The sequence below is a fragment of the Trichosurus vulpecula genome, chromosome 1 (genome assembly GCF_011100635.1).
Source record: "Trichosurus vulpecula isolate mTriVul1 chromosome 1, mTriVul1.pri, whole genome shotgun sequence".
NCBI classification, from domain to species: domain Eukaryota; kingdom Metazoa; phylum Chordata; class Mammalia; order Diprotodontia; family Phalangeridae; genus Trichosurus; species Trichosurus vulpecula.
The window spans coordinates 526,264,957-526,325,904 of NC_050573.1; the positions used below are offsets into that span (position 1 = coordinate 526,264,957).

Consider the following 60,948-nt stretch of genomic DNA (forward strand, 5'->3'; position numbering starts at 1 on the left):
TCTTCTAGAAATTGTATTTGAATTTGGTCTGAAGTTGTATTTTTCTTTGAGACTTTACTTGTAGATTTTTGGGAATTATTCTCTTTTGGGTTTGCGCTTTCGATGTCTGTGTCACCGTAACAGATTTTTTATGGGGTTGTTTTTGTTTGTTCATTTTTTTCAACTTCGTGACTTTAGATTTTAAGTTAGGTCCATGTTCTACACACTTCTGGAGGGAATGTCATGGCTTTGTTCCAAATTTCTTGTGTTTTGGTTGTTTCATTATTTCAGTCTGCAAAGGCCATCTCATGCTGGGAACTTAGGAACTTACGATACTCTAAGTGGTCTTATCCAAGCAAAGTCTGATCAGTTCCTTCCTCCTCTCCTGCCCCAGTGAAGTCTGATCTCTGCAGGTTCTCAACCCATCTTTAAGCAACAATAGGCTGCTGATGAATTGACGCATTTCAGATTGGTGTAAAAGCTAGAGGTGAGAACAAACTTTTTCCTGGGGTCTGAGGCAAATTGTTGCTGTTTGCTTCTGGATTTCCCCTTTGTTTGATAGGTCCTGTGACTGATCCTCACATCTGGCTACTGGTCCCTTTCACAGTCTGCCCTGGATCTGTGACTCAGAAAGGTGTAGGAAGCATGAGTCTGCCAGTTGGCACCTGCTCTCATACCCTGCATGAGATCATGTTGTCACAGTGTGGGTTTATGACCTTTTATTCCCCTTGGGCAAAGTCTCTACTTGTTGGAATGTTCCATAGGGCTAATTTCTGGTCCATATCTAAAAACCTTTATCTCTCTTTCTGTGACAATCTAGGCTGAAAAATTACTCATATGGACATCTGACATTTTACCCTCCTCCTTCTTGGAGCCAGTCTGGTGCATTTTCTATACTTGCTTGGGTGAAAGGAGCTCTTTATACTTTTTGCTTTTCTGCTATCTTAACTTCATCTCTATTACTGCTCTCTTAATTGTGAAACCTAATGACTTTTTTTTGATTTTAATCCTTCCTGACTCCATGGCAGCATTTGACACAGTTAGCCTCTTTTTCTTTTTATGTGTTCTCTCCTCTCGATGTTTTGTTATTCTGCTCTGTCTTGGTCCTCTCCCTATTTCTCTGACCATTCTTTCTAAAACTCCTTTGTTGGATATTCATCCATGCAACACTCAGTAACTGTCGCTCAGTCAGTGAAAAATAATTTGTTATGTGATAATAAAATTTACAAATAGAACATAGGTAATATTAATTCAATATATGGCCCACAGGTATCCTTTTGCATAGTTCAGTGATCCCAGTTTCTAGTAATTTTGACATCAGTCTTTTAGAGCCTCAGTTTATATATTTGCTTGGAGATGAAAGAAGAGATGCCTTTTTGCTTTCTCTCTCCAGCATCTTTTGGGCCTATAACATCAATGTGATCACTACCACTTTTTTGAGTCAATATCAATTCCTTGAATAAGCAGAATGATGCCTTTGTCCACGAAATAAAAAGTTAATTAAATTCCATTTTGTGGAACCACACATACTTTACAATAAGTAAGTCTCTTCCATTACTTCTTTACAGAAATTTAGAATTAAAAATTCAGTGGTCCTGACATTCCTGAAGACAGCTCAATAAATTGGATCATAGATTTAGAGATTGAAGGAAATTTAGAACTCATCAGTCCTATCCCCTTTATTTAACAGAAGAGGAAACTGATGCATAGAGAGATTACAACACAGTCCTTGGAATTCTTGAGATTCAATTCTTTAATCATTATACGTGAAAAAGGGAGGGCTTTCAGAAAAGAACTGACCTAAATATTTAGGGAAATTACTTGCTGATTGGATTAGTCAAAGATAGCTTATCAGTTAAACTAGAAGACCAAGAATGGCAACAGGACACCTGATTTTGGAGAGATTCCCTTCCAGTGTTGGATTTTTAATTGACCCCTAGCAATTCACAAACAATCACTAATATCAAAAAGGAAATGATTAAGCCATATTACAATCTTTACCTCTGGAACCATCTCCCCATCTACATGCTGAATAAAGGTGATAGCATCTCTCATAAAATTTTACACCTCCATAAGGACGCTTTTCTTCAGCACTCTTTCCATTCTTTGTTTCTTATTTAAAAAACTGACTGAAATATATTTCCAAAAGATGCATCTGACATTTTACAGAATAAATTACAAAAATAAAAGAATAATGAAACAAAAATTCATGGATGGTAGGTAGTTCTTTGTTTGGAATAAGAATATGTGTACACTATAATTAATTGCATTTTTTATCTCCAAGTAGAGCAAACAAAACTTATGTTTCATTTCACTTGGTGTTCACCCTAGCTCACTTCAATTTTTATTCAATTGTCAAATATTTTTGAGGAACTTTAGCTCACTTCCACACTTAGCTCTGTGTTCCATTGTTCTTATTATTTAATATTTGCCGACCTTAGAATCAGTGATTCTGGGAGTACAAAGAAAGGAAAGACACTGTGCAAGCTCTCAACTAATTTACAACCTCATAGATTGGACAAAAATTCATTCCCAATTATATGCTACTAATTAATATCTGGCATGTGGAAGGAACTCAAGGAGTGAGAGGGTTATTTCCCCTTTTCATCTTATTCTTATTCACCCACTTGCCTCATCTCCTAGTAGAAGTTTTGTCAAAATCACCTGCACTGACTACGATTTGCCCATTAGTAAGCTTGGTCTTGGTTTGAAAAGACAAAGGTATGTTAAAACACTACAGGTTTACATTCCTTTTTATTATCCCTTGCTTGTCTTCCCCTTCCCTACTCTCCTCTCATCTCCTTTTCTCAGATTCTTATTCAATCTCTCATGTGACTAATAACAGGGGTTATAAAATGTTCTTGGTGCCAGAAGACAAACTGTTTTATGAATGGACAATGGAGTTTTTCCATACCCAGGAGCCTCTTTTTGATGCATCAGGATCACCTGTCTCTATACTGTTGGAGCAAAATGAATAACCACCACTGAGGCAATACGTAAACAGTTATTTACCTATGGTGGTAGGGTTTAGCCTTGAGAACATATTGAAATAGTCCATTTAAGCAGTGATGAGTGACCAAGCTACAGTGCTGGCAGTAGGAATGTAAACTAGAAACATTTATAAAAGTTCCTCTATAGATCTCATTGACCATCTTGTGAAGACAAATCTATAATAGCTATAATGGTGCTCAGAACAACCAAGGGTCCATAAGTGAATGGGGACGGCTTCAGTCTCATCATGGCTTGGGGCCAGATATTTTTTGTATGTTCCCCATTTTCTCTATTATTTTTCAGGTTGCCAGTATATTTTTTTTTTCTTGGAGATAGGTGTTGACTGCTAAATAGGGACTTCCCCATACTATTCTCTAAGTTCTATAATATTCTCTAAACTATACAGAAGTGTCAAAACAAGATGATATGATCAGAGGTCTAGAATATCTAGGGTATTAATGAAAAGAAATGCTAGAGAAGGAGGCCTAGCCATACCACATATTAAACTGTACTACAGAGCAGCAGTCATCAAAACTGCCTGGTACTGGTTAAGAAACAGGGGTGTGGATCAGTGGAATAGGATAGGTACACAAGAAGGAGAAATCAACAAGTTAAGCAATCTACTCTTTGATAAACCAAAGGCCAGCTTCTGGGCTAATAATTCACTATTTCACAAAAACTGTTGGGAAAATTGGAAAATGGTAGGGCAGAAACTGGTCATAGACCAATATCTTACACCATATACCAAAATAAAGTCAAAATTGGTTCACGATTTAGGAGTAAAAGCTGATACTATAAGTAATTTGGGAAAGCAAGGAATAGTTTACTTATCAGATTTATGGAAAAGTAAAGAATTCATAACCCAACAAGAGATAGAGAGCAGTACAAAATGCAAAATGGATTATTTTGATTATGTCAAAATGAAATGTTTTTGTACAAAAAAAGCCAATGCAACAAAAATTAGGAGGGAAGCAGAAAATTGGGAGAAAATCTTTGCAACTAGTATCTCTGATAAAGGCCTCATTTCTAAAATATACAGGGAATTGAGCCAAATATATAGGAATACAAGCCATTCCCCAATTCAGAAATGGTCAAAGGATATGAACAGGCAGTTTTCAGAGGAAGAAATTAAAGCTATCTATAGGCATATGAAAAAATGCTCCCGATCACTACTGATTAGAGAAATGCAAATCAAAACAACTCTCAGATACCACATCTCTCCTGTAAGATTGGCTAAAATAATAAAGCAGGAGGATTATAAATGCTGGAGAGGATGTGGGGAAATTGGAACATTGTTACATTGCTGGTGGAGTTGTGAGATGATCCAGCCATTTCTGAGAGTAATTTGGAACTACGCCCAAAGAGCCACAGTAATGTTCATACCCTTTGACCCAGCAATACCTCTTCTAGGGTTGTATCCCAAAGAAATCACACAAGAGGGGAAGGGACCCATATGTACAAAGATATTTATAGTGGCTCTTTTTGTGGTAGCCAAGAATTGGAAATCAAAGGGATGCCCATCAATTGGGGAATGGCTGAACAAGCTGTGGTATATGAAGGCAATGGAATACTATTGTGCCATAAGAAATGGGGATGATATGGACTTCGTAACAATCTGGAAAAACCTACATGACATAATGCTGAGTGAGCGGAGCAGAGCCAGGAGAACATTGTACACAACCACAGATATATGGATTCCATGAGGACCAACCCTGACATACTTCACTCTTCTCAGCAAGTAAGGTGCAAGGACAACTCCAGGGCACTCATGAGGGAGAATGCTATCTTCATCCAGAGAAAGAACTGTGAAGTTTGAATGCAGATTGAGGCACACTACATGCTTGCCTTTTTTCTTCTCTTTTGTTTTTGTTTTTGCTTTTCTTTTTGTTGTTGTTGTTGTTTTTTGGTTCAGTCTCTTCTCTCTCATGATTCATTCCATTGATCATAATCCTTCTCCACAACTTGACTAGTGTATAAATTAATTCAATGCAAAGTTATACATGGTAGTTATATGAGATTCCATGCCATCTTTGGGAGGGAGGGGGGACTGAGGGGAGAAAATCTGGAACTCAAAATTATGTAGAACCATGTGTGGTAAACTAAAAATAAAAATAAAAATTAAAAAAAAGAAATAGACTAACCCAAATGGCAAAAGAGGTCCAAAAAGCCAATGAGGAGAATAATGATTTAAAAAGCAGAGTTGATCAAATCGAAAAAGAGTTCCAAGAACTCACTGAAGAATATAATTCCTTAAAAATTAGAATGGAGCAAATGGAAGCTGATGACTTTATGAAAAAATCAAGAAATTATAAAAGAAAACCAAAAGAATGAAAAGATAGAAGGCAATGTGAAATATCTCACTGGAAAATCCATTGACCTTGAAAATAGATCTGAGAGAGATAATGTGGAAATTATTGGACTAACTGAAAGCCATGATTAAGAAAAGAGCCAAGACATGATCTTTTAAGAAATTATCAAGGAAAACTGACCTGATATTCTAGAATCAGAGGGAAAAGTAGAAATTGTGGGGGTCCACAGATGACCTCCTGTAAGAGATCCCAAAAGGAAAACTCCTAGGAATATTGTAGCCAAATTCCAGAGTTCCCAGGCCAAGGAGAAAATATTGCAAGGAGTCAGAAAGAAACCATTCAAGTCTTGCGGAATCAGGTTAACACAAGATTTAGGAGCTTCTACATTAAAGGGCTAGAGGGCTTGGGATGTGACATTCCAGAGATCAAAGGAGTTAGGATGAAAACCAAGAATCACCTACCGCACAAAACTGAGCATAATATTTCAGGGAAAAAATAGAATTTCAATGAAATAGAAGACTTTCAAACATTCTGTTTTTAGGGTATCTTTTTTATTTTACTGAGCTCTGATAAGCAAGTAACCCAACTCTGGGCCTTCATGATACCAGTTAGTCATGTAATAAATGCTATGTTCTCAGAAGGAAATTATCTGATTATTTCACCATTTCAATTCTAAAGGTTTATCCTCAGATCTAGACATTGCATGTTCCTTGATAACATCTCATATTCATTCTTATCTCTCTCAACCTTTCATCTTACTATCAGATAATAATGTACCATGTATGTGAGACTGTGATATGGCACCAGTACTCTTTGCAATGTTTTCTTTTCTTTTTCAAAATTCATTTATTTTTATTTAGTTTACAATGCTCAGTTCCACAAGTTTTTGAGTTCCAAATTTTCTCTCCCTCCCTCTATTCCCCCTTCACCCCGAAGACAGCATGTAATCTGATATAGGTTCTACATATGCCTTAGCATCGCACTTATTTACAGAATAGTCCAGTTGTAAAGAAGAATTATAATGAATGGAATGAATCATGAGAAAAAAACAAACAAAACCACAAAAGAAGGAGTAAAAATAAAGAGAGAGCAAATAGTTTGCCTCAATCTCCATTCAGACTCCTTAATTCTTTCTCAGGATATACATAGCTTTTTTCCATCATGAGTTTTTTGAAGCTGTCTTTGAACCTTGCATTGATGAGAAGAACTCATTTAAAAATACTCTATATACAAATTTTAAAAAATCATCTAAATAATTGGAAAAAAGTGAATTATTCATAGGTAGGCCAAACCAATTTAATAAATGTGTCAAGAATTAAGTTAAATGCTATACATACAGATAAAAGAGTATCTTCCCTCAAAGAGTTTACAATCTGATTAGGGAAGACAATACCACACAAAAAAGGTAGAAACCAGGTTGGTTGGAAGTGGGAATGAAGGTACCAGAAGAGAAGCCTGAGAATGGTGGAGTCAAATAGAGGAAGTGTAATTGGTGGGATAAGAAACAAGAGGTCAAGAACATCCAGGGAATAAATGAAAATAAAAATTAAAAGGAAAGGACCTCAGCAGGGATGATTTCAAACTACACTAGTACAAAGCTATATTTGTAAAAACAAACAATAGTCTTGAGTAACAAATGGAGAGGGTAATTAGTAGAACAAATTAGGGACACAATATACAGAAACAAATGAGCATAATAAACAGTTTTTGATAAAAATGAAGATCCCAGATTTTGGGGCAAGAAGTCAATATTAAACAAAAACTATTGGAAAAACATTCTAGGAGAAACCAGGCACATACCAATATTCCACAAAATATACCAGGTTAAATGCAAAATGAAAACATGATTAAGACACAAAGGGTGACATCATAAGTAAATTAGAGGAGCATAGAGAAATTACTTGTCAGTTCTATGGATAGGGGAAGAGTTCATGACCAAATGAGAGATAGAGAGGTTCACAAAAGGTAAAATAAACTTACATAAACAAAAAAAAGATTTTGCATAAATTAAACTAATGTAGCTTAAATTTGAAGAAAGAAACTGGGAAAACGTATTTGCAACAAATTTCTCTGATAAAGGTCTCATTTCTAACACTTGTAGGAAAATTGGCTAAATTTGTAAGAACAGAGCCATTTGTAAATTGACAAATGGTCATAGGATGTGAATAAGCAGTTTTCAGAGAAATAAATCCATGCTATAACTAGTCATATGAAAAATTCTCTAAGTCACTGATATTTAAGGAAATGCAAATTAAAACAACTTTGAGGTACCATCTTGCACCCATCAGATAGGGGTATGACCAGGGGGAATGACAAATACTGGAGTGGGTCTGTAAAAACATGTATTTTAACACATTTTTGGCGAAACTGTGATCTGGTCTAAACATTCTCTTAAGCAGTTTGGAAGTGTGAACCAACAGCTGTTTCAGTGAGTCGGGCAGACTGAAATAAGTCAATAACTAACAAGAAAAAGGTTGGATGATACTGATTTGTGCTTAAAACTTCATAAAACTTTAATTCCACTGTGATTTTTTTGAATACTATTTCTCATAAGGATTAAAGATGTTTGTATTATTTTTGTTGTTGTTTGTCCTTCATTCTTGAAGAGGACTATGGCATCAGGAAGTGATGCTATGACTTGAAAGTGCATTGGATTTAAGTGAGGGAGGGCTGTGCAAAGTCACCAGCCTAACTTTTTTTCTGTGGAGCCATCTGGGTTGAGTGGCCACATGTGCATCAGGATGACAGGAGATGGCCCTCAAAGATGTTTTTATCAGTATTTATTGAAAATGGTTAATTATTACATTCTAAATTTAACTGACCATCCCAGAATACCAAGATTTTTTTTTTCCTACAATAGGACAATCAAGATGAACTCTGGGACTTTAGCAATAAAGTCCTGTAATAGGAACCATAAAACTTCCCAGCTGGATCATAATTTCATTCATTGACCCTTTAACTCTAGCCTCGTTTTACAGTCTATATATTCTCAGAGTTTGTCAGGAATTATAACAGCACACGAGCTGAGGTATTAAGGACTAAGGCACAAAGAAAGTGGAGGAGAAGAGACAGAAAGAATAAGCCGGCTAGAGAGCATGACAATGAACATCATCCCAAGCTTAAGTGCTGGAACTTGGGCACTGCTTGTTCTCTTCCTGACTCTCCTTTATCTGTAAGTGACCTTTTTTCCCTCCTACAATTTGGATTAGACCAAGCTCCTCTGTGATTTTCACAGGACATTTCACAATGACTGGTTTCAAGGTTCTCCTACTCTTTGTATAATGTACATAAGGATATATATGTTATTTATGATTTCTGTAATGGAAACTTCTGACCTTTCTTTGTTTATATAAATTAATTGAGATAGTTTGCTAGAAAAAGTATCAAGGGAATGCTATAAACTCTTTGATCAAAGGCCTTATTGTTTTTTTCCCCAAAAGAATAGACTTTGAGCCTATTCCTTTTGCATTGGACAAATAGTTTAAAAGCAGAGAAAACTCCTTAAAGAAACCTGAGTTCAGGTCAATTGCCTGTTTTTCTTATTTCCTTTCCAATTTTGTTCTCTATTTTATTTTTCAAAGTTTAAAAGGTATTTCCTGATGTCCAGAGAATTACAGCTTATTTGCTAGCACTCATCGCGATGAAAATGCTATAGTCTTTTCTATCAGCTGGTTTAGAGGAATTCTGTATGACTTATTTCTGCATTCTCTTTTTCAAAGGCTCTGGGGTGGGAGTGTCCCCAAAAGTTGAGCATTCCTGTTCGGCTCTATCCATCATGTTTAACTAATCACTGTCGTGGAAAGGCAGGGAACTAGAAAACTGGTAAATGTCATGGACACATGTCAGTGATGGAAGTTTCTCTGTACAAAAAAATACCAGTTGATCATTTATGTCTAGTGTTACAATACCCCAAGCTGATGAGACTTAAAGTTTGTGCTAGTAGTAGAACAGGTAGAGACTCAACTGCAGATATTGTAGCCCCCTAAAAGCCAGCATCTGCTGTTCTTATATTTTAAGGCTTCTGATGGGTGCAAGGTTGATCATTTAATTATGCTCTATTGGAGATTAACATTTTGTGCTTAGGTCTTTGTTTATTTCCTGGTATTTTGGTTATTTACCAGAAAATGAGGCAGTTGTCACTGCTAAATGTTAGAGGAAAATTAGTTGAAATTCATAAATTTTTCTTTCATTTTTTTCTGTAGACTCTGAATAATTTTAATTTATTCAGTCAGTAGAAGTTGATATTCACATGTTCCTTGTGTACTATGAGTTTCAGAATTCCCTGTAAGTAAATAAAGAGTACTTCTTAGTAATTCTTCACATGGACGTAAGAATGATCAGTTCAGAATGAAAGAAGTTGTTATTGAATAGGGAGATATTTTAATATCATAATCCTAATATCCAGGTTTCTTTCTTAGAGCTATCAGGAAATCCCAGAAGGTCATAAGGGAAATAGGAATATTAGATGCCATGGGAAGCTTCTGTATTCTTGCCAAAATTACGGTAACACTTATGGCTTAAGAGGCACCCAGCAAACTAGAAAGGTAATGCACTCTGGATTGAAAGGACCTAAATTCAGATTCCTTTCTTGATGCTCACTTACCTATGTGATCTTGGTCAAGGACCTTAAATTGCTGAGCCTCAGTTCCTTCATTTATGTAACAAGAGGACTTTGAAGATAGACTGGGAAGCCTCCTAATACTCTAGATTTATGATTCTATCATTTTAAGTCCCATATTAGAAATCAGAACTGCCCATGTGTGCTGCTTTAAGCCATTGCTGGCTGAGGGTAATAAAGTAATACAGTATTTATAGCAGCATACAATATGAGATCTAGGATGGACCTTTGGAATTATCTTCTACAACACCCTCACTTCCTCCCTCATTTGGAAGATGAGGAACTTGAGGTTAAGAGAAGAGAATTAGCCTGCCTAAGGATACAACACAAAAGGACACAAATATAATATAAAGTACCTTAATATGATATTGTATATCTATGGAACCTATTACTTTGAGGTTACAATCAGCAAACAGATGCTGAGCAAGAAAAGAAGGGAAACCATAGGCTCGATAAGGAAATAATAAAATGTTAAATACACAGAAGATGAATGGTATAGCAAATAAGTTCTTTTAAAAAGGTATTAGAAACTTTATTGTGAAATCTAAACTTAATGAGTTGAGCCTTTCAAACAATTGTCAAACTTGCCACCCACTCCAACCTATATTGAAGTAGAATCAGCTGAAGTAACCTATAAATAACAAGGAAAGAAAATAATATAGTTTTCATTCAGACTTTTGAGAAATTTTTGCTATATTTGAACCCACATTTTTTCCTTTGTTTCCTTCTTTTCTCTCTTGGGTAGGTGAAGTTTCGATGTAAGAATGTAACCATTCTGGTTTTGTTGATTCTGCTATACTTCATTTCATAAAATTCATTCCTTATTTTCTTTTGCATATGAACTATAATGATTGTGGGAGATTCTATTATACTTGATTATGATAATGTGCCATAATTAGTTTAGCCAGTTTTGAATATGTCCCCTATTTGTGCTTTTCAAAATAAAGAACCAATGAATATATTTTTATGTGTATAAGTAATTTGAACATTTTATGTTTATTTCTGTGATACTGTCCTGAGTAATTAAAAGGTATATTCAGTTTTGTGACTCTTATAATGTGTTGGAACATTGCTTTCCAAAATATTTTCTTGATTCTGAAGTCCTATAAACAATGTGTTAGAGTACCTGATTCTTTATAACCCCACCAAAATTGAATAGAACCATTGTGGAGCTAATTACAAGGTTTTGCAATGTATTCTTGTTTAGGACAATGAATTTAAAGGCATTAGCAGATGGAAACATATGGGGCACTCACCATCTACCCTCCTGATTTGGACTCTGTTGCTGAACATCCTCCTTATCAATATCAAACACCTTCAGCAAGCCCGTCTTCTTATTCAGTAAAAAAGTCCCTGAGAACTTAAACTTGTGGGCCTCCCAAAGAATATTGGATAGGTACATGATGAGTTTGAGTGGGTTGCAGCATATAATGAAGTAAGGAAGAAAAGAAGTTAGGAAGGAAATATTGAAGAAGGAAGAAAAGTAGGAAGGAAGCATGGAAGTAAGAAAGACTTCTTCAAGAATGTACTATAGTCCAGGTACTGTGGCACTCAGTTTAACAATATTCTCATTTGATCCTTGCAACAATTCTGAAACGTAGTTATTATTATTATCTTCATTTTGCTACTGAGAAAACTGAGGCAAACAGAGGTTAAGTAACTTGGCCATCATCACACATCTATTTAGTGTTGAAAGATGTATTTGAACTAAAGGTTTCCTCTTTCTAGGTCTAGTGTTCCATCCACAAGGCTGCCTAGCTCTAAAGTAGTGGTATAAGGATATTTTGAAAGAGGTGTCTCACATCTTCCCCCACCCTACCACAATTACTGATTTTTTATGTCTGGCTTCATTAATCTGGTTTGTAATTAGCTGTGAACATGTTGGAGATATTAAAGAGATAGCATCCAAGATGAAGGGCTGAGAAAAATCACTGAATTTGATTTCACAATTAAGAGATTGTTGCTACCATTGGAGGAAACAATTTCAGGTGAATAATGAGATTGTAAGCCAAAATGCAAGTCAAGTAAGTCTAGCATAGAAAGGATCACAGATTCGGCCCCCAGCCCAGGGTAGAGCTTGGAGAATGAGCCTGAAGTAATCATCCAATCTGAAGCAGACAAAGGGTATCCAAGCACTAAACCAAAAAGAGAAGAGGAGTACACATACATATATATGTATGCACACAAATACACACTTATCTATATGTGTGTATATATGCATGTATGTATATGTATGTATTATCTATCTAAATATCTATCTCTATATCTGTCTATCTGTCCATCTATCTTTGTAGAAAACCAAAAATAAAATTAAAATGATATTACAAATTAATTAAGCCTGGCAGAAAAAAGAGCTAGAAAAGAAATGAGAGACGTGGAGGACACACTTGGAAAGAGAACTAACTGTATGTCATGAAATGTACAAAAATCTTACCCAAGTAACTACTTCTTTGAAAATTAAGATGGACCAACAGAAGATAATGATTCTATGAGAAAAGAAGAAATATTAAAAGAAAGCCAAAAGATTGAAAAAAATGATATAAAGTCTCACATATAAAGAAATGACCCAGGTAATAGATTAAGGAAAGATCATTTAAGAATCAACCAACTATCTGAAAGCCATGAACAGAAAAAAAAGCACAGGAATCATATTTTGGGAAATAGGAAAGAAAAATTCTCAGATTTCATTCAACTCAAAGGCAAAGTAAAAACTGAAATAATTTGCCAGATAAGTCTGGAAAGAGATATCTAAATGAATTCACTAGATAGCTTTGGAAAGAGATGTCTAAATGAAAAACCCTAGGAATGTCAGAACCCATATCCAAAGGTTCCAAATTAAAGCAAACTGTTGCAAATGCTAAGAAAGAATTTAAGTAATGAGGAGCTACAGACAGGACCTTATAAGGTTTAGCAGCTTACAATAAAGAGGAATAGAGAGTGTAGTATATGGTGTTCTCCAAAGTAAATGACATACACTTAGAACCAATAGTAATGAACATAGCAAAACTGAGTTTAATTATACTGGAGGAAAAAGGACTGATGAGGAGATAGAGAACTTCCAAGCATTCTGGAAGAGAAGACCAGATCAAAGTAGAAACTTTAAACTATAAACTTGTGAGTAAAGAGATATATAAAAAGGTGAGGAATTGGAAAAGACTAAAGTTTTTTAGGGATGAAATGTTTGCATTCCAATTGGGTGAGAGATAGAATGCGATATCTCATAAGAAGTATAGTTCCAGATGAGGTCATAGAAGGGGCAAATAAGACTGACACCTTGGAAGCAATTTTTTTGTAAAGTTCTGATGAGCTTAAAGGAGGAAGGAAAGGGAGGAGGGAAAGAATATACTGGGGAAGAAAAGAAGGGGAATGGGGGGGACATATCTCATAATTGGAGGTGAAGACAGAAACCCATATAAATGAGGAATGATGGGGGAAGGGTATGACGTAAACCTCACTTTGAACTGAATGCAAAGCAAAGTGAACAGAAAAAGAAGAATAATTAATATTGTAATGTTTGTTAAATTATCAATTTTGAAAATCCTTGGAATTTCAATATCATAATGATTACCTATGATTAATGAGTCCAAAAGATTGATAATTTAGAATGTTGTCCGTCTTCTGACAGAGATGAAGGAATAGCCATGTGGAGGGAGACACAGATTTATGGATATGGACAATGTGTGGATGTGTTTTTCATGACTGCTTATTTGTTATAGAGGTTTTGTTTTTCTTTTCTTTTCTCAGTGTATATTTGTGTATTTGTGTGTATGTGTGTGTGTGCACGTGTGTGTGTGTGTGTGTGTGTGTGTGTGTGTGAGAGAGAGAGAGAGAGAGAGAGAGAGAGAAGAGAGAGAGAGAAGAAGCAGAGGAAGAAGCAGAAGAAGAAGCAGAAGAAGCAGAAGAAGAAGCAGAAGAAGCAGAAGAAGAAGAAGAAGAAGAAGAAGAAGAAGAAGAAGAAGAAGAAGAAGAAGAAGAAGAAGAAGAAGAAGAAGAAGCAGAAGCAGAAGCAGCAGAAGAAGGGAGAATGGGACAATGCTTGTTAATAAAAAATTATTTTTTAACAAAAAAAGCAAAGCCACAGCTTAGGAGGATCCTGAACAGTGATGGTTCAGGGATTAGAGTTCAAGGTAAAGATGAAAAATAAGATTATGAAAAATGAGATGTGGAGAGAAAAGAAATTATAAGATGTGGTCAGATAAAGCAACTTTAAAACATTGACCATAGAAGTGGAATATTTGGGGCGATAATGAGATCAAGGTTCTTATTATTGCTGTATGTGACTGATGGGAAATGAGTGAATAGGAATTGGAAATTGTGATTAAGAATAGGGAGGCCAAGGTGTTTTGAGGACTAACTGAATTTTTATGTCATCTGGCATAAGAGCAGGGTTAGATTGTAGAGGAAGAGTGAGCCAGTGTCTGAAGTGCTTGAGAAAAGAAAACAGCTGTAATCCAGTGTGTAACTACTTCCAGAACTAGATTGGGTAAGATATATCTGGAAAGAATGAAACTCAAAGTATGACAGGTTGCTAAGAATGCCAGAGGAGGGGTAATAAGGGGCAAGGGAGGAGTGTACTGAATTGTCCACCAGGATTTTATACCTGAGGTCATGAGAACCCAGGAGATGAAAGGAAATGTGTTGATAACAGAATGCAGGTGCAGAGGACAAAATGGAAGTGGTGGGCACAGCTGGATCGCTACCTGAGAGGAGTAGGACTATGACATGTAGAGAAAAGAGAATGGGAAATGGAGGCAAGGAAAATGGGTGATTTTTGCTTAGTCATGTGGGAGCTCTCTAATCAAATGGAAGAGTAAATAGTAGGAGTACACTAGTCTTAGCAAACAGTTATACCTCTTTCTAGTATCAAAGAAGGAGTCATATTAAGAATGGTGTAAAGCGCTCTTCCTGTACATAAGGTCCTAACAGTAAGAGGTGTGGCATCTAAATCTTTGGTGTTGGGGTGGGTCATTGATTTGAGTGAAAGATATTGGAAACTGTGAATGTGGTATGTAAGATAACACTAGCACACGGGATGGCTGCTAGTACAGTTTCACTCTTGATCTGTTCAGACAGGAAAGACAGCTTCAAAGGGGTTAATAATTTTACTTTATTCTAGTCTAGTCTTCTCACAAGGGTTGCTTATAATGAGCACAACCTTCTACATCATTCCCTACTCACCTTTATTGCAGGTGTCACGGGGAAGTGGGGGGGCAACTACTCCTACATCTCAATGGGGTCAATTGAGAGAGGCACAAATTGTGCATGCCCCTCAATCCCCTCAAACCTCAATGTGGGCCAGTTGAGGCAAACAGATTCCCCCAAGCCTTGATGGGGCCAGTAATGGCACACACAGCATTCTAGCTTGTGCGTCCAACCCCAAGCTTTCCCCAACTCAGTGACCAGTACCCACCTGCTTTATAGGGCATCAGACAAAGAAGGCACATTGCCAGCAATAGCCTCAAAAGTTTATATCACCTCATCCATGTATCTCACTGCACAGTTACAGTGAATGTTTACAATTTAAGCACAGACGTTTATATTAATTATCATTGCATAATGCTGCACAAGCATTGTGGAGATGTTTTGAACCATGTGACTGGGAAATAGAGATTGTTATAGCCATGGATCTTGGGAAACTGATGTATGAGAAAGAATGACAAAAATCCACTTTACACACACTAAAATCCAACTTATTTACACTAAAATCTACCTTGCTTACATGGTGTCTGGTGTTCTGGTTCTAAAGATGAGTGGTCTGGTGTTTGAGGCACCAGAGCTGAATTGGTTCCTGGAGAGGAGAGCTTCATATATGAGGCTCATGTCCTCATCTGTCTTGGTCATATGTAAGTTGTATTGACCATGGACTGAGTCCAGTCGAGCAATGGAGATTTGGTCCTAGTCACAGCACAAAAGAGTTCAGTTGTAGTAATGATGGAATGAGTTCAGGCAGAGGGGGAGTATATTCTAGAAGCAATAGTGATGATGGTATGCTCAAGGCTTTCCAAACTTGAGTATACCTAATGTGTTTTCTCAGGCTTTACTGAATCTCAGCTTAGCCTTTTATTGTCTCAGGATGTTTGTGGGAGCCATGAAGTATCTCTGGAAGTGAACCCTTGGCATCTGTATCTGAGTGAACCAAGCTTTGCTTTAGAGTTACCTTTATAGCTCCTCCGCTTCTGATCACTGACAAGTGGGCTGCATCATTTATGGCTTTGGTCTTGGCCTTGGCTCTAATGTCTTTGTATTTTTCCTTTGCTTTACAGATATGGGACCTGGACACACAAGCTCTTTAAGGACCTGGGAATTCCAGGACCATCACCTCTTCCTTTCTTTGGCAGTTTTCTTTCTTATGGCAAAGTGAGTTTCTTCTAGTTCTCCTTTGTTCTCTTTGTACAGTGGAAAGAGCATTTGCTCTTGGCTCAGGAGACTTGGGTACAAATGCCATCTCTGATGCTTATTACCTATGTAATGTTGGGGAAATCAATCATTCTCTGTCAGCCTCAGTTTCCTCATCTGTAAAGTGAGAGGCTTGGATGTTCAGCTTCAGCTCTAGGATCTTTAATTCCTTGTAATATGTTAGATTTTCTGAAGATAAGTTATAGAGCACTTGTCCTTCAGTGTCATAGGATAGAGTGTGTAGTAGTATTCAGGCCCTCTTTTCCTTGTACAAAGACTTCATTAACAAGGCTTAGGCACTGAATGGTTTACAATAAATTCTCCCTGAGTTGTCGTTGTTATGAACACTCTCTGGCAGATTTAGCTATTGATTCAAAATGTATTTCCTTTTGAGCCCTTTGGCCTCAGTGCTCTAGGGGATGACAATTAGACCCGTGATTTAACTGACACAAGAATTCCCAGGTGAGGTAACTGGGTATTATCACCTGACTTTTGCCACAACTTTTAGCCTTAGAGAGCTATGTCCATCATCCATTAATTACCTTGCCTACAGTTACCCAACCAGCATATGTGAGAGGCAGAACTTGAATTTTTGGTTTTGAGTCCAGTTTAGAAAGTTGTCTATGCATTTCTACTGACTATGCAGGAGCATTTTTCTCCAGATATTGATGCATAGATAGGAGAGACTGCATGTGAAGATTTAGATTAGAAGATATATCATGTAATGGAAAGAATTAGAGTCCAAAGACCTGATTATTGGGTCAGTGGCTGAGATAAGGCAACCATTCACCTTTTCTATCCTTTAGTTTACTCATTACCTCATCAGTTGCTTTGAGAATCAAATGAGACACATTGCCTCATGAAATTCATGTGAAACAACTTTAGAAAGTGCAAGATACTGTTAAGTGTAACAGGGATCTGTTAAAGGATTTTGTCATCATAATTATGTTAACAACAATTTTTTTTCCTTTTTATTTAATATATTTAGTTTTCAGCATTGATTTTCACAAGAGTTTGAAATGCAAATTTTCTCTTCATTTCTACCCTCTCCCCCATTCCAAGATGGCATACATTCTGGTTGCCCTGTTCCCCAGTCAGCCCTCCTTTCTGTCACCCCACTCCCCTCCCATCCCCTTTTCCCTTCCTTTCTTGTAGGGCAAGATAAATTTCTATGCCCCATTGCCTGTGTATCTTATTTTCTAGTTACATGAAAAGACTTTTTTTTTTCTGTTTTTGGACCTCTGTTTTCAAAATTTTGAGTTCCAAATTCTCTCCCCTCTTCCCTTCCCACCCACCCTCCCTAAGAAGTCAAGCAATTCAACATAGGCCACATGCGTATCATTATGTATAACCCTTCCACAATACTCATGTTGTGAAAGACTAACTATATTTTGCTCCTTCCTAACCTATCCCCCTTTATTGAATTTTCGCCCTTGACCCTGTCCCCTGTTGAAAGTGTTTGTTTTTGATTACCTCCACCCCCATCTGCCCTCCCTTCTATCATCCCCCCCTTTTTTATCTTCTTCCTCTTTTTTCCTGTGGGAATATGTATGGTATTCCCTCCTCAGGTCAAATCTGATGAGAGCAAGGTTCACTCATTCCCCCCTCACCTGCCTTCTCTTCTCTTCCTACAGAACTGCTTTTTCTGGCCACTTTTATGGGAGATAATTTACCCTATTCTATCTCTCCCAATCTCCCTCTCTCAATATATTCCTCTCTCATCCCTTAATTTGATTTTATTTCTTTTAGATATCTTCCCTTCATCTTCAACTCACCCTGTGCCCGCTCTCTCTCTCTCTCTCTCTCTCTGCATATCTATATATCTATATATATATTATATATATATAATATATATAAAATATATATACACATACATATATGCATGCATACACATTCACTTATACATATATATATATACATAAACATATATATATATATATATGCATATTCCCTTCAGCTACCCTAATACTGAGGTCTCATGAATCATACATGTCATCTTTCCATGTAGGAATGTAAACAAAACAGTTCAACTTTAGTAAGTCCCTTGCAATTTCTGTTTCTTGATTACCTTTTCATGCTTCTCTTGATTCTTGTGTTTGAAAGTCAAATTTTCTATTCAGTTCTGGCCTTTTCACTGAGAAAGCTTGAAAGTCCTCTATTTTATTGAAAATCCATATTTTGCCTTGGAGCATGATACTCAGTTTTGCTGGGTAGGTGATTCTAGGTTTTAATCCTAGCTCCATTGACCTCCGGAATATCGCATTCCAAGCACTTTGATCTCTTAATGTAGAAGCTGCCAGATCTTTGGTAATTCTGATTGTGTTTCCACAATACGCAAATTGTTTCTTTCTGGCTGCTTGCAGTATTTTCTCCTTGATCTGGGAGCTCTGGAATTTGGCAACAATATTCCTAGGAGATTTCTTTTTGGGATCTATTTGAGGAGGCGATCGATGGATTCTTTCAATTTCTATTTTGCCCTGTGGCTCTAGAATATCAGGGTAGTTCTCCTTGATAATTTCTTGAAAGATGATATCTAGTCTCTTTTTTTGGTCATGGCTTTCAGGTAGTCCAATAATTTTTAAATTATCTCTCCTGGATCTATTTTCCAGGTCAGTGGTTTTCCCAAGGAGATATTTCACATTGTCTTCCATTTTTTCATTCCTTTGGTTCTGTTTTATAATATCTTGATTTCTCATAAAGTCACTAGCTTCCATTTGCTCCAATCCAATTTTTAAGGTAGTGTTTTCTTCAGTGGTCTTTTGGACCTCCTTTTCCATTTGGCTAATTCTGCCTTTCAAGGCATTCTTCTCCTCATTGGCTTTTTGGAGCTCTTTTGCCATTTGAGTTAGTCTGTTTTTGAAGGCGTTGTTTTCTTCAATGTATTTTTCTGTATTTTTTGGGTCTCCTTTAGCAAGTCATTGACTTGTTTTTCATGGTTTTCTCACATCCTTCTCATTTCTCTTCCCAATTTTTCCTCTACTTCTCTAACTTGCTTTTCCAAATCCTTTTTGAGCTCTTCCATGGCCTGAGACCAGTTCATGTTTTTCTTGGAGGCTTTTGTTGTAAGCTCTTTGACTTTGTTGACTTCTTCTGGCTCTATGTTTTGGTCTTCTTTGTCACCAAAGAAAGAATGCAAAGTCTGAGACTGAATCTGGGTGCGTTTTCGCTGCTAGGCCATGTTCCCAACCAACTAACTAGACCCTTGAGTTTTCCAGTGGGGTGCGACTGCTTGTAGACTAAAGAGTTCTATGTTCCAAGCCTGGAGGGATGTGCCAGCTCTGCCACACCAGCACTCCTCCTTCCCCAAGAACCCCCAATCCGGACTGGACTTAGATTTTCAGCAGACTCTTCACTCCTGCTCTGATCCGCCACTTAACTCCTCCCACCAGGTGGGCCTGGGGCTGGAAGCAACAGAAGCTGTAGTTCTGTAGCTGCCCCACCTCCACCGCCGCCGGGGCAGTAGCCGAACCGTGAACTCCTTCCATTCCTGCAGCTTTTCCTACTAACCTTCTCTGTTGTCTTTGGTGTTTGTGGGTTGAGAAGTCTGGTAACTCCTGCAGCTCACTGATTCAGGGTGCTAGGGCACTATCCGCCTGGCTCCTGGTGTGGTTGTTCTGCACTGCCCACGCTGGGCTCCGCTCTGCTCATAGCTCCATGTGGGATAGACCTCACCCAGACACCATCCAGGCTGTCCTGGGCTGGAGCCCTGCTTCCCTCTGCTGTTTTGTGGGTTCTGCCATTCTAGAATTGGTTCAGAGCCATTTTTTATAGGTTTTTGGAGGGACTCGGTGGGGAGCTCATGCTAGTTCCTGCTTTCCAGCCTCCATCTTGGCTCTGCCCCCTCTAACAACAATCTTTTAATGGACATCTATTAATCATTTACTTTGAATGATACTCTGTGAAAGACATTAAATCAAGGATACTTAACATGGGAAATGAGCATTTTTTTGATAATTAGTTTTAGAAAAACTGGTTTCTTTTGTAATGCTATGTGTTTTATGCATTTTAAAATATTGTTTTGAGAAGGGGTTGATACACCACCAAAAAGGTTTATGACACTTTAATTACAAAGAACCCCTGCACTAGTGGAAATACAAAAATAAAAAAGTCAATGGTAGGTGACCCTATGAAGGCTATTATTCAGTACAGAGAATAACTTATATTAAGTTAATTGTAACTTAAAGAAGAATATTGTAAGGGTATAAGCATATAGAGTATATCAATCCCTTTTATGAAGTGCCTACAATATTCTGGAGGCACTGGTTTACAAATACAGTGAGTAGAGCAATCCCTACTTAAATAATCTTTCACATCAGAGGAAAAAGGTATTAGAGTTAAAATCAAGAGAGAACGGATCCTGGAGATAACTCTTTTTGCTGGGGAGATCAGCAAACATTTTGTGGAAGTGACCACATTTGAACTGGGTCAGATGTCAATGAGTAAAAATGGGGATGGGCAACAACCTCCAGGCAAAGTGAGTAGCACAGCAACAATAGCAAAAAATACACTCATTTTATATTTAACTTCCTAACACAATGCATATTTAGCATTTTTCTTTTTTAAGAATTCATGCCAGGGGCGGAGCCAAGATGGCGGCTGGTAAGCAAGGAATAGTGTGAGCTCTGTACCGAGACCCTCCAAAAATTTATAAAAAATGGCTCTGAACCAATTCTAGAACGGCAGAACCCACAAAACAGCAGAGGGAAGCAGGGCTCCAGCCCAGGACAGCCTGGATGATCTCTGGGTGAGGTCTATCCCATACGGAGCTCGGAGCTGGGAGCTGGGAGCTGGGAACGGAGTGGAGCAGAGCCCAGCCTGAGCGGCGTGGACCATCCAGACCCAGAAGTCGGGCGGAGGGGGCCCTAGCGCCCTGATTCAGTGAGCTGCGGCAGTTACCAGAACCCTCGACCCACAAACACCAAAGACTGCGGAGAAGGTTAGTGGGAAAAGCTGCGGGAGTGGAAGGAGTTCGCGGTTCGGCTTCCAGCCCCGGGGGCAGCAGAGGTGGGGCAGCTACAGCTGTTGTTACTTCCGGCTCCAGGCCCACCTGGTGGGAGGAATTAAGTGGCGGATCAGAGCAGGAGTGCAACAGCCTGCTGAAGATCTAAGCCCAGTCTGGACTGGGGGTCCTTGGGGAAGGAGGAGTGCGGCTCTGACAGAGCTGGCACCTCCCCCCCAAACGTAGAACATAGAACTCTGTAATCTACAAGCAGTCATACCCCACTGAAAAACTCAAGGGTCAAGTTAGTTGGTTGGGAATATGGCCAGGCAGTGAAAACGCACCGCGATTCAGTCTCAGACTCTGCATTCTTTCTTTGGTGACAAAGAAGACCAAAACATACAGACAGAAGAAATTAATAAAGTCAAAGAGCCTACAACAGAAACCTCCAAGGAAAACATGAACTGGTCCCAGGCCATGGAAGAGCTCAAAAAAGATTTGGAAAAGCAAGTTAGAGAAGTAGAGGAAAAATTGGAAAGAGAAATGAGAAGGATGCGAGAAAACCATGAAAATCAAGTCAATGACTTGCTAAAGGAGACCCAAAAAAATGCTGAAAAATACACTGAAGAAAACAACCCCTTAAAAAACAGACTAACTCAAATGGCAAAAGAGCTCCAAAAAGCCAATGAGGAGAAGAATGCCTTGAAAGGCAAAATTAGCCAAATGGAAAAGGAGGTCCAAAAGACCACTGAAGAAAATAATACTTTAAAAATTAGATTGGAGCAAGTGGAAGCTAGTGACTTTATGAGAAATAAGGATATTCTAAAACAGAACCAAAGGAATGCAAAAATGGAAGACAATGTGAAATATCTCCTTGGAAAAACCACTGACCTGGAAAATAGATCCAGAAGAGATAATTTAAAAATTATTGGAATACCTGAAAGCCATGACCAAAAAAAGAGACTAGATATCATCTTTCAAGAAATTATCAAGGAGAACTACCCTGATATTCTAGAGCCACAGGGCAAAATAGAAATTGAAAGAATCCATCGATCGCCTCCTCAAATAGATCCCAAAAAGAAATCTCCTAGGAATATTGTTGCCAAATTCCAGAGCTCCCAGATCAAGGAGAAAATACTGCAAGCAGCCAGAAAGAAACAATTTGCGTATTGTGGAAACACAATCAGAATAACCAAAGATCTGGCAGCTTCTACATTAAGAGATCAAAGTGCTTGGAATGCGATATTCCGGAGGTCAATGGAGCTAGGATTAAAACCTAGAATCACCTACCCAGCAAAACTGAGTATCATGCTCCAAGGCAAAATATGGATTTTCAATAAAATAGAGGACTTTCAAGCTTTCTCAGTGAAAAGGCCAGAACTGAATAGAAAATTTGACTTTCAAACACAAGAATCAAGAGAAGCATGAAAAGGTAATCAAGAAACAGAAATTGCAAGGGACTTACTAAAGTTGAACTGTTTTGTTTACATTCCTACATGGAAAGATGACATGTATGATTCATGAGACCTCAGTATTAGGGTAGCTGAAGGGAATATGCATATATATATATATATATGTTTATGTATATATATATATATGTATAAGTGAATGTGTATGCATGCATATATGTATGTGTATATATATTTTATATATATTATATATATATATAATATATATAGATATATAGATATGCAGAGAGAGAGAGAGAGAGAGCGGGCACAGGGTGAGTTGAAGATGAAGGGAAGATATCTAAAAGAAATAAAATCAAATTAAGGGATGAGAGAGTATCATGTTCCAAGGCAAAATATGGAGTTTCAATAAAATAGAGGACTTTCAAGCTTTCTCAGTGAAAAGACCAGAACTGAATAGAAAATTTGACTTTCAAACAGAAGAATCAAGAGAAGCATGAAAAGGTAATCAAGAAACGGAAATTGCAAGGGACTTACTAAAGTTGAACTGTTTTGTTTACATTCCTACATGGAAAGATGACATGTATGATTCATGAGACCTCAGTATTAGGGTAGTTGAAGGGAATATGCATATATATATATATATGTTTATGTATCTATATAAGTGAATGTGTATGTATGTATGTATCTATGTGTATATGTATGCATGTGTATGTATGTATATATATATATATGTGTGTTTATATATATATATATATATATATATGTGAAAGAGAGAGAGCAGACACAGGGTGAGTTGAAGATGAAGGGAAGATATCTAAAAGAAATAAAATGAAATTAAGGGATGAGAGAGCAACATACTGAGAGAGGGAGATAGGGAGAGATAGAATGGGGTGGATTATCTCGCATAAAGGTGGCAAGAGGAAGCAGTTCTGTGGGAGGAGGGGAGAGGGCAGGTGAGGGGGGAATGAGTGAACCTTGCTCTCATCAGATTTGGCCTGAGGAGGGAATACCATACATACTCAGTTGGGTATCTTAGCCCACAGGAAAGAAGAGGGAGGAAGATAAAAAAAAAATTAAAGGGCGAGGGATGATGGAGGGGAGGGCAGATGGGGGTGGAGGCAATGAAAACAAACACTTTGGAAAGGGGACAGGGTCAAGGGAGAAAATTCAATAAAGTGGGATGGGTTGGGAAGGAGCAAAATGTAGTTAGCCTTTCACAACATGAGTATTGTGGAAGGTTTATACATAATGATACACATGTGGCCTAGGTTGAAGTGCTCGACTTCTTAGGGAGGGTGGGTGGGAAGGGGAGAGGGGAGAGAATTTGGAACTCAAAGTTTTAAAAACAGATGTTCAAAAACAAAAAAAAAGTTTTTGCATGCAACTAAAAAATAAGATACACAGGCATTGGGGCATAGAAATTTATCTTGCCCTACAAGAAAGGAAGAGAAAAGGGGATGAGAGGGGAGGGGGATGATAGAGGGGAGGGCTGACTGGGGAACAGGGCAACCAGAATATATGCCATCTTGGAGTGGGGGGGAGGGTAGAAATGGGGAGAAAATTTTTAATTCAAACTGTTGTGAAAATCAATGCTGAAAACCAAATATGTTAAATAAATAAATTTAAATTAAAAAAAAAAGAATTCATGCCAATATCTGATTTTAAAATGGTTTTTGCAGGGTATGACAAATTTTGACCTGACTTGTTTTAAAAAATATGGGAAAATCTGGGGGTGAGTATTCTAAGTACCTTTCCATGATACTTAAACATTTCAATAGTCAGTCACTAATAGCTTCCCATGCAACCTAAATACTTTTGTGAAGGTAGAGGTATTGGAGACCTGTTTAATGACACAGAATTCTAGTTCAGTCCCATAAAATCATAACAGATGCACCTAGTTTGATATTATTTTGGGTCATGGATTCTGTACACATCGCTTTTATTTTAGTTCAGTGCCATGATAATGTGAATGTTGCAGACATAAGGAAATATTGTAGGAAGTGCTTGCTGAGGAGGCCTACAAAGGCCTGCTGAACAATGCAGATACAAAGACAGAACTGAAAGAGTTCCTGCCCTGAAGGAGCTTCCATTCCTCTTGTACAATTCAACATGTTAAAAGAATAGTAATGAGAAAAGATGATCAGAGAAGTAATACCATATGGCTAAATGAGGGTAACCACCATTTCTTTGAGAATTAATTTTACTTCAAAAGAGTATTCTTCCACTTTATTTAATTCACTGATTAGACTCTTATTAATTACATACTTAATAAGTATCATTCTTAGTGAGGAGGAGGAGTTAAACAAGTGTCATTTTTAGAAATGTTAAAAATTTTGTTTGATACATAATTATATATGTAGTTGTAAATTGCATAATGTCACATGAACTAATCTCATTTTAATTTCCATGAGTAAGCAATGATATATTGGTTGACATTAGTGTAGGATCTGATACTCTATCAATCTGGACCCTTCTATTAGTTACCCCAGATTCTAGAGATTTGGGAAGATGGCCAGAATCCTCTCCAAATCTTAGCTCTTAAGCACTAACACAAATGTTTTACTTTTCCTTGTCAGCCATAGTACAAACAATACATAACAGTTAATATAACTAAATAGTAATGAAAATTAATTAACAACAGAACATGGCATCTACAACCTTTGGGTTCACTCTCCCACTAACATGCTAAAATTCAACGATAAGAAGAAATCTCCATTGTGATTATGCCTGGAAAACTGCACGTTGGCACACAGATGGATAAAGCACATGTGTGATTAGATAAGTATGTAGGGAGCAGATGAGAACACACACATATATGTGTATACATACATTATATATATACATACATGTATATGCATACATATAACACACATGTATATATACATGTATATACATAGATGGATAGATAGATAGATAGGTATGTAGACACATCATATCAACAAAGCTGTGTAGCTGCCCATGTCCTTTGCTGATGTGATTGTGCTAATCCATTAGACTTATTCCCTGCTAATCATCTTACACCAGGTCATTCCTTCTTGTGTTACATTTTACTTGCTTTGGAAGACCAAGATTCTAAATTCTATCTTAAACTCTCAGGAGGGTAATCTATTGAGTGGTTCTGTGAAAGCATGCCATGTTAGCACACTTCTTGTATTGTCTTCATAATCATGGGCTTCCATTCTCATTACTTTTCATCCAAATATCCACAATACTTCATCTTGAATACTTTTCCTTATTCTAATCACTCCAATTATTTCTTAGACCCAATCCATTTGAATTTTCCTTTACCTACTGCTTCTGTCCTTCAGGGAACTGCTATCCTATCATCTACCATCTTTCCTACACATCTATAAACTTTTGTAACAGCTTGAGTTCTAATTCCTTGCTTTAATAGAAACCTGACTACCTCTTGAAGTACCATATCCCTTAAAATGCTTTCTCTTCTGTCTTCTACTCCCTCCACCCAATACTCACAGTTAGAAAATGGAAAAGGCATATTCCTTAATCATCGCTGTTGTTTCAAGATCATTCTTTTTACTATCCTCTAATTACTTGCCCATTTGTTATCTGCTCATCTCCAAGTAACTTTTCCAATGTTTCCAATGACTTTGGTGCTGGGTTCACCATCTTCTCCTTTGCTCACCCCCTGCTCTTGGGTACAACAGAATATTTCAGTTGCCAGCCTGACCGTACAAGTCCTCAACCTCTACCCTTCCAAAGAGTTACTTTACCACCTCCAGTCAGCATGTTCACACCTTTGAACTAATACTCTCACCAATACCAAAAACTTAAATTAAAATTTGACAATGTAACCACCAATTTATTTCCTTTTTCCTGATCTACTCACTCCCATTAAGTCCAGCAGTCCTCTTGTTGTACATGGTGGACCATTAACACTTATTTTCCTATTCTGCTTGTTCCCTTTGAGTTTTATTTGACTCATTTTTTTGCCACTTTAATGCTTTCTTATCTATTCTTCTAGAATCCTTCAAACTCTTTTCTTCCACCAATCCCAGCTTCCATAGTCTCATTGTAGGCTGAATCCCAATAACATATTTTGCTATTTCTTTTGTAGGACAAAAAATCATTCATAGATAAATTGGGTCAGTTTTATCCAATTCAAATTCATGGTGCATAACTCTAGATGGGTACCTAGGTGGCACAGTGCATAGAGTGTCATGCCTGGAATCAGGAAGATCTGAGTTCAAATCAACCTCAGACATTTACTAGCAGTGTGACCCTGAGCAACTCCCTTAACCCTGTTTGCTTCAGTTTCCTCAACTGTACAATGAGCTGGAGAAGGAAATGGCTAACAACATATTTGCCAAAAAACCCTAATGAGGTCACAAATATTTGCACATGACTGAAATGACTAAAAAACAACAGCAATAATGCATTATATTTTTATTTATTTTGTTCAACATTTTCCAATTTCATTTTAATCTGGTAACTGAGAGTTTTAAAGCTGCTTGTAGATCATCCATAAGTTTGAAAGTCCTGATCTAAATGGTGGTTTATTTTTATAATTTTCAGGGTTATATTCAACTCCTTTTTCTTCATCTTATCTGAGATTCCTTCTGCTTCCTGGAATTTTCAATTCCATCTCTACCACATCTCCCAAATCCCTTTTATAATCCTACTTCTACCAGTGCCAAAACTAGTGTGAGTTGTTATTAGCACTCATATAGAATATCATTGTGACCTCCTGACAGGATTCTTCCTACCTCCACTCTCTCTTCTACTTGGTCCATTTAAAGAGCGTTTATTTTTAAAAACTGTTTATTTCTTTTCAACTTTATTTTAAAAATTTTGAGTTTGGAATACTTTCCTTTTCTCCAGTCCCTCCTTGAGCCATTGAAGAAGCAAATCATATGATATAAATTGTATGAGTGAAGCCAGGCAAAACATATTTCCATATTAGTGTGTTACAAAAGAACCCACAAGAAAAATAAAGGGAAAAACAATATTGTTCATCAGTTGTCCCTTGGGGGATGGATGACATTTTTTCATCATGAATTGTTCTTCTGGAATTTTCTTGAGTCATCTCATCCATCCTTAATATAATTACATGAGTAATTATTATTGTGTCTGTTAACATGCACATACATGCACAAAAGTCCTCCCTGGCTCCCTACTGCCTACTAAGTAAAATTCAAAAACTACTGACTGATGTCCAAGATTCTTCCTAGCATCGTACCTCCTTGTCTTCCCAGGCTTATTCCCTATCAGTCCCCTCTACACACTTTGTTTTCTAGCCACAATGGATGACTCTGGTGCCCAAACACACTTGCTACTCTCATGCCATTGTGACTGCTCAGGCAGTTTGCTGTCATTGAAATGCCTTCCTTCCTTCCTTTTCCCACTGAGTGCCTGACCATTTTAAAAATACAATTCAAATGTCACCTCTTCAATGAAACCATTCCCCTTTCCCAGCATATGACTCAACAAGAACAAGAACCACAATAGAATCTACTCTGAGAGCTTCCAATTACTTTACATTTGTTTTTTATTTGATCCACACAACAACCCTCTAAAGTTTATGCTATTTTCCCCCCTCATTTTACCAGTGAAGAAACTGAGTGTGAAAGAGGTTACTGACTTGCATGAGGTCACAGAGCTAGGAAGTGTCTGAGACAGGATTCTAACTTAAGCATGCACGAAGTATTTCATAAATATTCTCTCATGAGTTTTATTTTTGATTCGTGGTTCTCTTCCACATCTTAAATTAGAGCAACATGAGGCCACATTGAGTTACTGGCCATTAGTTTATAGCTTCTGTGTGCAACCTCTGTTTCCAACACTGTAACTTTATGACTGATACAATTTGCTCCATTTGGGGATGTAGGTTTTTTGATGGCAGACAACCTGTATTGGCCATCACGGACCCAGAGATTATCAAATCAGTGATGGTAAAAGAGTGCTATTCTGTCTTCACCAATCGTCGGGTAAGTGACAGTGGAAGAGTAATGGGGAAAGCATGCTAAACATATTAAGGGTTACACGATTTTTAAGCCATCTATAAACAGTAGCTTCACTCTTGACATTCTTGCAGAAGACAAGGTAGGCAAGACAGCCTGGCTGAGGACAATGAAGCTTAAGCTGGAGACAGAAGGCAGCTTTTGCTGGGTGATTTGAAGCCCCATCAATATTGCTTGGCCCCATAAACTTGGGAGTGGCAATGGCAACTCAACAACTAGAATTGCTTATAATGCAGCGCCTAGGTCCATTATTAAAGGGAAAGGTCACTGAGGCCTGATTTCTTCATCTCCTCAGGCAATTAACTGTTGACCTACTGCTTCCAATAGACAGATGGGCATAGCCCTGGATGTACCCCCAAGCCTCCTTTCCTGCCTTTAGCCAGGTGTTCCCAATCATGATCCTGGGGAAAAATCCTGTGGAGGAAGTACTGGCTGTCCCCATCAATGGTCAAGCAATTATCTCACATGTGACAGGCCAGTCAGAATAACTGATGCAATTGATGGCACGAGGAGGAGATACGAAATGATGTGTACCAGGGCAGATCAAATTATCACCACCACTACTATGTTCAACACCACTTCACCTCAGATATTGTGGGAGACAGGCTAGGACATGGCACTCAGGACCCCTGAGAATTACAATGCTTTTAACCTAGTATACCCAGCCAACATTCTGGGAAGCAACCTCTGTAGTGATGCAGCCTGGAACTGCTTCTTTAGGTTTAATTGTCACAACTTTTAAGTATCCAGAAAAGTAAATTCTTGGCACCAAAGTACATGGGATGTAAAGAGTCAGATAACAAACTATAGATATTGAAAAAGAATTAATTTTATACTGGAAAATGCAATACACCTCTAGCTCTGGTTCCACAACTGAATAAAACAATGGTCTTGACTTTTACTGTTTTCTTCTAGGGAATTATTGCAGGAAAGACTTTGCAGAGTGCTATCACAGTTGTTGAAGATGACCAATGGAAGAGGATTAGAACAATACTGTCTCCAACATTTACAAGTGGAAAACTCAAGGAGGTAAAGAATTGGACATTGGTCAGATTCTAGAAAACTGAGTCTAGGGGAGAGTAAACAAAATAAGTTCCAACAATTTTCTCTAGTAAAAGCCTAATGAATAGGCCTGTAAGTTTGAGCTTCCTCTAAGGGAACATTTTGTTTCCTATTTTTTGTGGTAATGTAGAGAGCATAGTGTCTGGAGTTAGTGAACCTAATCTCCAATCTCACCTCTGATGCATGTTACCTGAGTGACCATTAGCAAGATACTTAACCATTCTGGCTGCAGTTTCCTCTTAGTTAAAATGTGGTAGTTTGACTAGATGGCCTAGAAGGCCTCTACTTACTATAGATATATGCTTCTTTACATTCTAAAATGAGAAATGAATTAATGAAATACAATTCTGCTTCTTCTCACTTTGGAAATCTGGTTTGTTTTGGAATTGGGCTTCCCACATATAAGTATTGTCATTTGGCCTTTAGATGTTTCCCATCATTAACCAATATGGAGATGTGTTAGTGAAGAACATGCAGAAGGAAGCAGAGAAAAACAAGCCTGTGACTCTGAAAGAGTAAGTATGGGGCGACAGCTGTAGGAATCTAAGGAGCAACAGGACCCTGCTTGCCTAAGCCTCTCTCCTACTGTTTTTCCTCAGAAACTAAAGCCCCACTTTTATTTTTTTTATTTTTTTTAATTTAAATTTATTTATTTAACATATTTGGTTTTCAGCATTGATATTCACAACAGTTTGAATTAAAAATTTTCTCCCCATTTCTACCCTCCCCCCCACTCCAAGATGGCTTATATTCTGGTTGCCCTGTTCCCCAGTCAGCCCTCCCCTCTATCACACCCCTCCTCTCTCATCCCCTTTTCCCTTCCTTTCTTGTAGGGCAAGATAAATTTCTATGCCCCATTGCCTGTATATCTTATTTTTTAGTTGCATGCAAAAACTTTTTTTGTTTTTGAACATCTGATTTTAAAACTTTGAGCTCCAAATTCTCTCCCCTCTTCCCTTCCCACCCACCCTCCCTAAGAAGTCGAGCAATTCAACCTAGGCCACACATGTATCATTATGTATAACCCTTCCACAATACTCATGTTGTGAAAGGCTAACTACATTTTGCTCCTTCCCAACCCATCCCGCTTTATTGAATTTTCTCCCTTGACCCTGTCCCCTTTCCAAAGTGTTTGTTTTGATTACCTCCACCCCCATCTGCCCTCCCCTCCATCATCCCCCCCTCTTTTATTTTTTTTATCTTCCTCCCTCTTCTTTCCTGTGGGGTAAGATACCCAACTGAGTATGTATGGTATTCCCTCCTCAGGCCAAATCTGATGAGAGCAAGGTTCACTCATTCCCCCCTCACCTGCCCTCTCCCCTCTTCCCACAGAACTGCTTCCTCTTGCCACCTTTATGAGAGATAATCCACCCCATTCTGTCTCTCCCTCTCTCCCTCTCTCAGTATGTTGCTCTCTCATCCCTTAATTTCATTTTATTTCTTTTAGATATCTTCCCTTCATCTTCAACTCACCCTGTGTCTGCTCTCTCTCTTTTACATATATCTATCTATCTATCTATCTATCTATCTATATATAAACACATATATATACACACATACATACACATACATACTTATACACATAGATATATACATACACGTTCACATATATATACATAAACATATATATATACATAAATATACATATATATGTATATATATATATATATATATGCATATTCCCTTCAACTACCCTAATACTGAGGTCTCATGAATCATACACATCATCTTTCCATGTAGGAATGTAAACAAAACAGTTCAACTTTAGTAAGTCCCTTGCAATTTCCGTTTCTTGATTACCTTTTCATTCTTCTCTTGATTCTTGTGTTTGAAAGTCAAATTTTCTATTCAGTTCTGGTCTTTTCACTGAGAAAGCTTGAAAGTCCTCTATTTTATTGAAAATCCATATTTTGCCTTGGAACATGATACTCAGTTTTGCTGGGTAGGTGATTCTAGGTTTTAATCCTAGCTCCATTGACCTCCGGAATATTGCATTCCAAGCCCTTCGATCTCTTAATGTAGAAGATGCCAGATCTTGGGTTATTCTGATTATGTTTCCACAATACTCAAATTGTTTCTTTCTGGCTGCTTGCAGTATTTTCTCCTTGATCTGGGAGCTCTGGAATTTGGCAACAATATTCCTAGGAGATTTCTTTTTGGGATCTATTTGAGGAGGCGATTGATGGATTCTTTCAATTTCTACTTTGCCCTGTGGCTCTAGAATATCAGGGCAGTTCTCCTTCATAATTTCTTGAAAGATGGTATCTAGGCTCTTTTTTTTGATCATGGCTTTCAGGTAGTCCAATAATTTTAAATTATCTCTCCTGGATCTATTTTCCAGGTCAGTGGTTTTTCCAATGAGATATTTCCCATTGTTTCCCATGTTTTCATTCCTTTGGTTCTGTTTTATAAGTTCTTGATTTCTCATAAAGGCACCAGCTTCCACTTGCTCCAATGTAATTTTTAAGGTAGTATTTTCTTCAGTGGTCTTTTGGACCTCCTTTTCCATTTGGCTAATTCTGCCTTTCAAGGCATTCTTCTCCTCATTGGCTTTTTGGAGCTCTTTTGCCATTTGAGTTAGTCTGTTTTTTAAGGTGCTGTTTTCTTCAGTGTATTTTTCAGTATTTTTTTGGGTCTCCTTTAGCAAGTCATTGACTTGTTTTTCATGGTTTTCTCGCATCCTTCTCATTTCTCTTCCCAATTTTTCCTCTACTTCTCTAACTTGCTTTTCCAAATCCTTTTTGAGTTCTTCTATGGCCTGGGGCCAGTTCATGTTTGTCTTGGAGGCTTTTGTTGTAGGCTCTATGACTTTGTTGTCTTCTTTCGGCTGTATGTTTTGGTCTTCTTTGTCACCAAAGAAAGAATGCAAAGTCTGAGACTGAATCTGGGCGCGTTTTCGCTGCCTGGCCATATTCCCAACCAACTAACTTGACCCTTGAGTTTTTCAGTGGGGTATGACTGCTTGTAGACTAACGAGTTCTATGTTCCACGTTTGAGGGGGAGGTGCCAGCTCTGTCAGAGCCACACTTCTCCTTCCCCAAGAACCCCCAGTACAGACTGGGCTTAGATCTTCAGCAGGTTGTTGCACTCCTGCTCTGATCCTCCACTTAATTCCTCCCACCAGGTGGGCCTGGAGCCGGAAGTAACAACAGCTGTAGCTGCCCCACCTCCGCTGCCCCCGGGGCTGGAAGCTGAACCGTGAACTCCTTCCACTCCCGCAGCTTTTCCCACTAACTTTCTCTGCAGTCTTTGGTGTTTGTGGGTGGAGGGGTCTGGTAACTGCTGCAGCTCACATATTCAGGGCGCTAGGGCCCCCTCCGCCCGGCTTCTGGTCTGGTTGGTCCACGCAGCTCAGGCTGGGCTCTGCTCCACTCCGTTCCCAGCTCCCAGCTCCCAGCTCCCAGCTCCCAGCTCCCAGCTCCCAGCTCCGTGTGGAATAGACCTCTCCCAGAGACCTTCCAAGCTGTCCTGGGCTGGAGCCCTGCTTCCCTCTGCTGTTCTGTGGGTTCTGCCGTTCTAGAATTGGTTCAGAGCCATTTTTTATAGGTTTTTGGAGGGAGTCAGGTACGGAGCTCACTGTAGTCCCTGTTTACCAGCCGTCATCTTGGCTCCGCCCCCCGAAGCCCCACTTTTAGAATTATTTTCTTGAATTTCTAATTAACAAAGCAAGTGTAAAGACAACATGGTGAGATCTTTCCTACTGAGGCTAAGCACTTTGAGAAACCTATTGACATTTGGACTCTACTTTTGCTCCTTTTTCCTTTATCTTTTCATATTCTGAACTTTCTGTAGTCTGGCTTCCAAATTTGTCATTCAACTAAGCCTTAAAAAGTTTTAAAAATTTTCTCCAAAACTCCTAATGATCTTTTTTTCTTACATTTATGAAAGCATTTTAAACTCTTTTCTTAACCTCTTGCTTTTTCTCTTCCAGAAATTATATTTGACTTTGTCCCCAAGTTACGTTTTCCTTTTTGGCTTTGCTTGTAGATTTTTTTGGAGCTATTTTCTTCTTGGTTTGTGTTTGGTGTCTCTCTGTCACCATAATAGCTTTTTATTATGGAATTTTTTGTCTGTTCATTTTTTCCAATTTCCTGACTCTAGAATTTATGTTAGTTCCAGGTTCTACACACTCTTGGAGGGAATATCTGGGTTTGCTTCATTGCAGCTTTTTTGGGTTATTTGTTGTTGGGTTATTCTGGGCTCCAAATGCCAACTCATGCTGGGAATTTATGAACTTTTGATGCCCTAAGTGGTCTTATCCAGGGCAAAGTCTGATCAGTTCCTTCCCCTCTCTCCTTGACCAAATGACATCTGAGCTTTGCAGGTTTCTGACCTCTATTTGGGACTGAACAGAAATAGAGTGCTGCTAGACTAAGGCCCTGTCATCCAGTGGAAAACTCTCTTGGTTCAGAGAGAGGGAACTGTAGGCTTCCCTCTGGGTCTGAGATTCCTTTCATTATTATCCCTCAGTTGTCTTCAGATTGGTTTAAATGTTAGAGCTCAGTACAAACTCTTTTCCTGGGGTTGGAGACACATTGCTGTTGCTTGCTTGTGAACTTCCCTCTTGTTTGACAGGGCTCATAACTCTTTCTCCCCTCTGGGTCCTGGTCCCTTCCATGTCCACATGGCATCTTTGACCCACAAAAGTGTAAGGAGTGACAATGTGTCTGTTTTCAATGCATGCCCTACATGAGTTCTCGGTATTGCATTTTAAAAAAAATATCTTTTATTTTCCTTGGGCAGAGTTGCTGGAATGTTCCTTAGGGCTAATTTTTGGCTACTTTCTAAAGATCTTTATAAGTGTCCCTATGTGAACCTGGGCCAGAAAATGACTTTTTTTTTCTTTCTTGGGCTTCCCAATCATTAGCTAGTCTGTTTCATTTTCTAGAGTAGTTTTGGGCAAGAGTGAGCTCTTTGTGCATCTTTCTTCTCTTTCGTATTAACTCCATCTCTATTACTGCTCTCTTAATTTCCAAATAAATGACTCCTCATGGATTATGATCCTTGTCGGCCCCATTGCAGCATCTGACATTGTTGACCCCCTTCTCTTTCTGGATGTTCTCTGTTTTCTGTGTTGTGATTCTGCTCTGTTTTGGTCCTCCTCTTGTCTGTCTGGCTATTCTTTAACAACCGCCTTTGCTCAATGTCCGTTCATGGAACACCTACTAATTGTGGCTCTGTCAGTCAAGAATAATTTATAGTTATTTAATTTATTAATAAAAATGTGAAAGAAGTACCCCATTCAAAATAACTGTAGAAAGTATAAAATACCCATCAACAGAAACTCAGGAACTATATAAGCAAAACTAAAATAAAACATGTTTTTATGCAAATAAAGTCATATTTAAGTAATTGGAGAAATATTAATGGTTTATGTGTAGCAGGGCCAATATAATAAAAATGACACTTTTACTTAGATTAATTTATATATTCAATGCCGTTCCAATTAAATTAATAAATATATTTTAATGAATTAGAAGAAAATAAAAAAATTCATTTAGAAGAGCAAAAACTCAAGAATATCAAAAGAACTAATAAACACACAAAGGATGGAAGTTTAGTAGTGCCAGATCTTAAACTATATTACAATGTAGTAATTATCTAGTTTAGTTATCTGACTTATTGATAGGTGAAAAATTTATGAATAAAGAAGAGCTAGAGAACAGAGTAAGCTGTAAAAATGGATAAATCTGATTACATTAAATCAAAGTTTTTTTTTATAACAAATAAAATCAATGTAGCCAAGATCAGAAAGAAAGAAGAAAATTGGGAAAAATTTTTGTAGACAGTTTCTCAGATAAATGTCTCATCTCTCAAATATATAAGGAACTTTGTCAAATCTATAAAAATATGAGTTATTCCCCAATTAATAACTGTTCAAAGGATACGAAGAGTTTTTGATGAAGAAAACAAAATAATTTATAAATATATAAAAAATGTTTTAAATCATTATATATAAGTATCTTCCCTAAATTGCCTTTTATTGAAACTATCAGTATCCTCAGTTCCTTCGATAGGCCTTTTGTTGTGAATCACTTCATCATACTAGACATTGTACACCATTACCTCGAACTTATCAACATCATTCTCTAAATATGATGCTCAGAGCTTTGGACACAATAATATAGAGATGGTCTGACCAGGGCAGGGTGCACCAGGACCATCAACTCTTTCATTCTGAATAATATTCATTTCTTCTTCATTTTAAGGGCTCATTATATTCTTAATTATCATTTATGTGGACAATACAAATTAAAATAACTTTGAGATACCACTTTATACCTATCAGATTGGTTAAAATCCTTTAAGAAGAAATGACACATGTTGTGGGGGATGTGGAAAAATAGTGACACTAATCGATTGTTGGTGTAATTGTGAATCGATCCAGCCATTTTGGAGAGCAACTTGGAATTATTTCCAAAGTATTTTAAAGTGACTGTACCCTTTGACACAGCAATACCATTATTAGTTCTATTTACAAAGATGATTAGGGAAGATAGAAAAAAAACCTATGTGTTCTGAAATGTTCAGAGCAGCTTTCTTCATGGTACAAAGAGCTGGAAATTTTGAGGATGCCTGTCAAATGGGGAATGGCTGAAAAGTTGTGGTATATGATTGTGATAGAATACTATTGTGCTCTGAGAAATGATAAACTCAATAGTTTTAGGAAAATATGGATATACTTGCACAAAATAATGAAGAATGGAATGAGCAGAATGAAAAGAATGTTGTATACAGTAGCAGCAGTATTTTCGATGAGCAAGACTGAGTGGCTAAGTAATTTTGACTTTTATAAATATCCAAACTGCAATGGATATATGAAGGAAGAGACTATGTGCATCCAGAGAAAGAACTGATAAATAGAACATGTACAGAATGATTTTACACACACATACACACACACATACAAATGCATGCACAGACACACACACATAAAATTGTATCTAATGGTAGCCATCTATAGCATGGGGTGGGCAAGGGAAAAGAAAGCAAAAAACCAAATTTATGTGATAAGTTTACTATATATTTAAAAATATAGCCAGTTGTACGTTATAGATTTGCACTTTCATATGCAAGCATCTTTTTTCTTATTCCATGTTATGGAAATGCTTGTTTTATATTATAAATTAAAAATAAAATAAATAAAAATTAAAAAAAAGGAAAACATGAAGATAAGTGGTGGAGTGATATTTTAGATAATCTGCAGAAGACAGAAGAATGAGGGGTCAAAGGTATAGCTGTTAGTACCTTCTTCTATGCTGCCACCTTCCACTTCTTCGGTATTTATCTTCTAGGGATTGATCGATATACATATGTATTTATGTATGTCTACAATCCCTGTTTGCATATAAGCTTTTTGAGGCCAGAGGATGCTTTTGTATTTTTCTCATATCTCCACTGCCTAGAATAGTACCTAGCACATTCAAAGCACTCAGTAAAAGATAGCTTATTAATTGGAAACAGGGAGTATTGACATTGCGGGGAGGAAAATGTACCCCTGGTTAAATGAGGGAAACCAAACCTTCTCTAATAGCTTAGGAAAAATAAGAGATAATACCAATCAGGACTGCTATGCATTTTGTTGCCCAAATGTCCTACATATATCATCATTCATTTATAAAATGCTTTTTGGACTTTGAGGTACTTAATGAAAAGAATCAACATTTTCCTGAAAAATCTCACCTAATGGATGCTACTGACCATTTTCAACTCTAGCTTTTATGCCCTTCAGGCTTGAACATAGAGCACAGTCAGCAAACCTGGCCAGACCACATTAACATGTAATTGAAAATAGGTAATAAAGTAAAGTAAAATAGAACATAGGTAATATTAACATGTGGTTTTCTAATTTCAATATATAGCCCACAGGTTTCTTTTAGAATGGTTTAATGACCCTGGTTTCTATTGAGTTTGACACCACTGGTTTAGAGGCTCACTTCTTGTCTTTGCTTGGAGAAGAAAGATGTGGTGGTGCCTGTTCTGAGTTTTTTCCTTTCTTTTCTCAGCATCTTTGGAGCTTTCAGCCTGGATGTGATCACCAGTACTTCATTTAGTGTCAATATTGATTCCTTGAATAACAAGGATGATCCCTTTGTCAGAGAAATCAATAAGATACTTCAATCTGTTACTCTGGGCCCACTTAGGCTTACAGTGGGTAAGTTGGTTCTTCTTCACAGAAACGAAAACTAAAAAGTTCAGTGGGCTTGATATTCCTGAAGATAACTCAATAGATTGAATCATAAATTTAGAGATTGAAAGAAACTTAGAAGCTATCAAGTGTAACAGAGGATTAACCTGATGCATAGATTACAACACAATCTCAGGAATTCTGGATATTAAACACTTTAATTGCTATCTATTAGGGAGGAGGTACTTTTCAGAGAGCCACTGACCTAAATCCTAAAGAAAATTGTTTGCTGTTTGGGTTAGTCATAAATAGCTCAGCAGTTAACCTACAGCCAGGGATGGGTACAGGACACCTCATTTTGGAGAGAGATTCCCTTCCACTGTTGGGATTTTCATTGACCCCCACCAGTTTACAGACAATTAGTGATGTCAAAAAAGAAATGAGTAAATCATATTACAATTTGTAGTCTGGTACCTAATCTCCCCATCTACACTCTAAATAAAGGTGATAGCATCTCTCATAAAATTCTACAGTTTTGTAAGTATATTTTTTGTTTCCTATTTTTCTCAGAAATCCTGCCATTCCTTGTTCCTTTGTTTCAAAAGTTGGACCTAGGTCTATTTCCAAAAGAACCAATAGATTTCTTAAAAAAATCAATTAAAAAAATAAAGGAAGAACGAAAGAAAAATTCACAGATCGTAAGTAGATCTCTATTGTTCAGAATAAGAATAAGCAAACAATATAAATAACTGTATTCTTCATGCTCAGAATAGAGCAAACAAAACTTGTATTCCTTTTTACTTGATGCTCTTCTTTTTCCTCTATAATTTTAATTCAATTCTAAATGTCAGATTTTTTTGAGGACTTACCATAACCTGAAGAAGTATTACTTTGTGGCTTTTAAGCTTATTTCCAGCTCTAACTTTATGCTCCTATCATTTAATATTTGTCAGACCTAGTGATCTGTGTATCTGGGAGTATAAAGAGATAAAAGAGACTGTACAAGCTCTCAATTAATTTATGATAGAGATGTAATAAAATACATATTCAATATTATATTGAAAATTAGTATGTGATGTGTAATAGGAACCCAAGGAAGAAGAAAACACCTTTCTCTTTTATTTACTCTCAAAAAGGGCTTTACTAACAACACAAAGGCTATATAAGAATGGGCACAAAATTATAATTGCGCCAGTTATGTTGTATTCAAATTCTCCATGTGGGCTCTTGGCTCAAATTCAGGACATTTTTAATGTTCCCACAGAGGTCCTACTCTACACCCCGTTTTTCTGGAACATCTATGACCCCTTAGTTCTTGAAGGCCATGCCCAAAAAGTATAACCTATTGTTGATGTTTGCAAAATACAAAGTCTTCAAGCTTAGGCTTATTGGTTCATTTAATGTTGGCTGAACTATGACCAGTCTAGCTGGGTTTGAAGATGGATATCCATTGGTTGACCACAATGAGATGAATTTCTTTGGCTATAGTGATCCTGGAGAACCAGCCATGAAGTTATTGTAAGATTTTCATCAGTGCTGTCTACAATAGTGATGTTATAAGCCATTGAAGCATTATCTTTCTATCCTTTCTGTCAGACTTAAGAGAATTCATTTCCTGACATACTTAATATTTTATTTTAGTCTGCTTCCTTCCCATTACTCTGGGTTGGTGACTGGGACAGAATCTTTTAAAATTGAGGAATCTGACTTTAAGAACTTATTTCATTCACCTGAGGCTCAGGCTCTTTGACCATCCAGGGTTCTTGGTGGAAGTGGCCTGTGTAGAATTTCAACATTGCCACTGAACTGGAACCACAATGTTACTAATCATTTGGATCTTGACTTGTCCGGCAGGCATATTAATTGGCTGTGTTCATAGTTAATTTCCATGTTCTCAAGAACTTTTTTAAGCATCAGTGATTTCCATTTTTTTTTCTAGCACCGAGTTGATTTCCTTCAGCTCATGTTGGATTCTCAGACTCCTAACAATTCAGAGATGCATTCTTACAAAGGTAACTTGGGCATGAAGGTGGCCACAAATTGGAATCTTGAATCCATTATTTGGGAAAGTATGAAAAAATTTCCAGTTTCCTTAGATGATATACCAAAAGGCAATGACAGTGACAATGATGATGACAATGATATTACAAGATTTCCAGAGTATTTTACATATATTGTTTCATTTGATCTTCATCATAATTCTGCGTGCTTGGTGTCATTCCTTTGTCCTTTTCAGAGGTGAGGAATCTAAGTCTGAGAGAGTTTGAGCAATTTCCGCAGGATCACAGCTAGTAAAATTTTGAAGTAGGATTTGAACTTGAAACTGATTTACCTCTAAATCCAGCACTCCGTGGCATCACCTAGCCACCTCGGAAAGATGCTTGACATCTGTAGGATGATCTAGATGGAGACAATTTTCAAAATCATATTTGAATTTGTGATGGTCAAGTTAGTGTGAAGCTCAGATGGTGACAATGAGGCACAGTGAGGTGGGAAAACCACAATTTTGAAGAGAAAAAATTTGGTTCTGTTATCCTACCTGTGCTACTAAGTATTGTATGACCCTGCATATACCAATCCGCTTGTTTGGACTTCCTTGTCATAGGTAAAAACAGGTAATTGGCCCTGATGAATGTTCACTTATCATCTAGATCTAAATCCTATAATTTTACTCTATTTCCTGTCTTTTTGTGCTCAGCTAGTTGGACAACTAGGTGGCATACAATGTAGAGTGCCAGACGTGGAGTCAGAAAGAATCATCTTCCTGAGTTTAAATCCAACCTCAGATAGTTACCAGCTGTGTGACCATGGGCAAGTTACTCCCTGTTTACCTTAGTTTCCTCATCTGTAAAATGAACTGGAGAAGCAAATTGCAAACCAGTGCAGTATCTTTCAAACAAAAACCTCAACTGGGGTCACAAAGAGTCAGAAACAATTGAACAATAGCAAAAGAGGAAAGAAAAAAGTACATGTTTCTCTTGCTAAATAAACCTTGTGAGCGAACTTCTCAAATAATATTTTAATTACCACTATTCTCATTTAGCCATAAGTAGGATATAGACTCTCCCATGCTGTGTACCTAAGCATTCTTACCAGAATTCAGCCTGAGAGAGGCAGCGTATTTTAAGGGAAGGGGGAACTGTAGTTGGGAGTCAGAAGGCCTGATTCTAATCTCAGCCTCAGCCACTTCCTGGCTCCATGACTTTGCAACAGTCATCTTACTGCTCTGAGCTTCAAGTGCTTTTTCTGAAGAATGGAGAGAAGCATTTTAGTGCTAGCAGTTTTACAGGCTTGCTATGGTGGTCACATGAAATCACGTAGGTAAAATATAAATACTAGGCACTATAGAAAGAAATGTAGCCAATGTTTACTGTTCACTTCTGGACTCCTTCCCATTGTGGAGCCCATCAGCCATAGGATGTAGTGGGGTACTATGTGAAGAGCATGCCTCTGAAGTCTGTGGCCCTAAGTTCAAATCCTCACTCTCTCACCTATGAGACTTTGGGAAAGTCATTTAACCTCTTGAGGCCTCAGGCTGCTGAACTGATAAGTCAGGATGCTGGACTACGTGGCTTTTGAGGTCCCTTCCAGCTCTAGATCTGTGATCTCCCTTCAATCATCTCACTTCCATATTTGCTTCACTCCATATACAACCACCCTACTGCAGACACTTATCCCCTCTCCTCTGGACTACTGCTAGAACCTTCTAACGTGTCTGCCCCATTACACAGTGTGCTAGAAAGAAGAGAAAAATCCCTGAAATTAAATGTCACTTTTTATCACATTAAGGAACAACGACTGAGGATGAGGCAATTGTGTGGAAAGAACACAACAGGTATAGGAGAAAAAAGTTTGAGCAACCGTGGTTAGAATTAACCTCTTTCCTTGTGATAGATTTTGGGGAAAATTCCTATTATTTCAATGAATGTATATCAGATCTTTTCTGGGTATTCTGGAGATTCAGAACCTTTCCTAAATTCTTGTGATATGACTGAAAGATATAGCAAAGGTATGATGACTTTGTCTGAATATCTCTCTCCCTTCCCTCCATTTCAGATCTGAGTGATGAGGAAATCCTAGCCCAATCCATTATCTTTATTCTTGCTGGATATGAAACCAGCAGCTCAGTCCTTTCTTTCCTGTTTTACAACCTGGCTACCCACCCTGAGATCCAGCAGAAACTTCAGAAGGAGATAGATGCTGTTTTACCCAACAAGGTGAGAGCACGAGAAAAACAGAACTATTCACACCCCCTCCTAACTTACTTTGGATTCACCTATTTGCCTCATCTCCTAGTAGAAGCTTTGTCAAAATCACCCATGCTGACTGAGTGTTTGCTCATTTCTGAGGCATGGTGAGGGTTTGAAAAGACACAGATATGTTTATACACCATAAATTTACATGGAGGTCTTGAAGAGAAGAAATTTCTCAGGAACTAGTGCCAACCCTTGGAAAAATGCTGAAAAAGCCTCTTTATTCTCTGTTCATACAGTCATTTCACAACCCTTCCTCCATTCAATGGCATTCATTTCTCACATCTTCTGATACTTGATATCACTGTGACTTTGTGTCTCTACTCCTCACTTACTCTCTTTCCCCTTCCCTCCTTTCTTCTTCTATTTTTTATCTCTTGCTCATCCTTTCCTTCCCTTCTCTCTTCTTATGTCCTCTTCTCAGATTCTCATTCTATCTCTGATGTGCAAAGGTTATAAAATTTTCCCGGTGTTAGAAGACGAGCATTTGGATTGACATTGGAGTTGCCCATACCTAGGCACCTCACCAGGATCACCTGTCTCCACTACTTTTGGACAAGTAGGATAGTCACTCTATGGCAACAGAAGTACTTATTTGCCTATGAGGTTACTAGATAGCGTTGAGAATGTAATGAAATAATCCACTTAAGCAGTAATGAGTGATCAAGCTAGAGTGGTGGTAGTAGGAAGGAAGAGAAGGTAAATTTATCAGTGTCTCTTTAGATCTCATTGACTACCTAGCAAACCAAACCTGAGCCCCTAGAGCGGTGCAGAGGGCAACATAGGGCATGTAAATGAATGGGAACAGATTCTGTCTCATCTTGGTTTGGGACCAGATCTTTTTTTGTATATTAGTCATTTTCTCTAGTATTCTATAGGTTGCCAGGATATTTTTTTTTCTTGGAGATAGATGATGACTACTAAATAGTGACTCCCTATTCTCTTTCCAAGCCACATAATACCCTCTATGCTGTATGGAAGTGTCAAAAAAGGATGATTTGACCAGAGCTGTCCTTGTTAATAGAGAGCTATGTATGTTATCAGTTGTAAGGATGCTGGGAAAGCCTCTCTTCCCTCACCCCAAATATCTCTTCTAAATTCTGCCAGTGAACATGCATCTCTTTGAATCGTTTTCACTGTGAAGTCCCTTGGAGGTATACTAAACTGTTATGAAATACTATCGGAGAATCCCAACATTATGGTGAGCTGAGAGTGAGGACTTCTAGTGTCTGGATGGAAGTTAGTTGTTTCAAGAAGGATTTGGTTGTTGTCCTTCATTCTTGAAGAGGACCAAAATAACATCAGTATGCTAGAGTCAAGTTACAGTGTGTTTGACTGTGTCTGATCATACCTATAAGAGCTTGGAATGTTCTACCTCAGTTCAGGCACAAATGGTCCATGTGAACATTTGGGGTGGATTCTCTAAACTTGTACATCTCATGTTTCTTTCGACCTACTTCAATTCTTATTTGCTTATAGAGCACAGCATCTTATCTGATGTGGGCATGTCATGACGAGTGGTCCTGTGCCAGTGTCTCCCATGTCACACAATCAATTCCAACGTTTTTAAGAGAGACCTTGAGAGTGTCCTTGTATCACTTCTTCTGACCATGATGTGAATACTTGCCCTGTGTGAGTTCTCCATAAAAGTCTTTTTGGCAAGCATATGTTTTGCATCCAAACAACATGGCCAGCCCATTGGAGTTGCACACTCTGAAGTTAAGTCAAAATTTGGTTTCCTGGAGAAGTTCTTCAACCTTATATGTCATGTGTTTCATGATGGCATGCTTGCATAATGGACAATGCTGTCGTACTTTCCTAATCATCTATGGAATAAAACAAGGCTGTATGCTTGCTCCCATGTTTTTTAGCCTGATGTTTTCAGCCACACTGTCAAATGCTTTCAGTGAGGATGAACATGGCATCAAGGTCAGCTACCTCATGGATGGTAAATTCTTCAGCTTGGAAAAGCTACAAGCCAAAACCAAAGTGGAGGGAGTGTGTGTGTGCATGACTTGCTTTTTGCAGTTGGTTGTGCACTCAATGAAGCCTCTTAAGCTAAGATGCAACAAAGTTTGGATCGCTTTTCAGTTGCTTGTTTTAATTTTGGCTTAACAATTAACACCAAGGAACACAGGTGCTCCATCAGCCACAACCACTCAAACCATATATGGAACCATTGGTTACAGCAAATGGAGAAGTTTTGAATGCTGTAGACAAGTTCACTTACCTTGGTAGTATAATTTCTGGGCATGTACATATTGAAAATAAGGTTGGCACATACCTTGTCAGAGTTAGCTCAATGTTCTGGGAGGCTCTGAAGAGAAGAGGTATTAGACTGACTACCAAATGTAAATTCTACAGAACCATTGTGCTGACCTCATTGTTATATGCCTGTGAAACATGGATAGTACAAAAATGCCATTCCTGGAAACAGAATTGATTCCATTTGAGTGGTCTTAGGAAGATTCTGAAGATCACTGGGAGGAGAAGGTAACAGACTCAGAGGTCCTTTGGAAGGAGAAGCAGAGATGACAAGAAGTGGAAGCTGGAGAGCGATGAAGACAAAGACAGGCTCTTCTCAGGTTTGAAGTGTTTCTCAAGTAAACTTAACTGAGGTAGATTTTGTCTACTATTCCATCCAAGACTTCATGGTTGGCCTGGTGTGTTTCTAGAGATAACCTCGAAGAACAGAAGAAAAATATTCATCTTAGCACTTCTAAGCACATTCGTCCTTCTACTGAGGTTGAAGAGTTTTGTCCTGGGGTCAAAAGGGGTCATTTAATTAAAACATTTATATAAATGCTAATCTCACTTTCATAGAGCTCAGAAGTTTTGAATTGCTTCATTAGTACATTGAGGACTACACTGGCTCCCAACATTCCACACGTTCAGTGGGAGGCAGTGCCAAGATGGTGGCTGGAATGCAGGGACTCACTTAAGCTCTCCCCCAGGTCCCTCCAAACACCTGTAAACGTAGCTCTGAACAAATTTTAGAGCTGTGGAACCCACAAAATAGCATAGGGAAGCAGGGCTCCAGCCCAGAACAGCCTGTATGGTCACTGGAAAGTGTCTATCACATGGAGCTGGGAGCAGAGTAGAGCATAGCCCAGCATGGGCCATGCCAGGACCAACCAGACCAGGAACCAGGCAGGACAGGCCTTAGGGCCCTGAATCATTGAACTGTGGCAGTTACCAGACTTGTCAGCCCACAAATGCCAAAGACAACAGAGCAGGTTACTGGAAAAACTGCTGGATCCAAGCAAGAACAGTGCACAGTCTGCCCCAGCCCCAGGGCCAGGGAGGTGGTACAGCTCTGCAGCTGCTTCCAGAGATCCATCTGTGGTTGCTTCTGTCCCCAGGCCCACCAAGTGTGAGCAATTAAGATGTGGATCAGTGTGGGAGTGCAGAGCCTGCTTTACCCTGTTTGGATCTGTGTTGCAATCCTGGTTGGCAGTTCTTGGGGGAGGAGGAGCGCTGGTGTGGCAGAGCTTACTGTGTAGAAGTGGCTCTGAAAACAGAAGCATAGCCCCTAAAACTTGGGACAAAGTACTCTCTACTCTATAAGCAGTCATATTCTGACAAAAAGCTTAAGGGTCAAGTATTTGGCTGGGAACATGAACAGGCAGCGAAAATGGATTCAAACTCCAACTCAGTCTTTAGAATCTTTTTTGGTCACAAAGAAGATCAAAACATACAGCGAGAAGAAGTCAACAAAGTCAAACAGCCCACATCAAAAACCTCCAGTAAAAATATAAATTGGTCTCAGCCTATGGAAGATGTCAAAAAGGATTTGGAAAAGCAAGTAAGAGAAATAGAGGAAAAATTGGGAAGAGAAATGAGAATGATGCAAGAAAATCATGAAAAACAAGTCATCTATCAAGAAATTATCAAGGAAAACTGCCATGATATTCTAAAACCAGAAGGTAAAATAGGAATTGAAAGAATCCACTAATCACCTCTTGAAAAAGTTCCCAAAAAGAAAACTCCTAGGAATAGTGTAGCCAAATTCCAGAATTCGCAGGTCATGGAGAAAATACTGCACATAGTCAGAAAACAACAATTTGAGCATTGCGGAAACATAATCAGGATAATACAAGATCTAGCAGCTTCTACATTATGGGTTTGAAGGGCTTGGAATATGATATTCTTCAGGTCAAAGGAGCCAGGATTAAAAGCAAGTATCACCTACCCAGAAAAAGTGAGAATGATGCTCCAAGGCAAAATACGGATTTTCAATAAAATAGAGGACTTTTGAGGTTTCTCTAAGAAAAGACCAGAGCTGAATAGAAACTTTCACTTTCAAATACAAGAATCAAGAGAAGCATGAAAAGGTAAACAAGAAAGAGAACTCATAAGGGTCTTACTAAAGTTGAACTGTTTTGTTTACATTGCTAAATGGAAAGATGATGTATGTAATTCATGAGACCCTTCTCAGCATTAGGGTAGTTTAAGGGAATATACATACATACATACACATGCACACACACCCACCCACCCACCCACACACACACACACACACACACACACATATATATGTATACACAGACACACAGACACAGGCACACAGACACAGACACAGACACACACAAAGTGGGTGCAGGGGGAGTTGAACATGAAGAATGATATCTAAAAAAGAAAATAAAATTAAAGGGTGGAAGAGGAATATATGTGGAGTGGGAGAAAGGGAGAGGTAGAATGGGGTGAATTATCTCACATAAAAGTGGCAAGAAAAAGTAGTTATGTAGGAAGGGAAGAGGGGGCAGGTGAGGGGGAATAGTGAATCTTGCTCTCATGGGATTTGACTTGAGGAGGGAATAAGATACACACTCAGTTGGGTATCCCACCCCACAGGAAAGTAGGGGGAAGGTGATGTAAAGGGGGGATTATAGAAGGGAGGGCAGAAGGGGGAGGTGGTAATAAAAAGCAAACACTTTTGTAAAGGGTCAAGAGAGAAAATTGAATAATGGGGGACAGGATAGGATGGAGGGAAATAGTTAGTTTTTCACAGCATGACTGCTATGGAAGTGTTTTGTATAATGATACATGTGTGGCCTATGTTGAACTGCTTGTCTTCTTAGGGAGAGTGGATTTGGAGGTATGAGGGGAGAGAATTTTGCATTCAAAATTTGAAAAGCAGAAGATCAAAAAAAAAGTTTTTTTGCATGCAACTGGGAAATAAGATATACAGGCAATGGGGCATAGAAATCTATCTTTCCCAACAAGAAAGTAAGGGGAATGGGGATGGGGATGGGGATGGAGTGGGGTGACAGAAGAGAAGGCTGACTGGGGAATGGGGCAATCAGAATATTTGCCATCTTGCAGTGGGGAGAGGGTAGAAATGGGGAGAAAATTTGTAACTTAAAATCTTATGGAAATCAATGCTGAAAACTAAAAAAAATTAAATAATAAAATATGGAATTAAAAAAACATTCCTTATGTTCAATAGTAAAAATATCTTCATAGCTTTATTGTAGAAGGTATTACTGTAACATCTGGTGACAAGATCTTTAATGGGGTTGGTATAGACTCATACTCAAACCAAGTGAGTAAAGGTAGATGTGATATCACCTTAGCACCCAGAATTTAGTAATTAAAACTGTTGGTTCTCTTCCCAGGAAGCAGTCACATATGATGCCCTGGCACAGATAGAGTACCTAGACATGGTGATACATGAAACCCTCAGGCTGTTTCCCATAGTTACCAGGATGGAAAGGGTTGCTAAGAAAACTGTTGTGATCAATGGATTAACGATTCCTAAAGGCACAGTGGTGATGGCCCCAGCCTTTGTCCTTCATCATGACCCAGAATACTGGCCAGAGCCAGAGGAGTTCCGCCCTGAAAGGTAAACACATATTTTTTTTTTAAATGAGGGAAAAGGTTACTCAACATGAGCAATGGTGACAGTTTGGAGAGAACATTGAGTTGGGAGACAGGATCAGAACGTGAATCCTGTTTTTGTCTTGCTGGGACTGATGATTCTGGGTCTCTAACTTAAACTCTCACAATAACCCTGCATGATACTTACAGTACTATTTCCATCGTTTAGACATAGCTAGTTTTGGCATTATTTTATCTGTTTTATAGATGAAGGAATTGAAGCTTATGTACATCAAGTTACTTGGCAATAGCCCTATAGCTAAGAAATGTCAGAAGTAGGTTTTGAATGCTGGTCTTTGTTAGAGATTCCAAGTTGAAGAATGAGGGTTTAAACCGTATGCCAACTGAGATCCCTCCTGGCTTTAAATTCTGTAATATGTAATTCTTTTAATTAGTTATTCTATTGTTTGCATATTCTGGCATTAATGCAAACATGTGTAATTATTTTCACAAATCACTTATTTGTAGAGATTTTCAATCCCTTAGTAGTGACTAAATATTTTAGGGCATGTGAGAAAGAGGACCTGGTGCTACAGTCAGAGTCAGGAAGACCTGAATTCAAAGTCCATTTCTGACAGCTAATGATAATGATACCATTCTGCACAGTGACTCTTCCAGATATATTCATCCTCCTCAAACCTTCTGTTGCTACCCGTCTTTCTGCTCTCTCAGCTGAGAATCTTCCCTCATATTTTCCTGGAACAATGGAGCTATTCACAGTGAACTCCTTCCCTCTCTTCCTCATCTCCCATCACTGCTTTCTGCTATTAGCCCCTCCTTTATGGCAATATCACAGGTTGAAGTAACCTTATTCCTGACCAAGGCTAACTACTCTATTTGGTCAAGTGATCACATCTTTTCTAATAGATTGCTCCTTCTATCATGCTCACTAACACACTTGTGTTTTTCATCTGTCCCTGTCTACTGACTAGTTTCCTACTGCCTATAAACATGCCTGTGTGTCTTCTATCCTGAGTAAACCTCCACTTGATCCTTCCCTCCCTGATATTGTCCTATATGTCCTCTGTTCTTTGTAGCTAACCCCCTCAAAATGTTTACAATAAAATAAAAAGGTACAAAGTAGGTGCCTCCACATCCTCTCCTTTTATATTTTTCATTATTGGATTTTAAAGAATTATTTAAAATCTTTTGTTGTTTTTTTGTCGTTTAGTCATGTCTGACTCTTCATCACTTCATATGGTGTTTTCTTGGTGAAGATACTAGCCATTTACTTTCCTAGATCATTTTACAGATGAGGAAATGGAGTAAAACATGTCAAAATGATTTGCCAAGGGTCACACAGGTAGCAAGAGTCTGATGTCAGATTTTAATTGAAGTCTTTCTGAATCCGGTTCTAGCTCTCTATCTGCTGTGCCACCCAGCCGCCCCCAAAAATCTTTAGTCTAGTTAAAATGTGATTGCAAGAAGAGATCAACAGTTTCTTTTCTTACATTTCTTAGTAATTCTAGGTTTAGCATCTCTAAAATAATATTTATATTAGAATAGATTGTTGAGAGTCTGTTGAAATATATGCCTTTTACGGCTAATTTGGAATTTTTAAAAAAGACAAACAACAAATTCGACCCCATAATAGGAAGAAATTGTTCTGAAGACAGACAAGTAGTTTTTGGAGGTTGTCACTGTCTTCTTAGGGCAGATGTCTTGATGTCTCCTTTTCAGTCTCCTTTTTATATTTTATATTGATTTTTAAAATTTTGTTTTCCAAATTCTCTTCCTCCTTCTGGTCCCTTCTCCACCCATTTGGAAATCAAGGAAAATGAATCAGTTTTACCTGTGAGATAATGAAAAACATATTTCCATTTTAGTCTTGTGCAAAAAAGCAAGAAAAATAAAGTGAAAAAAACATGCTTCAATATGCATGCAGAGTTCATAATTTCTGTAGAGGTAGATACCATTTTTCATAGTAACTTTGGAACTAGTTTTTGGTCATTGTATGCTTTGGTATTAATCTTGGATCACTGTATCTAGCAGAGTAGCTAAGTCTTTCATAGCTGATCATTATACAATTTGCTGTGCAAATTGTTCTTCATTTTACATCAGTTCATATAATTCCTCCCAAGTTTATCTGAAACGATCCCCTTTATCATTTCTTACAGCACAACAATATCACAATTTTTCCACCCATTCTCCAATTCCTAGATATCATTTCCTTTTGAATTTTTTTGCCACCACAAAAAACTGCTGCTGTAATTATTTTGTACAAATGGGATTGTCCCTATTCTTTGATCTCTTTGGGATACAGATATGTAGTGGTATTGCTGGTTCCAAGGGCTTACAATTTTATTGCCCTTTGGCCATTGTTCCAAATTGTTCTCCAGAATGGTTAGATCAGTTCACAACTCCACCAACAGTGTTCTAGTGTACCTTTTTTTTCCACATTGGCTACATCATTTGTCATTTTTTTTCCTGTCAGATTAGCTAATCTGAAAGGATTGAGATGGTACCCCAGAGATGTCGTAGTTTTAATTCCTCTAATCTAATCTCTAATTTAATCAATAGCAATCTAGAATATGCTTTCATGTGACTATTGATAGCTTTGATTTGCTCCTACTGAAAATTGCATTTTCGTATCCTTTGACTTTTTGTCAATAAGGTATTGCCATTATTTTTACAAATTTTGCTGAGTTCCTTCTGTATTTGAGAAATGGTACCTTTATCAGAGAAAATTGCTATAAATTCCCTTCACGAACAGTTTTCTGCTTTCCTTCAAATTTTGGCTGAATTGGTTTGGTTTGTGCAAAATCTTTTAAATTTAATGTAACCCAAATCATCCATTTTACTTTGTGGGATCCTCTCTATCTCTTGTTTGGTGACAAAGCCTTTCCTTATCCATACATCTGAAAGGTAATTTTTTTTCTATGCCTCCCTAATTTGATTATGATATCACCCTTTGTGCCTAAATTATGTACCCATATTTTCTTTATCTGGCTATATAGTGTGAGATAGTTATGTATGCCTACCTTCTTCCAGACTACTTGGCAATTTTCCCTGAATATTTTTTAATAATTTATCAAACACTGGACTACTGTGGTCATTCACTTATGTATATTGTGTACCTAATCTCTTTCACTGATCAACCACTCTATTATACAGTACCAGAAAACATCTTTTTGATGATTACAGTTTTGTAGTATAGCTTGAATTTTGTTAGCACTTTGCTTTCTTTATTAACCTTTTTCCAATGATTATCTTGCTGTTCTTGGGCTTTTGTTTTTCCAGATGAATTTTGTACTTTTTTCTTCCAGTGCTATAAAATAATTCTTTAGTAGTTTGATTGGTATGGCACTGAATAACTAAATTATTTTGGGTAGAATTGTCATTTTTATTATGTTGGTTTGTCTTATTCATGAGTAATTAATATTTCTACAGTAGTTTAGAGCTACCTTTTTTGTGTGAAAAGTCTTTTGAATTTATGCTTGTATAGCTTCTGTGTGTTTTTTTGGCAGACAGACTCCCAAGAATTTTAAGTTTTCTACAGTTGTTTTATATGAAAGTTCTATTTCTATCCCTTTCTGAATGCTGATGTTTTGTGTGGATTTTTTTTACATATTGCCAGTTTGCCGAAGTTAAGTATTTTGACTAGATTTTGTTAGTTTGATTCTCTAGCATTCTCTAAGTACCCACCTAACCATCTTCAAAGAGGGATAGTGCTTTTCCTCCCTCATTGTCTATTCCTATTGCTTCAATATCTTTTTCTTGTCTATCGCTATTGCTGACAGTTTTGGTATAATACTGAACAATAATGGTGGTAATGGACATCTTTCTTTCACCCCTGACCTCACTGGGAAGACTTCTAGTCTATTCCTATTACAGATAATGCTTGCTCTTGGTTTTAGATAGATACCATTTATTGTTTAAGATTATCTCCACTTAAAATGGTATGGCAGAAACTGGGCATAGACTAATATCTTATACCATATACCAAAATAAATTCAAAATGGATTCATAATTTTGGAACAAAGGCTGATACTATAAGCAATTTTGGAGAGCAAGGAATAGTTTGCCTTTCAGATTTATGGGGAAGGAAAGAATTCATGACCCAACAAGAAGTAGAGAGCATTACAAAATGCAAAATGGATAATTTTGATGATGTTAAATTGAAAAGCTTTTGTTTAAACAAAGCCAGTGTAACAAAGATTGGAAGGGAAGCAGAAAATTGGGAGAAAAGTTTTACAGCTATTGTATTTGATAAAGGCCTCATACCCAAAATATACAGGGAACTGAGACAAATTTATGGGAATACAAGTCATTCCCCAATTGAGAAATGGTCAAAAGACATGACCAGTCAGTTTTCAGAAGAATAAATTAAAGATATCTATAGTCATATGAAAGAATTCTCTAGATCACAATGGATTAGAGAAATGCAAATCAAAACAACTCTTAAGTACCACATCTCTCCTGTTAGATTGGCTAACTTGACAAAACAGGAAAATGATAAATGCTGGAGAGGATGTGAGAAAATAGGAACATTGTTGCATTGTTGGTGGAGTTGTGAACTGATCCAGCCATTCTGGAGAGCAATTGGGAACTATGCCAAAAGGACTATAAAAATGTACATACCCTTTGACCCAGCAATACTTCTTCTATTGCTGTATCCTAAAGAGATCATACAAGTGGGAAAGGTACCTGTATGTACAAAACACTTATAGCATCTCTTTTTATGGTGGCAAAGAATTGGAAATCAAGGGGATACCCATCAATTGGGGAATGGCTAAACTATTTGTGGTATATGAATGTAATGGAACACTATTGTGCTATAAGCAATGAGGAGTAGACCGACATCATTATAACCTGGAATGACTTATATGATCTGATGCTGAGTGAGGGGAGCAGAACCAGGAGAACATTATACACAACTAGAGACACCTGGTATCTCTAAGGACTAACTTTCATAGACTTGACTACTCTCAAAAATACAAGTCAAAGACAGCTCTAAAAGACCCATGATGGAAAAAAAGCTATTCACATAAAGAAAAAGAATTATGGAGTCTGAATGCAGATGGAGGCAAACTTTTTGCTCTCTCTTTTTTCCTTCTTTTTTGGTTTTATTTCTCATAATTCATTCCATTGGTTATAATTCTTCTTTATAACTTCTTTATATGTAAATGAGTTCAGTGTTAAGGTATATGTAGAACCTGCATTGGATTACATTCAGTCTTGAGGGCGAGAGGGGAGGACAGAAAGGGAGAGAAAATTTGGAACCCAAAAACTTGTGGAACTGAGTGTTGTAAACTCAAAATAAAAAATAAATTTATTATTAAAAAAAGAAAGCTTCTCCAGTGACACCACAATATCTATCCTTCTACTTTGCTGTTATCACTAACGATAATACCTCATAAATATAATAGGACTTTAAGATTTCCAAAGGAGTTTTCCTTGCAGTTACCCTGTGAGGCACATAGTTGGAGTAGTGGTATTATCTCCATTTTACAAGTGAAGAAATTGGGGTGCATAGAGGTTAGGTAACATGGTAGAAGTCGCATAGCTCCTATTCTCAGGGCCGATACTTAAATCCTGATATTCAAAGTCTCAAGTGAAGTACTCCTTCCACCACACATACTGCTTCTCAGTTTAATGAGTTACCTTTATATGATGCTTCATGATATCCATTGTGTTGCTATAGTTTCTTTATATTCCTCCAAGCAATACCCATTTTGGGCCAATGACTAGAGTACGGGTATTTTTGTCATTCTACCAAAGCCTTCAGTGTTGCCAACTCTCTTGTCTGGAGGCTTGGCTACTGTGTTCTTAGAGTTTTCTGGAACAAACTGGAGAGTGAAGGTGGGTATAAGTAGTCCTTGGGGAGCTGTGTCCATAAGTAGATTTCACTCCCACGCCCGCGCCCACACCTCACTAAAAAAACCGCGGACTAAACAGAGTTCTATGATCTCTATCCTGGGTTCAGCTATCTCTGCAACTCCTGACTCTAGTTCTGGTGAATCTATTTACTTGCTTTTAGAAACTTAACACAAAGAGAAGTAGCTGCCACCTTCAATGGCTTGAGCCAGTCATTAAGCAAGTATTTCAACATTTTGTACAATATTCATTTGAGTATTTTGTCAATAGTTTCATTTCTCTTTGTTTGATCTTCCTGGCTTAGTTATCAAGACTGTATTTTCCTGGGCTGGAAAAAATGTCTCAGCTCATCTTCTTTTTGAATACATCATTTTCGAATTTGATTTGGTATGTTATTTTAAAGTTGTTTGGAGGAGAATTTTGGGAGAGTTCAGCTGGAGTCTTAGAATTGTGCTTCTGTTCTTATCATTTCACTGAAACTGCTTTCTCCAGCTACCGATGATCTCTTAGTTTCCAAATGCAATGACCTTTTCCTCAATCCTCATTCTCCTTAACCTCTTAGCAACCTTTGACATAGTTGATCGTTCTCTTTGATACTCTTTTCCCTTGAAGTTTTTGGGACCCCTCTCTCCCCTGGTTCTCTTCCTCCCTATCTGACCACTTCTTCTCTGTATCTTTTATTGGATTTTCTTCCAGATCACAGTCTATAATTCCTAGATGTCCCTCAGGATTCTGACTTGGATCCTCTTCTATTCTCCTGCTATGTCACTTCACTTGACGAGCTCATCAATTCCCATAGATTTAATTAGCATCTTTATGCCAATGATTTTTATATCTACCTACCCTGACTCTCTACTGACCTCTAATCTCTAATCTCTAGTCCCCAAAAGCCATTAAGACATCTTGAACTAGGTGTTCAGTAGACATCTTAACTTCAATATGACCAAAATATTATTCATTACCTTTCTTCATAGATACCTTCCCTATCTTACCTATTTCTGGCAACATCATACTCCCAGTCTCTCAGATTCACTGGCTTGGAATTATGCTTGACTACTCACTCTCTCTCTCCCCCTCTCTTTCCCATGACCAATCGGTCTCTAAGGCCTGTCGATTTCACTTAGGAGACATTTTTCAGAAATGTTCTCTTTTCTGATGCTGCTCCCACTCTAGAGCCGGGACTCATCATCTCACATTCAGATTATTATAACAGCCTGCTGGTCAGTCTGCCTGCCTCAATTCTCTCCCCACATCAATTTGTTCTCCATTTAGCCATGAAAATGAATTCCTAAAGTGCAGGAATGATCATGTAACACCCATCCTCAATAAACTCCAGTGGCTCCCTAGTGCCTCCAGGAGCAAATCAAAATTTGGCATTGCAAACCCTTTATACCCTAGCCCTCTTATACCTTTACAGTCATCTTCTACTTTACTCCCTGTCACTTACATTTTCTTCCAATTTCACTGGACAATTTGCTGTTCTACAAACAAGAAACTCCATCTCAGCTCCAAATATCTTCTCTAGCTGTTCTCCTTGCCTACAATGCACACCCTGTTCTATTCTGACTTCTGACCTACCTGGATTCCTTTAAGTCCCAATACAAATCCTACCTTGTACAGAAACCTTTCCTCAACCGCTCTTAATTCCAGTGCCTTCCCTCTTTTAATTATTTCCCATTTATCCCGTATAGATTTTATTTGCATATTGACTCTCCCACTGGATTGTAAACTCCTTGAGGGCAAGGAATGTCTTTTGCCTCTTTATGTATCCCCAGAACTTAGCAGAGTGCCTGGGAAATATCAGGCACTAAATAAATGTTTATTGATTGATGGATTGATGCATCTCTTTCAGAATCTGATTCATTGTTCTTCTGACTAGACTTGTATCTTCTTTTTTCCCCACTCATCTCTTTTCTCTTGCCATGGTGAAAAACTAGGTTCAGCAAGGAAAACAAAGGGAGCATTAACCCCTATGTGTACCTGCCCTTTGGTGCTGGTCCCCGAAACTGCATTGGGATGAGATTTGCACTTATGAACATAAAAGTTGCAACTAGCCGACTCTTGCAGGAATTTTCCTTCAGAACGTGTAAAGAGACACAGGTAAGGAGTCACATATTTTGTTTCAATACTTAGGATGGTTTTTATTGAGATGATTTTATTTTCAGAGTAGAGAAGTATCCTATGCCACGAGGACAAATTTTATTCAACACAATTTGCCTGTTTATTGTTAACAGGCTATTAAGGATTAGCTTACCATTATTAAGATAGAAATATACAGAAGACCAAGAGAGAAACAGAGTGTTTTTTCCTACATAATTAATTTGATTTAACTATAGTAAAAATAACATAAACACAAAATTCTTGGTTTGCAAACAGCATACTTTTTGAAGACCAATGAATAGTAGCCCCTTTTATTTCCTTTGTTTTCTGAGTGAAAATAGGCAGTATTAAAGATAATTGGGGTGAATAAAATCTCTTAGTTTCAGCAAGGCTCTTGATTCTATATTACCATAGATTAGTATTAATATAACATAAGTATATAGTTAATATATATTTATTAACTTATTGTCTATTTTCTTAGAGTCTCTGAAATGAAACCTACATTGTGTGTCTATTACAATCATATCACTCTAACACTCCTTTTGCATGACATTCTAGCTTGTTTTTCTTCATTTCTTTTTTTTTTTTTTTGGAGTGCGAAAGTCAGGGCAATTAGGGTCAAGTGACTTGCCCAAGGTCACACAGCTAGTAAGTGTGTTAATTGTCTGAGGCCTGATTTGAACTCAGGTCCTCCTGACTCCAGGGCTGGTGCTCTACTCACTGTGCCACCTAGCTTCCCTCTCTTCATTTCTATAATCTTATTTTCCATTGGATATAATTACCATTTGTAACTAGTTCTCTTTCTCTCTGTTGTTTGGTATTGAATAGTTATTGAATTCTAATTTTTTCCTTAATTGTTACAGATTCCTCTGAAGCTGAGCAAGCGGCCACTCTTTGCACCAGCTGTACCCATTGTCCTGCAGGCTGTACCAAGGACCAAATAGACAAACCAATACCAAAAATTCTCCTTCTCATTCTACTCATTCCTATCTACAATCATGCCCCAGATTTCTCTCCCAGAGTCCAAAGACATGGAATCCTAGGTTTTTAAGAGGAATATAATTTACCTTATGAATCAAACAAAGAAAAAGATGTTCTTTTTTTTAACCAGGGAGATGAGTACTTAGATATTTCAGATGGTCTTTTGGAGTCTGAGGACCATTGTATAATGTTCAGTGGTGTCAAGTGTCACATAAAATGATCTAGCTGAGCATGTTCTAAATGAAATAACCCCCAGTAGATTAGTACCATTTGATATTATTAGGCTATAGTGATGCAATCGATGTACATGGAGAAATCATTAATTGTCTGTTCATTATTTTTACTAACAATAGTCCTTGATAATTAATAGTGAATATAGCAATATTTTGAATGTTACTTATTTTTAAAGTTCTGCATTCGATCTAAGCAAAGATTTTTTTGCTTTCTGTTTTTTTCATTTTTTTCTCTTTGGGTCCGTGTTTTCTTTCACAATATGACTACTATGGTAATATGTGATTGATCATATGTAACCTACATGAAATTGCTTCTGGTCTTTAGGGGGAGAAGGTGAAGGAGAGAGAAAGAAAATTTGGAACTTAAAATTAAAAAAAAACCAAATGTTAAAATTGTCTTTACATGTAATTGTTGAAAATAAAACATTCATTTGTTACTCTGTATTTTTACAACTATGTTGCTACAAACCAGTAAAGACATTTCTGAAAGTATTTTGTTTAATGTCTAGTTTCCTTAAAGTCATGTCAATGTCATTTAGCTGGATAGGCCATATGTTGGTTTTGATTATCTTATTATTATTATTTTGCCAATTAGCTGATCAGAGTCTTCATACAGAAGTCTAGTGGAACCATTGAGAGCCCTGTTAAGTGGATGTATGTACTTTCTTCTTGTTACTGTTTTGCTTCTTTTTGGGAGCTAAATTCACAGCTGCTTTTTTTTCTACCACATGAAACTTTCTATTTGCTGTTCTAAAGGAAAGTTCGAACATTGTAGCACAGAAAGCTTCTCAGGGAAACCAGCTAACTCCTTTTTCATCTGAACTTTTTCCTCCAGTAATTTGCCTCTGCTTTTACACACAATATGATAACTTCTTGGCAAGACACAGCCTCTCCTTCACACCCCTGCCAGTTCTTTCTCTGGTTCTACTGGTATTCCTGGCAAACATCTTTCTAAATCTCTGGGTCCTCCCTTTTGTAGCCTTGATTCTCAGTTTTCACAGGGCTCTGTGTTTTTAGCCCATTCTCTTGCCAAGGAGAAATAAAGTAAACCCTCCCATCCTGGGATATCCATTTTGTTCCCTAAAATCTTCCTGCCTCCAAGTAGAGGTCTGATACTTTGCAATCCTATCCTCCTCACCAATGCCATACCCGCTGCTATCACTATGCCAGTATAGTTCTGAATCACAAAATATAACAAACTCTCTTCATTGAAGGTGAAACCAAAAGCTTTATTCCCACACCAGAAAGCCAAGTTCATCATAACAACAAAGAAATCTATATACATTATTAACGCAGGGGGCACAGCCATCTACAAGCCTTTCCTCTGTTAGGGCCTTCCCACAACACAAGCACCATCAAGCAAAATCACTGCCTCTCTTACTCATGCTAGCTCCTGCTCTCTCTCTCTCTCTCTCTCTCTCTCTCTCTCTCTCTCTCTCCCTCTCTCTCTCTCTCTCTCTGTCTCTGTCTCCTCTTTCTCACTTCCTCTCAGATCTGCTCCACTCTTCCTGCTCTACTCATTCAGCAAGCTCTTCCCACCCACAGGCTCATGTGACTCACATTTCCATGTGACTCAAACTCATGTGACTCAGACAGGTCACATGGGCCTATTAATGGATGGGAAGATCTTCAAATTGTATTAACATTATAATCAGGAAGACTCATCTTCCTGAGTTCAAATCTGGTCTTAGACACTTACTAGCTAGGTGACACTGGCAAGTCACTTAATGCTTTTTGCCCCAGTTCCTAATCTGTAAATTGGGCTGAGAAAGAAATGGTAAATCATTTGTGAAACTTTACCAAGAACTCCTCAAATGGTGTCATTAAGAGGTGGACACAATCATGACAGCTAGCCAACAACAAAAAAGGTGAATTTAATACTGTTGTCAAATAGATGAACCCATATGATTTGTTACCATTGGGAAGCCATTTAAATACTCTTGTTTCATTTCTATCTTCTCTAAAATGGAGATAATATTTGTTTTATAGTAACTCTTAAGGTTATCATGAGGAAAGCACCTTTTGAACTTTAAAGTGCTAAATAAACATGAGCTATGATGATGATGAGAATAAAATACACTCCACATCTTGGAAGAGATGAATAAAAAAGGCTGCTATATACGCAATGCCTTGAGATCCCCTTCCTTGTTCCTCTATTGACCACAGACTCACTGTTCTCCTAAGTGGGAATGATCTTTCATCATTTGTTTGCTCATTCAAATGATGGCATTTTTCCAAGTTTACCTTAAGTCCTTCCTTCTCCCCTGCAGCCCCAGTAATCTTGGCCTTTGCCTTTTGGTTTTTAGCTATTCTTATACTTATATCTTTTCCCAGAAGGAGTCTATAAGTTCCTCAAAAGAAAGTATCATGTATTGTTCTTCATTTAAATTCCCCGCTATGTCTAGCTTTCTTAGTTAGCTTTCAAAAATTATCACCACTACTCCTGGAAACATAACTAAAACACATAAAAATAGACTGTATGGCATGATTATGGTGATGCAGTGGTTCTAACACTGTACAAGCAGGACAGAGAGTACACTATATTTATTTCTTTTGTTCTCAATCAATTAATCAAAGCATCTCAGTGTGGGTGAATGTGTTGAGCAGTCATTCATATATGGGAATTCTACTTCACAAGAGAAGGGGAAGGCAAGAGACCAAATAAAGCTGGAGATGCAACATTGAAAAGACAATTAACTATTAAGGAATTACCAACTGGTAGCAAAGATTTAGAAATTAGAAAGAGGGAATGCCCATCAACTGAGTAATGGCTGAATAAGTTTTCTTCTATTTTTTCATTCTTTAGATTTTGTTTGACTGATTCTTGGTGTCTCATAGAGTCATTAGCTTCTACTTGCCCCATTCTAAGTTTTAATACATTGTTTTCTTCATATAGCTTCTGTATCTCCTTTTCAATTTGATTAATTTTACTTTTTAAGGAGTTATTCTCTCCAAATATATTCTGAACCTCCTTAACCATTTCACCAATTTTACTTTTTAAAGATCTGTTCTCTTCTTTTATCTCTCTAATTTGGTTTTTAAAGTCCTCCTAGAGTTCTTCCAGTAATGCATTTTGGGCCCTTTTGAAGTTTCAGATGTGGGTACACTGTCAATGCTGTCCTCTTCTGAATGGGTATTTTGATCTTCCCTATCTCCATAATAGGACTCAATAGTTTTTGGTCTTCTGGTTTGCTTTTTCTTGGTGTTTGTCTTTTTTCACTGGCTTCTAAAGTGGATCTCTGCTTCTGGAGCTCACTGGCTTTGTGTGCTGTGGCCTCTGGTATTGTGAGGTGTGGGGGAAGGGTTGTCTGGCTGCTGGAAATCTTCTCTTCCTCTAGGCCTGCCCTACAGCTTAGGTGGTCTCAGCAGTTGCTGGTGTGTGCCACTTCCCATGGCTGTGCAAAGGCATGTCTGGGGTCTTGGTGTTGATGATTGCTGGTTCCACCTCCCTGGGGAGTAATACTCCCGAGGGAGTATTATCTGGCTGACGAAGGGAGGGAGAGCCATTTTACCTGGACATCATGGCTCCCAGAAGTTCAAGAAGTGAAATTCCAAATGTTGAGCCTGTGTGCTGGGGTAGCTGCTCCCATAGCCACAGGCTCTGGTCTAGTGTCCTGTCCTGGGCTGAGAGGCCTTGCTGCCATAGCTGGTCCTTCTGCCCTGGGCCTCCTCCTGCTCCTGTGTTTCTCGTGCCCACAGCTCTCTCAGCCTGGCATGCTGGTTGGGTTCCTCTGCTGCTTGCGTTCTTGTGTGGTTTGTAACCATTCTGTGCCTAGTACTCCTGCCTCACTCAGTCTGTTAGTGGCTTCTAACTCTCTCAAATCTCACATTCACTTTTTTAGAAGTATCTGCAAGATTTGTGAGAGAGCTCT

The 60,948-nt window shown here is 37.9% G+C and overlaps 1 protein-coding gene across 1 annotated transcript; it reads left to right on the forward strand.

Annotated features, from left to right (window-relative positions):
- Positions 1–8,356: 8,356 nt before the first annotated feature.
- LOC118833853 (cytochrome P450 3A24-like) lies at positions 8,357–57,568 on the forward strand. The gene is made up of 13 exons (XM_036741270.1): positions 8,357–8,451; positions 16,161–16,254; positions 24,324–24,376; positions 28,490–28,589; positions 29,538–29,651; positions 30,111–30,199; positions 37,691–37,839; positions 38,383–38,510; positions 39,752–39,824; positions 41,869–42,029; positions 47,684–47,910; positions 55,700–55,862; positions 56,726–57,568. Exons 1-13 carry the CDS (start codon positions 8,375–8,377, stop codon positions 56,804–56,806), a joined length of 1,509 nt encoding a protein of 502 aa, XP_036597165.1. The 5' UTR covers positions 8,357–8,374; the 3' UTR covers positions 56,807–57,568.
- The last annotated feature ends 3,380 nt before the right edge of the window (positions 57,569–60,948 follow it).

What these genes read in the sequence shown, in the direction of transcription:
- LOC118833853 (XM_036741270.1), top strand. Translation starts at nt 8,375, where the DNA reads ATGACAATGAACATCATCCCAAGCTTAAGTGCTGGAACTTGGGCACTG. An exon ending in GTTTTCTTTCTTATGGCAAA is followed by an intron (nt 16,255 to 24,323) that starts GTGAGTTTCTTC and finishes TGGTTTTTGCAG; the next exon opens with GGTATGACAAATTTTGACCT. An exon ending in CCCACTTAGGCTTACAGTGG is followed by an intron (nt 37,840 to 38,382) that starts GTAAGTTGGTTC and finishes TATTTTTCTCAG; the next exon opens with AAATCCTGCCATTCCTTGTT.